The sequence below is a fragment of the Ammospiza nelsoni genome, unplaced genomic scaffold, assembly GCF_027579445.1.
Source record: "Ammospiza nelsoni isolate bAmmNel1 unplaced genomic scaffold, bAmmNel1.pri scaffold_55, whole genome shotgun sequence".
Classification (NCBI taxonomy): domain Eukaryota; kingdom Metazoa; phylum Chordata; class Aves; order Passeriformes; family Passerellidae; genus Ammospiza; species Ammospiza nelsoni.
In genome coordinates, this window is record NW_026683193.1 from 1098907 (window position 1) to 1169174 (window position 70268).

The 70268-nt window shown below is 47.8% G+C and overlaps 1 protein-coding gene and 2 pseudogenes across 1 annotated transcript; 1 reads left to right on the forward strand and 2 right to left on the reverse strand.

Annotated features, from left to right (window-relative positions):
• The first annotated feature begins 31686 nt into the window (after positions 1–31686).
• Positions 31687–40364, forward strand: LOC132087220 (serine/threonine-protein kinase PAK 3-like). Its single transcript, XM_059493231.1, has 9 exons — positions 31687–31819; positions 33614–33677; positions 34367–34415; positions 35183–35295; positions 35950–36067; positions 36750–36849; positions 37251–37447; positions 38785–38922; positions 40281–40364. The coding sequence occupies exons 1-9, from the start codon at positions 31687–31689 to the stop codon at positions 40362–40364; spliced, it is 996 nt and encodes a 331-aa protein (XP_059349214.1).
• A 10875-nt stretch (positions 40365–51239) lies between these two features.
• Positions 51240–51866, reverse strand: LOC132087251 (cytochrome b-like; annotated as a pseudogene).
• A 5773-nt stretch (positions 51867–57639) lies between these two features.
• Positions 57640–60139, reverse strand: LOC132087221 (cytochrome b-like; annotated as a pseudogene).
• Positions 60140–70268: the final 10129 nt, after the last annotated feature.

Here is a 70268-nt window from a genome sequence, read left to right on the forward strand (position 1 = left end):
CGTCTGTAGCTGATACCCCTGTCAGTAATAAGTAGCAACTCCGGGGGCAATGAGATGGGAAACCATCTCTCTAAACCAGAATGGGGCGTCTTTTAAACCAGCTAGAGGCAATTTTACAGGGTAAAGGACATTCAAACATCTCAAAATGTGAAATAAAAGACTTACTAATCTGGGTAAAAGTGAATACTCAAAATACAGACTTGAAGTCTGATTTTACCTTTGATTTCTGGGACCAGATAAAGTGGAAAATTCACAATCTAGTCTCTCTCAAAAAGGAAGAGTCTTTGGCCAAACTTATGCCTGTCTCCAGAGCTTTAATGGAGCGCTTTGATCAGAATGATTGTAACAGAGACTTTCTCAAACATCAGAACAGAACACCTGGCTCTGAGACTTCAATTCTGTGTGGTGCTGGACCTTCATCCTCCTCTGGGGAGAACTTGGATTTTGTTCAGGGTGTCCTGGCATGTCCAGGGTTTCTCCAGGCAGTGTGGACAGCACCCCGAAGCCCGGAAAAGGGGAGTCAGATCAGCTTCCAGCTTTGGTCGTGCACTCTGTTTTTTCCAGGATTCCCTGAGTCACTGACGCTGCAACCAGGCATCGTCCCAACTCCTCCGGGAAATCATCCACCCCCAGAATTCCCAGAAAAGTGTTTGGGATTTTTCTTGCATTCCAAGAGTTTGGGGGCTCATGGGACATGTTCTAGGGAGGCTGGGAATCAAACGGGTCCAGGAGATTAATGTTTGGTGAAGCTTTGCAAAACAGGAGCTGCTGTTTCTGTGCTCTGCTGCTCTTCTGAAAAAGATGCGGCTGGATCTTATTCTGAAGTTGTGCAGGTGGGGTCAGCCAAGGGGGGGCCTGGATCCGCTCTGCCTGGCTGAGAGGCTGCAGGGTCGCTCCTGTCACTGTTTGCCCTTCCCAGGAAGTCACCCCCTGGGATCGGGCTCAGGCTGGCAGTTTGCTTTGGAGCTCTGAGGACTCTTTTCATATAGATTCCTCTACCAAAACTTTCCAGGATTTTCACCACTTTTGGCTCCCCAGCCTCCGGTTACAGCAGGTGGGGGGGCTTTGGATTTGGCTCTGCCTGCAGGGGAGCGGGCAGGGGGGAGGACAGAGGTAGCGGGGGCAGCCAGGGCTTGAGCAGGGCATGAATGGCTCTGCCCAGAGAGATGGATGGGATGGAGGTGGAAGAGCTCAGGAAAGTTGCTGTGGAGGCACAGACAGTTCATTCAGAAGCCTTGAAGCCTGTCTCATTGGCTGCTGGAGTTGGGGTGGAAAGCATGCTGAGATTGCAGATCAGACCTGAGAGTTTTCCAGCTGAATCCCTGCGGGCAGGGATACAGTGTGGAACCTGTCACAATCCATTGGAAAGCATCACAAAGACAAAGTCGGGGTCTACAGCTGGAGAGCAGCCCAATTTGTATGAATCTAAAAAGATCCAATTTAGTGAATCCAGATGTGAGATAGCAGGCTCTGGCCTTTCTTCCTGTCACCAAGAACTTGGAGCTCTCCTCCCCAGCGCTTCCTGGCAGGGCTCCCAGGAAAGTTGCTGCAGCAACACTACTGCCAAGTGACGCCGGCCAGGGGCTATTTACAGACTACAAACAAGACAGGGCTGCTTTGGAAGGTGCCTAGAGCTGTTTATTTTTCAGCATCAGTCTCATTACATGATTATGATAATGGGAAGCTGCTAGCAGCTCACAATCCAGGCAGCAGGCCAAAAAATGTAAGGTTACAACTTACTTTATAAGCTTCTTGTCCAATCACACAAAGCAAAAGCATATTGACAGTAGTTCTATCCAATCACCAGAAGCACACGTAGCTTTGGTTAAAACAATGCTGTCTTATTTCGAATACAATACCTGTTGATAAGCCTTAAAACACAACACACAGAACTCCATTATTAAGCTTCAACCTTCCTACTATCTTGCTAGATAAGCTTTCTGCAGCTTAAAGAGCTATTCAGACAAGCATTAATACACAGGCTTATTGTTCAATTTGCCCTTGCCTTTTCCTACTGTTTAAATATTTTTTTCTGCTGACCTATCTCATGACTGTTGCTTTAGCTCTGCTCACAATTCTGCTGTATCTGAGGCCTGCCTTTTGCAGCTTTCCCAAAACCCTCTAATTTTATGGATTCCCTCAATTCCCTCTCTCTCTTCACCCAAAAAGAAACCTTACCAATCGTATCATTTATTACTTGCGTTTTGTAGCCTTACTATAATATTTTTGTTTCTTATCTGCTTAAAGCATGTTTTTGTTGGCACTAAGCATTGCTGTATTACAACACAGTAATTTAATGCAGTGAAGGTCCAGTCATTGGAAAGGGCATAAATTATGCCTGACAATAGTTACAAGTCATTATTCAAAAATCTCTTGTCGATTCCAGGGTCTTAACTCAAAACCTTCCTCCACTTCTATTCCTTCATCCACCACCTCCATGACCTTTTGAGCACCTGTCTGTGAATCCATTTCCTACCTCTCTCTCTTGTGTGAGAGAAACTTCTTGGACAGTTTTGTTAAACATTCATCACACACACTGAAGTGTTCAAGGTATTACTATTAATATCACTACCAAAACACCCAAAACATGAGACCTATCTTGCAAAGTTCCCTTAGCCAAGGTGCAAAGCTCTATTCTTGGAACAAATCGTCTAACCAGGACCCACTATCTTCTTTAATTTGGGCTGTCAAATCTCTCAGTTTTTGTATGCTTTTGTGGGTGGATTCAGAGTGGTCAGACAGGTTCATACAACACAATCCTTCAAATTCTTCACAACCATGTCCTTGTGCCAGTCAAAGAAAATCAGTTGTTGCTCTATTTGGAAGGGTAGCATGTCTAACACTATTAACATCGGTCAACATGTCACTGATTGCAGTGGATGTGGCATTAGTTTGTTTACTCAGCCAATATGCAAACCAATCTAATTGTTTCAATGCCATTGCTGAAGCCAGTTGGGGTGAAAACAAACCTGCTGAAACCCTTTTCGCAGCCTTCCAAGGCATGAAATCACTTCTACAGTTCTCATCTTAATGATGAGAACTTGGAGCTTTTTGGCAGCATTCATGGGATGGCTGATTGCTGTGAAAACACTTACTGTTCTGATGGATCATATACAGGAGTGATGAAAAGGAAAAACAACCACGGTCTAAATCTTCCATTGCAACTACCTAATTGGTCTAATATTATTCAAAATTTAGAAAAACTTTGAATTCAAACAAACACTTCCTTGCCTTACCGGTAAGATATGGTCATAATGATGTAAATCCACAATACAAAATTCCTTCTCACCATGAGATCAAAGAACTTATAGGAAGAATGCAAAAAAAAAATTATTATAACTTTACCTGATCAGCCTCCAACTGTAACAGAGATGCTAACAGCTTGCAGTAAGCTCACCTCTCTAAAACATCTTGCTAATGTGCTAGTCAATGCTTTTGGAAAGCAGATTGCAGATTCTTAAGAAAAGTTAGGAAACCATTGGGAGATAATTTGGGAAAGGCTTTGGGAGAAAATTTGGGACAAAAAATGGAAAAGCTTGAAAAGACCCTTGAAGCATAAAGAAACATTTTCTAAAAATCTGCTGGTACAGTTGGACTCTGATAAAAAGGCTTGTGGCTTTGCTTGTGGTAAAGCAGGACACATGAATAGAGATTGTCCTACAACAACAATCAAACTTAAACCTCTTTCTATTTGCCCTCAATGTAGGAAAGGGAAGCATCTTGCTAAGTACTGTCATTCTCAATTTGACATCGATGGCAAAGCTTTATCATTATACTCAAAAAAGAGCTCGGATTATCACCACACCTCGACACAAGTAGTGACCTCCTTACAGTCAATTACCCAGTCAAATGGCATTGGTACCTCAGTCATTTATCCCTCAGTCATCCATCCCTCAAATGGTCCCAGGTCAATACCCTCATGTACAAGGTTTGAATTGGCCTCCTCAAAAATTGATACACCTTTTAAATAAGTTCTGTTATGAAAGTATGAGACGGAGTGGGGATCCATTCTGAATTAGGTGAAGTGCCTAGAAGAGGTGAGAGGTCTGTAGGGCCAAAGCTGAAGAAAGGCCGCATTCCAGAGACAGCAAGGAGACAGAGAAAGAAAAACAGAAATTACCGCAAGGTCGATCTGCCCCAGACCTAGGAATTCCTCTGATAAAGAAGAACTAGTGCTAAATGTCACGCGGAATGAATATGTATGAACTTATTGTGAAACTGTATGCATATGCATTTGGGAGGGGGATAAAAGACGACCTGAGATCTTCAGAGGTACGCATGCCTTGTTGGGGGACTTGCGTCCGGCGCGTGTCGTAAAATAAACATACCGGGCTTTACAACTTTTATAAAGTTGTGAAGTTTCTTCTTTTCTCCGCAAAACATTATGGCGAGCCAGATAGGAGTTCTCTGTCCCCGCAGGGGCAGGGGGGATAGACGGACCTCCAAGGCGCGCCCTAGGATTTTTTCCTGGTGGGGCTCCGCTCGTCTCAACTTGCCACCTGCGAGGACAGACAAGGACCTGCTGGCCTGCGGAGGAAGATACGGTATGTACTGAGGGGCCCCTGGGGGAGGGAAAGGAGAGCAAGGGAGTAAACCACCCGGAGACGTCTGGGTTCAGCTGATAGAGCAGCTGTATTAGAGATGGGGTTCATCGTTCTGATAGAGCAGACCGCTAGTGGCTCTGGGGGTGAGCCGGGTGAACCCGTGTATGTGTGTTGAGGGTTCATAGTTCTGATAGAGCAGAACCGCTAGAGGCTCTGGGGGTGAGCCGGGTGAACCCGTGTATGTGTGTTAGGGGTTCATAGTTCTGATAGAGCAGAAGTGTTGAGCCCGTGTATGTTTTGTTTGCATGTGTGTGATGTCCAGACACTGTGTTGCTGTATGGTTAATGTGTGCATTGTGTGGTCGGTGCACTGTGTTTCTAATCGTGCAAGTGTATAAGTGTATGGTGTATAAAAGAGAATAAATCTACAGTGCGGGGGGGTCAGTACTACCCGTGTTTGAAGCAGCCGAGTGAGGCCTGAGGCGCCGGCTGCAGCAGGCTGTGGGGGCAGGGACAGAAGTGCCCCGCAGAGAAGCGAGTGGAAGAATGTCAGTGATGGTACTTATCGTGTTTAAATGTAGTGATTTGTGTAGATCTGGTACATTTTAACCGTGAGTATGAGTGTGAGCTCAGAGAGTTCCTTTGCCTTGGATGTTTGATTTTGATTGTGTCCAAGAAAATTGATGTGAGTAAATGCTGAATTATGGTATGCTATGTTGTGTTGAGAAAAGTGAGCACTTTGAGAGATATGCCCTTTCCCAGTGGTTTTGTGTGGTGATTTTCTTCCGCTGCATTGTGGTAATTTGATTTTCATTGTATAGTAGTGTTTGTGGAGATTTTAAGATTTTGTTGCAACAAGAGTGGCATTTTACATAGGAGAACTATAGTACAGTGATTTATGCTTAACTACGATAGAGTTAAAGGAATTCTAAGAATTCCCCCCCTCACAGCAATTCAAGCCTTGGCTCTAGGGAATTTGAGATAAAGGGGGGTGCAGGTGCGAGTGTTTCTGTCTGAAGGCATATCAGAGTTTCGGCTGTGACTAGCACAGCCTTTTTGCAAAGCAGTAAAACAAGTGTAAGTAGGCACAGTGCTTAATTAGATTGTGCAAGGAAAGAACTAGAAAAGACTGATATTTTGTCTGATCAGAATATAGTGTCTATATCACGTTTTTGATTAGCATGCTGTGTGAGGTGACAGTGGCTGTCCCCTGGGCACAGGGACAGCTCTGGCTGCCCCGTCTCCCCAGGGAACACGGGATTGGCCTGTGAGCAAAAGCTGGATGTGCAGTTATTATTGCAGTGCGGTGTTTATGAGAAACACTGGTTTTGCTGTTCTAATAAGTGTTAGGGCACATGTAAATTAGAAGTTTCTGGTCAAGCAGATTCAGAACCTAAGGTCTTAGAACTTGTGTGTGGGAACCACATCTGATACCTGCCACCTGGAGCTGTGTGTATAGGAGGAAAACTGAGAAACTACTGTGAAGGTCTGTAAAAAGGTTTGAGTGGAAGCGAGATAGGGCAAAGAGAAATAAATAATGAGAACTGACCAGAGCAAAGAGGTTCCTAAATTAGCCCCTTTTGAGAGGGGCTCACTGGGAGAAGGCTGCCAGTAGGAGCAGCTCAGAAAATAAAAAGATTTATAATACTTCATTGCTGTTAGTACTGTTTTAAAGTAGGAGGATAAATGGGATAGAGTTTTGTATGCTGAAATGTCTTTGTGTTTTAAGAAATCACCCAGATTTCTTGAAAAGGGAAAACAAGGCAAAGAGAAAGCAAATCAAACATGTTGTTCAGCATGCAGCATAAGATAGCAACGTATGAAACCAGGCAAAGATCATCATGCTGAAATGCAAAGCAATCACAGTTCACAAAATGAGTACACATGATTTGCTAAAGGCTCCTCCCAAGGTAAGGGAGGAAGGGTAAAGATGACCTCCCCAAAAGGGAAGAAGTTTTGTTGACACAAGGGCCATATATTCAGTTTTAAATAAAACTTTAGTACCTGTGGAGAATGTTTATGTTGTAGTGTGGGGAATGAACAACTGGCCAGTCTGAGAAGGCATACTTGTGCAAACCTTTAAAGTAACATGTGTACTATGTGTACCTAAAAGCTTTTGTACAATTCGCTCAATTTGCTAAACATTCTCAAATGAGAAAGGTTACTCTGGAGGCAAATGATATAAAGATGTTTAGCTTAACATTAACAGACACTGAAATTAAGAAAGACATTAGTAAGGAGGTATTAGAATAAGTAAACAAGTGTTTTCAAGGGTATGGGCCTCTGCTGTACCAGGGAGACTGAAAGATGCTCCCCCATGAGCATCAAGTTTAAGGAAAGAACACAACTAGTGAGAACTGAGTAGTACCCTCAAAAGAAAGATAAGGAAGGAATCAGCCCAATAACTGATAGTACTGGATTAAGAGCTGTCAATAAGATAACACAGAATTTATACCCTGTGGTAGCAAATCCATATACCTTACTAACTTGTTTAACACCTGAGCTAACCTGGTTCACTGTTTTAGGCCTAAGAGATGCCTTCTTTTGCCTCCCTATCCACGAAGCCAGCCAGAAAATTTTTGCATTCAAACACAAGCTCACATAGTCCATGTGCCTGAAGGCTTCAAGATTCCCCACTCCGATTGGAGAACAGCTTGCAAAGACCCAGAGTCCCAGGAAGCTCCACAAGAGGAAAGGAGGCTGTTGCAGTACATGGACGATTTTCTAGTAGCCACTCAGATGAGGGAAGCGAGAGAAGCCTGGACAGTAAGCCTTTTGAATTTCCTAGGACTCCAAGGACGCAGAGTCTCAAAGAAAAGGCACAGGTAGTGAAACAGAAGGTAATCTACCTGGGGTAAGAATTATGGACTGCTCGCCAGACCCCTCTATGCTCTTATTGCCAATGGAAACAGAGATCTCCAGTGGACACAAGACACCACATGGGCCTTTCGCCAACTAGAGGGAGTGCCCTCGTGTCAGTTCCAGCTTTGAAACTTCCAGATGTAAGTAAACCATTCTTTCTGCAGGAAAACATTTTGAAGATCATTAACCAGGACCTGCTTGGAAAGCAAGGGTAGAAACTCTTTCCCTCCCTGATGGGATGCGGGCTGGCAACTGCTGCTCTGAAGATGTGCAGCTGCTCCTGTCTGGAGAGGCCATGGAAGGGCTGTGATGGTCTACGGCAACCAGAGGAATGATGAGCTCAGGTTGGCATTTGAGCTTCATGGGAACAAGCAGAATGAAGAGCTCACAGTGGAGATGAAATTTGCCTGTGCCTGGCTCCTCCAGTGAAACCCCAAGAAGTCCAGATGAAGCAAACACCTTCTCCCAAGAAGCTAGGAAACCTCAGAGTCCTGAGCACCTGCACTTAGCCTGGAAAGGCCGGGAGGCAGCTCTAAATCCTCAGGTGAGGCAGCACTGAGGTCCTGGTATGAGAGCGCTGTGTAGCAGTGAGGGAAGGAAAAGGGAAGCAAAGGGAAGGCTGGGTCACTTTTGGTCTTTGGGTGTGTTTCCCTTGGCAGCAACTGTACTGTCAGGGAAAACAAAAGCTCCCTGAATTGTTAAAACTGAAAATCAGGGACAAAGACTCTCTAACTAGTCAAAGTTAGAAGGTGTTATGTTCAAATGAGCCAATATTCTGTTACTAATTGTTGTGGGGACTCATCTAGGTCATCTGCTTGTCAGCAGTTTCACCCTTAGGGGACACTGGGGTAGTACAGTTGCACCACAAACTTGAGTATCTGTCCACAGGATGATGGGGAGTAACATTTAACTGTGGATCTCCCTGGTACTGAAAGGCAGCACAGAATTCCATTAGAAATGAACCAAGAATTCCAATTCTTGAGGTTCAGAAGGTGCTCTAAGAAGATCAGGGGCTCAATGATGCCAGCTGCTTATGGGATTGGTCTCGTTGGCAGCCTCACACCAATATTTGTCACGATTGGGTATTGGCCATTCCTTGGCTGGCACTGGCACACCGACCAAACAGGTCACAAAGGGTTTGTCTGGGCTCAAATTGGTCAAACATATGGTGTCTGAGCCTGGTGACTTGGCTAAAGCAAGGTAAACGTTCATTTTTGGTTGATCTACAGGCACATATGCACTGCAAAAGCAAGCAAGCAAAACCAACAAATGCCAGTATATCATTTGATCAAGCTCCATGTTCCTGTGCAGCTGCTTTTTGGCAAAAGCTTCCCCATCTCTTTCAGTTCTCAAGCAAATCTTTTAGCACTTGTTCAGGGACTGGCCAACTATAGGGCACTAAACTGTCCCTCTGAACTCCAATTTCTACAAATGTGGATATCTTAGAATTCTTTTGAACAAAATGGGCACCATGCTTTTGCTGAAAGAGCTCTATGATACAAACAATTTTCACAGTCCAAGAATCAACAATCAGACTCAAGATTTGTAGCTTTCACAGGTTGAACAGGGAAGGTCTGGCATGAACCATAGTTTCTCGGTGTGGCTCACGTCTGCGTGCTCAGTTCCCTGCTGGTGGAATTGTCGGTGCGCTCTTGTGTATGAGACGGTTTCATGTCCTTCGCAGGGACCCACTTAGGTCTGGCACCTGTGCAAATAAATACAAGCATACCCTTTGCCCCAAGTGATTAGTGCAAATGTCCTTCAATTTGTCCTAACTCAAGGTTTCTGATCAAAATTTTCTTACAATTTTGCCTGTGTGCTGTTTGAAAAGTGCCTAAAAATTGGAGGATTATGTCCTGCAAATGAGCTATTCAAAGCATAAAGACATCTAAAGCTATGCTCAACACCTTATCAGAGGTGTTGCTTGGATCCCCCTTTTGTTGACCTAGAAAGGGTTTTAGAGTGTGGTGCGTCCTTTCAACAATTGCCTGACCTGTGTGGGAATAGGGAATTCCAAAAGTGTGGCAAACACTCCAGTCCATCAGAAATGTTGCCAATTTTTGAGCTCTGCATGTGGGGCCATTTGTCAGTTTTTGCCTCGTGGGGGATCAGTTTGGCGAGCTCTGGACTCCAGTGACACTGACAAGGACAAAAGCAAAAGACGAGAGGCGGTCTTTCTTCTCGGGACCAAAGTCCCACTGCTTTAATGGAGAACAACTCCAGGAGAGAAAGGGGAGAAAGGGAGCATCTGGGAGAGGAAAGAGGATGTCCAGGAGAGGAAAGAGAGCGTCCACCTGGTGGCAGGAGATTTTTAACCCTGGAGGAGGGGGGGTGGTAGAAAGGAACTACCATAGGTCAACATACGTAAATCACCACACTGTAGTTTTCTGCATAAATTGCTGCACTTGTTGCAAACAAAATCCTAAAATCTCCCCAAATACAACCATTCAGTCCCAAATGCTCACAATGAGGGAGAAAAACCACTCAACCCCCCTGTATACCCAGGCACCCGGTGTCACAGGGAGTACCAACCCCTGCAACTACAAAGTCCATACACACAAGCTCACCGGGAAAGGAGTATCTCTTTATGAGGGGACAGAGTGCTCGCTTTTCTCAACACAACACACACCATAAATCACAACAGCATCCACCCACATCATCTTCCTCAAACATTCACACACTGAAAACACAACCACAATTACAACACACAGGAAAAATTGCAGCAATAAAACAGGATTTGCTCAATTCACCCCCAGAATTGCTAGCAGGTCCTTATTGACACAGCAAATCCTTTCTGCTGGCGGCCAGACCCAAACCCAAACTGTACAGGCGTACGTTGTGCGCAGGACATCTCTGTGTGACTTAGGAACAGCCCTTCCTCTGCGTTCGCCGTACGGGTTACTTTATACAGAGTTAAACATTCCCTTTCTCCACAGTCCCAGCAGTCTTGTCTGTCCTCCATGAGGGACAGCCAAGAGCGGAGGTGCCTCCAGGAAAGGAATGTCCTGGCAGTGCCCAGAGACGTCCACAGCGCGGCTGTTCTCGCTGGAGCAGAGAAGCGTTCCTGGCGCGGTCACCAAATGAGGTGTGGAATAGAACTCACCACAGCTGAAGTTAGAAGGTGGTGTGTTTATTACAGCACCAGGCACAGGAGGAGTTGTCTCCTAAAGACATGTGTGAAGAATCACTGGCTCTCTACTTATCTAAAATATCTTACACATTCATATAATTCCCAAAAAACCCAACACATATTCATTAGGTAACACTGCCTACCCTCCTTTGTATTAAAATGTATTATAATTGAGTCCAAAGTTCCTTCATATTTCTGCAGTCTTTCACTTCAAATGGGTTGGTGGGTTTTAAAGTGGGGAATGGTGTCCTTCTGATGAAGGCCAAGATGTCTTCCTCAATTTGACCTCTTTCCTTATGACCTGTTGGCAGGCTTTTGCACTTCTTGGCTATAGCTGAAGTTTCGGGGCCCAGGTGCAGGCTCTGGTCCTCTTCTTTGTCACAAAGAAATCCGCATCCCATCCTGCTTCTTTAAACATAGTAAAGACAGGCAAGGGATATATTACCCTAGCCTTAACTACCTTACCTGCAAAACATTAACTATCCCTTATTATTTCTACTCTTCTTGCTATTCTCCTTCCCCCTAACTAAATCTTGCTGAAATTTTAACTCTTCCAGTTCTTTTAAATCCTTGATTCATTGGCCTCATCTCGCCAGCCATGTGTGAGCCAATGACGTAACTGGGAAATTCCACTCCTGAGCAGGAGATATAGGGCCCGGTTCTGAGCTGGAAGGGTGAGAAGGATGAGATGCACACCATTTTCATCCAGGGGATGTCCTGAAAGTGCACTGCCTACCTTCCCCTGCAGCCGAGCACCATGCTCCACCTCCTTCTCCTGCTCCGCAGATTTTTAGGAATCCAGGGGTTGCTGTGTATTATTTGCTATTGCAGCTAATAGAATGAATTTGCTTTGCAAGCCCTGTTTTGTCCTGGGCTCTTTTGTGCATGGGGCTCCTCCTGAACCTGTGACAAAGGCCAGCAGGGACCTACAGGACACTCCTATACTCATGTCAGGAAATTCTGAGAAGTGCTTAAAGTATCAATAAGTCAAAATGTATCAATCAGTAAATCAAATAATTTGGCGGAATATTTAGCCTGTGAGTTTTAGCAAAGTATTGAAAATGTCTTAGATCCATGGGTACAAACAAGTAAGTGAGATTGCTGGATGTGCACGTATCAGGGAAGTGATTCCCCACACACCCAGTGCTGAGATCAAGTATTGCCTCTCTTCTAACCCTGAGCTGGCAGCAGGGATCAGGCCCTGCTTGGTAACATTCATTTTGAAGACTTCTGTTGAGCAGGTAAGAATGGCCCAAATTAAATCTTTTCCAGCTGTTTCCCTTTGGTTCACCTGTTTGAGGGTTAAAATTCTGTGCTGCAGGTCTCCTGGGTGTGTGCAGAGCAGAGCAGCCCTAGAAACCCCTTGGCTTGCCCACCAGTTGTCATGCCTTGCTGCCAGGTGTGCCCAGCTGTGGCAGGAGAAGGAGCCCGCAGCACAGTGCGCACCGTGCCCTGCCCAGCCGGGGCTCTCTGGCACAGAGCAGCAGCAGCGCCAGCACCGTTCAACCCGCGCCTGCCTTGGCTTCCCCTGGCACACAGAAGCCTCTGGAAATCAGCACCGCCAGCAGCGTTCCCAGCTTGGAGCAGCTGCTGCTGGCGGGCAGATGCTGCCGGTTCGACTGCTGCCAAAGGGCAAGAAAGGCAGAGATGTACATGCACCAGAGCTCTGGGCATGTCCAAGAAAGGTGCAAATATTTGGAGAGATTTGTTAGGAAGGATTTCAGTTGTGATGCCAACAGTGCCTTCTCTCCTGGTTCTGTGTGTTCTAGACAAGTAATGCAATGGTTGGCTCTGACAATTAAGAAGCAAATGTTATGTGGATGTTCAAATGTGTAGTGATGATATTGTTATATATCCTCCCATAGTCCTCTTTCTCCTCCCCTTTGTAATAGCCTTGGTAGTCAGGGCATTTGGGGAGGGCTGGCTTGTGACCAGCAGGCAGGGGGAAACAACATCTGTCCTGCAGTCAAGGTGCAAGAAAGTAATCTCCACCAATGGACAGCAGAGAAAAAGTTGACTGACAAAACTTTTGGAGGGACTAAGGGTATAAAAGGCAGAGCATCCTCTTTGTAGATGAGCACATGTCTGCTAGTCATGGAGGCTCTCAATGCTGCAATCATTCCTTATTCATTCCTTTGTTAATGTTTAATATACCTTTAAAATGTTAAAAGTGAGAGTCATTTCTCACACTTGCAATGCTGTGGGCCATTGTCTTGGTCTGATTTCCTTTGCTTGGGTGCCATCTGAGTGCTCAGTTGGGGTACAGACTGTACGTGCTTGGGGCACTCCTGGAATTCCTCTTGGATCCCTTGAAAGACAGGGTTTGGCCCATGAGGGGAATTTGTGCTGCTTTGTGACAGAGGAGAACTTCCCAGGCTCTTTTGTGTTTGCTGTAGGGAAGGTTGGGTATTGCTTTGCATAAACTCACAGGCCAACACAGAGCTGTTCCTTTGTGATGTCAGGGCATGGTTGCCACGTCGTCATAGTGACATCAGAAGGTTGCCTTGGTGCACAGAAGGCCTGAGTGTCAGAGCAGCCCTAGGCCTGCTCAGATCAGGAGAACCTTCCTGGTCAAAGCATGTGTCAGTAGGCAGCTGCCTACTGACAAGAGGCTTGTTTATTTAGCTTTTAGAAAAGTTGCAGAAATGCCAATAATGAACCATCTCGCCACTGCAGCTTTTGCTGCATATGGCATTGCTTATTCCATTTATTATTTTACGAATTTCGCACGTAAGTAGAGGTTTCCCTTCCGTTTAGGTTATGGTGTAACCTGACCTGGGTTTTCTATGTCTTCCTTCTCTTACTTAGTGACTGAGTGTCTGATTTTGAAACAGAAAGAGCATTAGGGTGCCACTGCTTTGGTAAAGCTCCTGTCAAGGCATTCATCTAAAAAGGGAGTGTCTGTAGCCACAGGGGCAGCATTTGCAAGGGAACCTGCAGGGCTTCCATTCCCTCCACAGGAGAGTCTGTGGCAGCAGAGTCTGTCATTTCCTCAGTTTGCTGGGACAAGCAAGACACCTTGGAAAATGTAGACTGGCAGACCTTCTTGGAATGCCTTTTAAAATCTCTGCAGTTGTTCCCAGAATTCAGAGAAAGCTTCTTTCTTTTTAAATTTTGTCATGAAAGGATTTGACTAACTTGACCTTTTACTGAGTGCTAAAATAGTTGTTCCCTTGGAAAGCAAGTGCAAACTCTAAAGCAGTGAGTGTCTGCTCCTGAACCTCAGAGGTGCTGCTGTGCTCTTCCACAATAGAACTGACATAGCTCAGGGGGATTTTGGGGAACCTTTTCTGGGACACTGTTTCCTGAAAGTTAATCAGAATTAGTGCATGACACTGATTGAAAAAAGAAGGAGTACCTGAAAGAGAGGATTTCAGAAGCTGTCTTATGTGTTTGGTAGAACAGGAGCATTGAGTGTTAAAGATCAATTTGCATTTTCTAGATCAAATTTGTATTCATTTACTGGCTAAACTGGCTGCAGTGTAGGCACAAGCAAGAAGATTGTCCTGATCTCTTGCTGGCTGTGTGAATGAAATGTGTCTCCTGGAGGGATGTTGTGAAACGGGAAATCATCTCTGTTTGGGTTGACTTGCTCTGAGGGATTCAGCAGCCCAGGCAGTTTTATGAGAGCATCTGGTTCATTTTCCCTTCCAAATACAGGACACCTGAAGCGTGTATTCAGCAGTGCTGAAGATCCGGAGGTGAGTGAGAAAGGAGCATTTCATGTTGCTGGTGTTTAAGAATTGTAGAGGAAGATGTGAGCTTGGCCAGTAGAAGTAGAGTGTAGAGGGCCAGCTAGGAAGGCCGAAAGAAAATACATATTAATGCCTACAACAAAAATAACAAAGGCATGAGAGGATACTTTAAAATTTCCATCTCAGAGGATGGAAGAACGACAAATACAGTTTTGCAGAGAGAACCTTGCTTGCTGACGGCAGATAGGGTGGAATATTTACTTAAGAGCAAATTCCTGTACAGTTGAATTAGACAATTTTAATTTAGTCAGAGTGCCTTACAATTCTATTCTTATCAAACTTCATGACATCTACTTAGAAGATGTCGTTGTAGAAAAGGAAGGACACCTTGCAATGGTGCCTGCTGTATCTGAAGTGAAATGGGCACCATTGTGTCTGGGGAGCTGCGTGGCCCAAAAGGACGCAGGGCTGGTGGCCTTGAGTAGCTGAAGATGAGGCAGCATGTGGCCAGGTGGCCAAGAAGGCCAAGGGCATGGTGGCCTGTGTCAGCAGCAGTGGGGCAGCAGGAGCAGGGCAGTGAGCGTGGCCCTGTGCTGGGCAATGCCGCGGCCACAGCTGGAGTGCTGTGTGCACTGTGGGCCCCTGGGAAGCAGAGAGTCATTGAGGGGCTGCAGCGTGTGCACAGAAGGACAGGGGAGCTGGGCAAGGGGGTGGAGCACAAGGCCAATGAGGAGGTGCTGAGGGAGCTTCAGCCTGGACAATGGGAGGCTCTTGAGGCACCTCCAGGCAGACTTCCATCAATCCCTGCATGACAGTGCTCAGCACAAGGGCTGTTTCAGTGCCAAACATGCCATCACTGCATCCAAGGGCTTTAGACACTGGAGTGGGTGACACTTCCATCTTGTGGTTTGTTGGCTCCTTGGTTTGCAAGCACGAGACAGGCTGTTCATTTTCCTGTTTATCCAGCAAGCAACGTTGCTTCTGCACAGCGTTTTCTGCTTTTTCCTGCCCTGGAAGGGATTCTGATCCAGTTTTAGGTTTCCACATCTGCAGCAGCAGTAGCAAAGGCATTGCTGTTGCTTTCCTTGTTTACCATTTCAGTGCTTTCAAGAACTAAAAGCTCCGTTTTTCTGAGATAGCCTTGCTTGCTGATAGCAGCCAGGCAGGAGAATCAACTTCATATCCATCTAGAGTGCTGTTGAATTGTCTCTTTTTAATTTGGTGGCTGTGACTTAGAACCCCTCTGTCGCTATGAAATGTTGCGACTTTTTCCTTTGAAAATGTGGTGGTAGCTGTTAAAAGAAATGAGGTTCTACATGATAGGTACCGGGCTGTCCCTCATGCTTCTCTCTTGCCACAGATGACAGAAGCAAGAGCCGTCTCTCCCCTGGCTCCCGCTGCTCCTGGAGAAGAAGCCAAAGAGGAGCAAAATGAGGTGGATGACAACAACCCTCCAACGTTGTTCTCACCGCCCTATTCCCGACCTGTAAGTGCCAGTTGTGTGTGGTGCTGTCTTTAGTGCAAGGCAGAGCTGACAGTTTTGGAGCAGCCAGCACTTTGCTGTTGCAGGCTGAGGATGCTGGGCGCTGGAGTCCTGCCAGGAGCTAGGGATTTCCTCCAGGCAGCCACCGCACAACTTGGCCTTTGACCTGTCATGTTGAGGCCGCAAAGGGCTGGTGCCTCTGGGAGAGCATCTGGCAGCTTGGCTCAGGGAAGCTCTATCGCTTGGCTTCTGCAGTGCTATGGCCAAGAGCAAAGGAGGAGGTGCTGGAGGTGCCAGGGCTTGGTTTGTTTGTTTTCCCTTTTTGGCAAGGTGTGTTTGGCTTGTGAAAGTGGTCTGCACTTTCCTTGAGCAGTTCTTCACTGGTAGAGTCTAATTTGGGCACACTGTCTTTTGGCTTTTGATAAGCTGCAAAGGGAGGATTGTGTTGTCCATGCAGCTGTGGGGGCCCATTCTTGTCCCATGTGGAAAAGGAACAAAGTGCGGAGTTGCGACGCCTCCTTGTCAGGCCAAAAGCAGAAGCGGCCAGTTTCTGTTGGGGCATATTTTGGTGTAGTCCGCAGCTTCGGCAAGTGCCTTGGAGCCATAAGTGCGGGTTAAGCTGCAAGTCCTTGCCTGCTGTCTTGTGTTTCTCGGAAGAGGTAGACCATCTTGCAATGGTGCCTGCTGTATCTGAAGTGAAATGGGCACCATTGTGTCTGGGGAGCTGCGTGGCCCAAAAGGACGCAGGGCTGGTGGCCTTGAGTAGCTGAAGATGAGGCAGTGTGTGGCCAGGTGGCCAAGAAGGCCAAGGGCATGGTGGCCTGTGTCAGCAGCAGTGGGGCAGCAGGAGCAGGGCAGTGAGCGTGGCCCTGTGCTGGGCAGCGCCGCGGCCACAGCTGGAGTGCTGTGTGCACTGTGGGCCCGTGGGAAGCAGAGAGTCATTGAGGGGCTGCAGCGTGTGCACAGAAGGACAGGGGAGCTGGGCAAGGGGGTGGAGCACAAGGCCAGTGAGGAGGTGCTGAGGGAGCTTCAGCCTGGACAATGGGAGGCTCTTGAGGCACCTCCAGGCAGACTTCCATCAATCCCTGCATGACCGTGCTCAGCACAAGGGCTGTTTCAGTGCCAAACATGCCATCACGGCATCCAAGGGCTTTAGACACTGGAGTGGGTGCCACTTCCATCTTGTGGTTTGTGAGTTTCCTAGGAGGAGAAGCCCTATTCATTTTCTCTTTTTCCAGCAAGTAGGGATGCTTCCGCAAAAACTTTCCTGTCCTTATAGGCACTGGAAGGGATTCTGAGCCCTTTTTACTTTTCCATATCTGCTAAGCAGTTGCAAAGACCTTGCTGGCTCTTTCCTACTTTTCCATTTCAGAGCTTTCAAGAACCAAAAGCTGCCTTTTGCAGAGATAAATTTTCCTGCAAATAGCCAGGGAGGAATATCGAAGTCATAGCCATGTGCTGTTTTTTTGAATGTGCCCATTTTGATCTGGTTGGAGTGACTTAGAATGCCATTGCTAACAAAGTTGATGATTTCTCCTTAGAAGAGGTGGCGGTGGGTATGAGGAGAAACAAGGTTATAGGCATCAGGTAACGTCGTGTCCTTATGATTCTCTCTTGCCACAGGTGAGGAAAGCAAGAGCCGTCTTCCCCCTGGCTCTCTCTGCTATTGAAGAAGAAGCCAGAGAGAAGGATAATGAGAAAGACGACCACTGCCTTTGTCCAGCCATGGTCAGACCACGGCCTGCTCATCATTTCAAGAGAGTAAGTGCCCGTTGTGGGGGGCGCTGTCTTTAGTGCAAGGCAGAGATGCAAGTTTCTGAGCAGCCAGCACTTGCTGTGTCTGGCCGAGAATGCTGAGTACCGGAATCCTGCAGGACGTAGCCATTTCCTGCAGGGAGTGACAGCGAGAAATTGGCCTTTGACCTGTCCTGTTGGGGCAGTGCAGAGTTGGGGGCTTCAGCTGTGCTTCTGTCTGCTTGGTTCAGGGAAGCTCCATCTCTGGGCTTCTGCGATGTCATGGCCAAGGGCACACATGGTAGTGCTGGAGGTCAAAAGGCTTTGTTTGCTTCTTTTCCCTTTTTGGAAAGGTGTCTTTGGCTTGTGGGAGTGTTCTGCAGTTTTCTTGAGTCATTCTTCACTTGTAGAGACACTGTTGGCCCAGCTGTGTTTTGGCTTTTGGGAAGGTTCAAACACCAGATGGGGAAACTTTCAGCTGATCTGTTTAGTGGTGAAGAATGAAGCTTTGGCAAGTGCATTGGAGCCAAGAGTGGGGGTGATGCTGCAAGTCCTTGACTGCTGTCTTGTGTTGCTCAGAACAGGAAGGCCAACCTGCAGTTGTTCCTGCTGTATCTGAGGTGAAATGGGCACCTTTGTGGCTGCGGAGCTGCATGGGCCTAAAGGACGCGGGGTTGCTGCCGGCCTTGAGTAGCTGCAGATGAGTCAGCGTGTGGCCAGGGGGCCAAGAAGGCCAAGGGCATGGTGGCCTGTGTCAGCAGCAGTGGGGCAGCAGGAGCAGGGCAGTGAGCGTGGCCCTGTGCTGGGCAGCGATGCGGCCACAGCTGGAGTGCTGTGTGCAGTTGTGGGCCCCTGGGAAGCAGAGAGTCATTGAGGGGCTGCAGCGTGTGCACAGAAGGACAGGGGAGCTGGGCAAGGGGGTGGAGCACAAAGCCCGTTAGGAGGTGCTGAGGGAGCTTCAGCCTGGACAATGGGAGGCTCTTGAGGCACCTCCAGGCAGACCTTCCATCAATCCCTGCATGACAGTGCTCAGCACAAGGGCTGTTTCAGTGCCAAACATGCCATCACTGCATCCAAGGGCTTTAGACACTGGAGTGGGTGACACTTCCATCTTGTGGTTTGTTGGCTCCTAGGTTTGCAAGCACAAGATAGGTTGTTCATTTTCCTGTTTATCCAGCAAGCAATGATGCTTCTGCACAGCGTTTTCTGCTTTTTCCTGCCCTGGATGGAATTCTGATCCAGTTTTAGGTTTCCACATCTGCAGCAGCAGTAGCAAAGGCATTGCTGTTGCTTTCCTTGTTTACCATTTCAGTGCTTTCAAGAACTAAAAGCTCTGTTTTTCTGAGATAACCTTGCTTGCTGATAGCAGCCAGGCAGGAGAATCAACTTCATATCCATCTAGAGTGCTGTTGAATTGTCTCTTTTTAATTTGGTGGCTGTGACTTAGAACCCCTCTGTCGCTATGAAATGTTGCGACTTTTTCCTTTGAAAATGTGGTGGTAGCTGTTAAAAGAAATGAGGTTCTACATGATAGGTACCGGGCTGTCCCTCATGCTTCTCTCTTGCCACAGATGACAGAAGCAAGAGCCGTCTCTCCCCTGGCTCCCGCTGCTCCTGGAGAAGAAGCCAAAGAGGAGCAAAATGAGGTGGATGACAACAACCCTCCAACGTTGTTCTCACCGCCCTATTCCCGACCTGTAAGTGCCAGTTGTGTGTGGTGCTGTCTTTAGTGCAAGGCAGAGCTGACAGTTTTGGAGCAGCCAGCACTTTTCTGTTGCAGGCTGAGGATGCTGGGCGCTGGAGTCCTGCCAGGAGCTAGGGATTTCCTCCAGGCAGCCACCGCACAACTTGGCCTTTGACCTGTCATGTTGAGGCCGCAAAGGGCTGGTGCCTCTGGGAGAGCATCTGGCAGCTTGGCTCAGGGAAGCTCTATCGCTTGGCTTCTGCAGTGCTATGGCCAAGAGCAAAGGAGGAGGTGCTGGAGGTGCCAGGGCTTGGTTTGTTTGTTTTCCCTTTTTGGCAAGGTGTGTTTGGCTTGTGAAAGTGGTCTGCACTTTCCTTGAGCAGTTCTTCACTGGTAGAGTCTAATTTGGGCACACTGTCTTTTGGCTTTTGATAAGCTGCAAAGGGAGGATTGTGTTGTCCATGCAGCTGTGGGGGCCCATTCTTGTCCCATGTGGAAAAGGAACAAAGTGCGGAGTTGCGACGCCTCCTTGTGAGGCCAAAAGCAGAAGCGGCCAGTTTCTGTTGGGGCATATTTTGGTGTAGTCCGCAGCTTCGGCAAGTGCCTTGGAGCCATGAGTGCGGGTTAAGCTGCAAGTCCTTGCCTGCTGTCTTGTGTTTCTCGGAAGAGGTAGACCATCTTGCAATGGTGCCTGCTGTATCTGAAGTGAAATGGGCACCACTGTGTCTGGGGAGCTGCGTGGCCCAAAAGGACGCAGGGCTGGTGGCCTTGAGTAGCTGAAGATGAGGCAGCGTGTGGCCAGGTGGCCAAGAAGGCCAAGGGCATGGTGGCCTGTGTCAGCAGCAGTGGGGCAGCAGGAGCAGGGCAGTGAGCGTGGCCCTGTGCTGGGCAGCGCCGCGGCCACAGCTGGAGTGCTGTGTGCACTGTGGGCCCGTGGGAAGCAGAGAGTCATTGAGGGGCTGCAGCGTGTGCACAGAAGGACAGGGGAGCTGGGCAAGGGGGTGGAGCACAAGGCCAGTGAGGAGGTGCTGAGGGAGCTTCAGCCTGGACAATGGGAGGCTCTTGAGGCACCTCCAGGCAGACTTCCATCAATCCCTGCATGACCGTGCTCAGCACAAGGGCTGTTTCAGTGCCAAACATGCCATCACGGCATCCAAGGGCTTTAGACACTGGAGTGGGTGCCACTTCCATCTTGTGGTTTGTGAGTTTCCTAGGAGGAGAAGCCCTATTCATTTTCTCTTTTTCCAGCAAGTAGGGATGCTTCCGCAAAAACTTTCCTGTCCTTATAGGCACTGGAAGGGATTCTGAGCCCTTTTTACTTTTCCATATCTGCTAAGCAGTTGCAAAGACCTTGCTGGCTCTTTCCTACTTTTCCATTTCAGAGCTTTCAAGAACCAAAAGCTGCCTTTTGCAGAGATAAATTTTCCTGCAAATAGCCAGGGAGGAATATCGAAGTCATAGCCATGTGCTGTTTTTTTGAATGTGCCCATTTTGATCTGGTTGGAGTGACTTAGAATGCCATTGCTAACAAAGTTGATGATTTCTCCTTAGAAGAGGTGGCGGTGGGTATGAGGAGAAACAAGGTTATAGGCATCAGGTAACGTCGTGTCCTTATGATTCTCTCTTGCCACAGGTGAGGAAAGCAAGAGCCGTCTTCCCCCTGGCTCTCTCTGCTATTGAAGAAGAAGCCAGAGAGAAGGATAATGAGAAAGACGACCACTGCCTTTGTCCAGCCATGGTCAGACCACGGCCTGCTCATCATTTCAAGAGAGTAAGTGCCCGTTGTGGGGGGCGCTGTCTTTAGTGCAAGGCAGAGATGCAAGTTTCTGAGCAGCCAGCACTTGCTGTGTCTGGCCGAGAATGCTGAGTACCGGAATCCTGCAGGACGTAGCCATTTCCTGCAGGGAGTGACAGCGAGAAATTGGCCTTTGACCTGTCCTGTTGGGGCAGTGCAGAGTTGGGGGCTTCAGCTGTGCTTCTGTCTGCTTGGTTCAGGGAAGCTCCATCTCTGGGCTTCTGCGATGTCATGGCCAAGGGCACACATGGTAGTGCTGGAGGTCAAAAGGCTTTGTTTGCTTCTTTTCCCTTTTTGGAAAGGTGTCTTTGGCTTGTGGGAGTGTTCTGCAGTTTTCTTGAGTCATTCTTCACTTGTAGAGACACTGTTGGCCCAGCTGTGTTTTGGCTTTTGGGAAGGTTCAAACACCAGATGGGGAAACTTTCAGCTGATCTGTTTAGTGGTGAAGAATGAAGCTTTGGCAAGTGCATTGGAGCCAAGAGTGGGGGTGATGCTGCAAGTCCTTGACTGCTGTCTTGTGTTGCTCAGAACAGGAAGGCCAACCTGCAGTTGTTCCTGCTGTATCTGAGGTGAAATGGGCACCTTTGTGGCTGCGGAGCTGCATGGGCCTAAAGGACGCGGGGTTGCTGCCGGCCTTGAGTAGCTGCAGATGAGTCAGCGTGTGGCCAGGGGGCCAAGAAGGCCAAGGGCATGGTGGCCTGTGTCAGCAGCAGTGGGGCAGCAGGAGCAGGGCAGTGAGCGTGGCCCTGTGCTGGGCAGCGATGCGGCCACAGCTGGAGTGCTGTGTGCAGTTGTGGGCCCCTGGGAAGCAGAGAGTCATTGAGGGGCTGCAGCGTGTGCACAGAAGGACAGGGGAGCTGGGCAAGGGGGTGGAGCACAAAGCCCGTTAGGAGGTGCTGAGGGAGCTTCAGCCTGGACAATGGGAGGCTCTTGAGGCACCTCCAGGCAGACCTTCCATCAATCCCTGCATGACAGTGCTCAGCACAAGGGCTGTTTCAGTGCCAAACATGCCATCACTGCATCCAAGGGCTTTAGACACTGGAGTGGGTGACACTTCCATCTTGTGGTTTGTTGGCTCCTAGGTTTGCAAGCACAAGATAGGTTGTTCATTTTCCTGTTTATCCAGCAAGCAATGATGCTTCTGCACAGCGTTTTCTGCTTTTTCCTGCCCTGGATGGAATTCTGATCCAGTTTTAGGTTTCCACATCTGCAGCAGCAGTAGCAAAGGCATTGCTGTTGCTTTCCTTGTTTACCATTTCAGTGCTTTCAAGAACTAAAAGCTCTGTTTTTCTGAGATAACCTTGCTTGCTGATAGCAGCCAGGCAGGAGAATCAACTTCATATCCATCTAGAGTGCTGTTGAATTGTCTCTTTTTAATTTGGTGGCTGTGACTTAGAACCCCTCTGTCGCTATGAAATGTTGCGACTTTTTCCTTTGAAAATGTGGTGGTAGCTGTTAAAAGAAATGAGGTTCTACATGATAGGTACCGGGCTGTCCCTCATGCTTCTCTCTTGCCACAGATGACAGAAGCAAGAGCCGTCTCTCCCCTGGCTCCCGCTGCTCCTGGAGAAGAAGCCAAAGAGGAGCAAAATGAGGTGGATGACAACAACCCTCCAACGTTGTTCTCACCGCCCTATTCCCGACCTGTAAGTGCCAGTTGTGTGTGGTGCTGTCTTTAGTGCAAGGCAGAGCTGACAGTTTTGGAGCAGCCAGCACTTTTCTGTTGCAGGCTGAGGATGCTGGGCGCTGGAGTCCTGCCAGGAGCTAGGGATTTCCTCCAGGCAGCCACCGCACAACTTGGCCTTTGACCTGTCATGTTGAGGCCGCAAAGGGCTGGTGCCTCTGGGAGAGCATCTGGCAGCTTGGCTCAGGGAAGCTCTATCGCTTGGCTTCTGCAGTGCTATGGCCAAGAGCAAAGGAGGAGGTGCTGGAGGTGCCAGGGCTTGGTTTGTTTGTTTTCCCTTTTTGGCAAGGTGTGTTTGGCTTGTGAAAGTGGTCTGCACTTTCCTTGAGCAGTTCTTCACTGGTAGAGTCTAATTTGGGCACACTGTCTTTTGGCTTTTGATAAGCTGCAAAGGGAGGATTGTGTTGTCCATGCAGCTGTGGGGGCCCATTCTTGTCCCATGTGGAAAAGGAACAAAGTGCGGAGTTGCGACGCCTCCTTGTGAGGCCAAAAGCAGAAGCGGCCAGTTTCTGTTGGGGCATATTTTGGTGTAGTCCGCAGCTTCGGCAAGTGCCTTGGAGCCATGAGTGCGGGTTAAGCTGCAAGTCCTTGCCTGCTGTCTTGTGTTTCTCGGAAGAGGTAGACCATCTTGCAATGGTGCCTGCTGTATCTGAAGTGAAATGGGCACCACTGTGTCTGGGGAGCTGCGTGGCCCAAAAGGACGCAGGGCTGGTGGCCTTGAGTAGCTGAAGATGAGGCAGCGTGTGGCCAGGTGGCCAAGAAGGCCAAGGGCATGGTGGCCTGTGTCAGCAGCAGTGGGGCAGCAGGAGCAGGGCAGTGAGCGTGGCCCTGTGCTGGGCAGCGCCGCGGCCACAGCTGGAGTGCTGTGTGCACTGTGGGCCCGTGGGAAGCAGAGAGTCATTGAGGGGCTGCAGCGTGTGCACAGAAGGACAGGGGAGCTGGGCAAGGGGGTGGAGCACAAGGCCAGTGAGGAGGTGCTGAGGGAGCTTCAGCCTGGACAATGGGAGGCTCTTGAGGCACCTCCAGGCAGACTTCCATCAATCCCTGCATGACAGTGCTCAGCACAAGGGCTGTTTCAGTGCCAAACATGCCATCACGGCATCCAAGGGCTTTAGACACTGGAGTGGGTGCCACTTCCATCTTGTGGTTTGTGAGTTTCCTAGGAGGAGAAGCCCTATTCATTTTCTCTTTTTCCAGCAAGTAGGGATGCTTCCGCAAAAACTTTCCTGTCCTTATAGGCACTGGAAGGGATTCTGAGCCCTTTTTACTTTTCCATATCTGCTAAGCAGTTGCAAAGACCTTGCTGGCTCTTTCCTACTTTTCCATTTCAGAGCTTTCAAGAACCAAAAGCTGCCTTTTGCAGAGATAAATTTTCCTGCAAATAGCCAGGGAGGAATATCGAAGTCATAGCCATGTGCTGTTTTTTTGAATGTGCCCATTTTAATCTGGTTGGAGTGACTTAGAATGCCATTGCTAACAAAGTTGATGATTTCTCCTTAGAAGAGGTGGCGGTGGGTATGAGGAGAAACAAGGTTATAGGCATCAGGTAACGTCGTGTCCTTATGATTCTCTCTTGCCACAGGTGAGGAAAGCAAGAGCCGTCTTCCCCCTGGCTCTCTCTGCTATTGAAGAAGAAGCCAGAGAGAAGGATAATGAGAAAGACGACCACTGCCTTTGTCCAGCCATGGTCAGACCACGGCCTGCTCATCATTTCAAGAGAGTAAGTGCCCGTTGTGGGGGGCGCTGTCTTTAGTGCAAGGCAGAGATGCAAGTTTCTGAGCAGCCAGCACTTGCTGTGTCTGGCCGAGAATGCTGAGTACCGGAATCCTGCAGGACGTAGCCATTTCCTGCAGGGAGTGACAGCGAGAAATTGGCCTTTGACCTGTCCTGTTGGGGCAGTGCAGAGTTGGGGGCTTCAGCTGAGCTTCTGTCTGCTTGGTTCAGGGAAGCTCCATCTCTGGGCTTCTGCGATGTCATGGCCAAGGGCACACATGGTAGTGCTGGAGGTCAAAAGGCTTTGTTTGCTTCTTTTCCCTTTTTGGAAAGGTGTCTTTGGCTTGTGGGAGTGTTCTGCAGTTTTCTTGAGTCATTCTTCACTTGTAGAGACACTGTTGGCCCAGCTGTGTTTTGGCTTTTGGGAAGGTTCAAACACCAGATGGGGAAACTTTCGGCTGATCTGTTTAGTGGTGAAGAATGAAGCTTTGGCAAGTGCATTGGAGCCAAGAGTGGGGGTGATGCTGCAAGTCCTTGACTGCTGTCTTGTGTTGCTCAGAACAGGAAGGCCAACCTGCAGTTGTTCCTGCTGTATCTGAGGTGAAATGGGCACCTTTGTGGCTGCGGAGCTGCATGGGCCTAAAGGACGCAGGGTTGCTGCCGGCCTTGAGTAGCTGCAGATGAGTCAGCGTGTGGCCAGGTGGCCAAGAAGGCCAAGGGCATGGTGGCCTGTGTCAGCAGCAGTGGGGCAGCAGGAGCAGGGCAGTGAGCGTGGCCCTGTGCTGGGCAGCGCTGCGGCCACAGCTGGAGTGCTGTGTGCAGTTGTGGGCCCCTGGGAAGCAGAGAGTCATTGAGGGGCTGCAGCGTGTGCACAGAGGGACAGGGGAGCTGGGCAAGGGGGTGGAGCACAAAGCCCGTTAGGAGGTGCTGAGGGAGCTTCAGCCTGGACAATGGGAGGCTCTTGAGGCACCTCCAGGCAGACCTTCCATCAATCCCTGCATGACAGTGCTCAGCACAAGGGCTGTTTCAGTGCCAAACATGCCATCACTGCATCCAAGGGCTTTAGACACTGGAGTGGGTGACACTTCCATCTTGTGGTTTGTTGGCTCCTAGGTTTGCAAGCACAAGATAGGTTGTTCATTTTCCTGTTTATCCAGCAAGCAATGATGCTTCTGCACAGCGTTTTCTGCTTTTTCCTGCCCTGGATGGAATTCTGATCCAGTTTTAGGTTTCCACATCTGCAGCAGCAGTAGCAAAGGCATTGCTGTTGCTTTCCTTGTTTACCATTTCAGTGCTTTCAAGAACTAAAAGCTCTGTTTTTCTGAGATAACCTTGCTTGCTGATAGCAGCCAGGCAGGAGAATCAACTTCATATCCATCTAGAGTGCTGTTGAATTGTCTCTTTTTAATTTGGTGGCTGTGACTTAGAACCCCTCTGTCGCTATGAAATGTTACGACTTTTTCCTTAGAAGATGTGGTGGTAGCTGTTAAAAGAAATGAGGTTCTACATGATAGGTACCGGGCTGTCCCTCATGCTTCTCTCTTGCCACAGATGACAGAAGCAAGAGCCGTCTCTCCCCTGGCTCCCGCTGCTCCTGGAGAAGAAGCCAAAGAGGAGCAAAATGAGGTGGATGACAACAACCCTCCAACGTTGTTCTCACCGCCCTATTCCAGACCTGTAAGTGCCAGTTGTGTGTGGTGCTGTCTTTAGTGCAAGGCAGAGCTGACAGTTTTGGAGCAGCCAGCACTTTGCTGTTGCAGGCTGAGGATGCGGGGTGCTGGAGTCCTGCCAGGAGCTAGGGATTTCCTCCAGGCAGCCACCGCACAACTTGGCCTTTGACCTGTCATGTTGAGGCCGCAAAGGGCTGGTGCCTCTGGGAGAGCATCTGGCAGCTTGGCTCAGGGAAGCTCTATCGCTTGGCTTCTGCAGTGCTATGGCCAAGAGCAAAGGAGGAGGTGCTGGAGGTGCCAGGGCTTGGTTTGTTTGTTTTCCCTTTTTGGCAAGGTGTGTTTGGCTTGTGAAAGTGGTCTGCACTTTCCTTGAGCAGTTCTTCACTGGTAGAGTCTAATTTGGGCACACTGTCTTTTGGCTTTTGATAAGCTGCAAAGGAGGATTGTGTTGTCCATGCAGCTGTGGGGGCCCATTCTTGTCCCATGTGGAAAAGGAACAAAGTGCGGAGTTGCGACGCCTCCTTGTGAGGCCAAAAGCAGAAGCGGCCAGTTTCTGTTGGGGCATATTTTGGTGTAGTCCGCAGCTTCGGCAAGTGCCTTGGAGCCATGAGTGCGGGTTAAGCTGCAAGTCCTTGCCTGCTGTCTTGTGTTTCTCGGAAGAGGTAGACCATCTTGCAATGGTGCCTGCTGTATCTGAAGTGAAATGGGCACCACTGTGTCTGGGGAGCTGCGTGGCCCAAAAGGACGCAGGGCTGGTGGCCTTGAGTAGCTGAAGATGAGGCAGCGTGTGGCCAGGTGGCCAAGAAGGCCAAGGGCATGGTGGCCTGTGTCAGCAGCAGTGGGGCAGCAGGAGCAGGCCAGTGAGCGTGGCCCTGTGCTGGGCAGCGCCGCAGCCACAGCTGGAGTGCTGTGTGCACTGTGGGCCCCTGGGAAGCAGAGAGTCATTGAGGGGCTGCAGCGTGTGCACAGAAGGACAGGGGAGCTGGGCAAGGGGGTGGAGCACAAGGCCAGTGAGGAGGTGCTGAGGGAGCTTCAGCCTGGACAATGGGAGGCTCTTGAGGCACCTCCAGGCAGACTTCCATCAATCCCTGCATGACCGTGCTCAGCACAAGGGCTGTTTCAGTGCCAAACATGCCATCACGGCATCCAAGGGCTTTAGACACTGGAGTGGGTGCCACTTCCATCTTGTGGTTTGTGAGTTTCCTAGGAGGAGAAGCCCTATTCATTTTCTCTTTTTCCAGCAAGTAGGGATGCTTCCGCAAAAACTTTCCTGTCCTTATAGGCACTGGAAGGGATTCTGAGCCCTTTTTACTTTTCCATATCTGCTAAGCAGTTGCAAAGACCTTGCTGGCTCTTTCCTACTTTTCCATTTCAGAGCTTTCAAGAACCAAAAGCTGCCTTTTGCAGAGATAAATTTTCCTGCAAATAGCCAGGGAGGAATATCGAAGTCATAGCCATGTGCTGTTTTTTTGAATGTGCCCATTTTAATCTGGTTGGAGTGACTTAGAATGCCATTGCTAACAAAGTTGATGATTTCTCCTTAGAAGAGGTGGCGGTGGGTATGAGGAGAAACAAGGTTATAGGCATCAGGTAACGTCGTGTCCTTATGATTCTCTCTTGCCACAGGTGAGGAAAGCAAGAGCCGTCTTCCCCCTGGCTCTCTCTGCTATTGAAGAAGAAGCCAGAGAGAAGGATAATGAGAAAGACGACCACTGCCTTTGTCCAGCCATGGTCAGACCATGGCCTGCTCATCATTTCAAGAGAGTAAGTGCCCGTTGTGGGGGGCGCTGTCTTTAGTGCAAGGCAGAGATGCAAGTTTCTGAGCAGCCAGCACTTGCTGTGTCTGGCCGAGAATGCTGAGTACCGGAATCCTGCAGGACGTAGCCATTTCCTGCAGGGAGTGACAGCGAGAAATTGGCCTTTGACCTGTCCTGTTGGGGCAGTGCAGAGTTGGGGGCTTCAGCTGAGCTTCTGTCTGCTTGGTTCAGGGAAGCTCCATCTCTGGGCTTCTGCGATGTCATGGCCAAGGGCACACATGGTAGTGCTGGAGGTCAAAAGGCTTTGTTTGCTTCTTTTCCCTTTTTGGAAAGGTGTCTTTGGCTTGTGGGAGTGTTCTGCAGTTTTCTTGAGTCATTCTTCACTTGTAGAGACACTGTTGGCCCAGCTGTGTTTTGGCTTTTGGGAAGGTTCAAACACCAGATGGGGAAACTTTCGGCTGATCTGTTTAGTGGTGAAGAATGAAGCTTTGGCAAGTGCATTGGAGCCAAGAGTGGGGGTGATGCTGCAAGTCCTTGACTGCTGTCTTGTGTTGCTCAGAACAGGAAGGCCAACCTGCAGTTGTTCCTGCTGTATCTGAGGTGAAATGGGCACCTTTGTGGCTGCGGAGCTGCATGGGCCTAAAGGACGCGGGGTTGCTGCCGGCCTTGAGTAGCTGCAGATGAGTCAGCGTGTGGCCAGGGGGCCAAGAAGGCCAAGGGCATGGTGGCCTGTGTCAGCAGCAGTGGGGCAGCAGGAGCAGGGCAGTGAGCATGGCCCTGTGCTGGGCAGCACCGCGGCCACAGCTGGAGTGCTGTGTGCAGTTGTGGGCCCCTGGGAAGCAGAGAGTCATTGAGGGGCTGCAGCGTGTGCACAGAAGGACAGGGGAGCTGGGCAAGGGGGTGGAGCACAAGGCCAGTGAGGAGGTGCTGAGGGAGCTTCAGCCTGGACAATGGGAGGCTCTTGAGGCACCTCCAGGCAGACCTTCCATCAATCCCTGCAGGACAGTGCTCAGCACAAGGGCTGTTTCAGTGCCAAACTTGCCATCCCTGCATCCAAGGGCTTAAGATATGGAGTGGTTGACACTTCCATCTTGTGGTTTGTGGGTTTCCTAGGAGGAAAAGCCCTGTTCATTTTCTCTTTTTCCAGCAAGCAAGGATGCTGCTGCGCCCTCTTTTCTGCCCTTATCAGGCTCTGGAAGGCATTTCGCACCCTTTTTTTACCTTGATGCAGATGGAGCATTTGTGTTTCCAAGCCTTCATGCATGGCCTTAAAGATCACTTTGGGTTTAACACTGTCTCTGTTTTTCAACAGCCCTGAGAATCACTGTGTGACGTGTTTGGAAATTTAGCAGGAGGTCAATATCCTTGCATTCCATCTGCTCCTTAGAGATCACAGAAACTGGAAGGGGCTGAGCTGCATTTCTATTCCAGCCACTTTAGCACTGTCAGTGTGGTTGAGTCCAAGAGAACTTGCCCGAGCACAGATGCACAAAGAGTGCAGTTCCCACTGCAATGCTCTGGGTCTGACTCCTTTCCATAAGGACCTACAATCTCCACATTCCCCAAGAATGTGCTTTTTTGAGGAACAGGAGAACAATTTCAGGATTGCTGCTGATCGGCACACTGGCTACCAGGTTTGATGTGTGCAGCAACAGAGAGGGCAGTAACTGGAGATTATAGTAGTGAGATCTATCTGTCTATCTTCCTACCTATCTATCTATGTAACATTTACATAACTGAATCTTCCTGGCTCTGGCCCAAGGCAGTTGGGGATGCAAAGATCACCAAAAGCATCCCTTCTGGAGAGGATTAGAGACATGTTCCCTCGACCAATTCTGAGCAGGCAGAGATGTTTCCCCCTCCAGATATGATGGTTTTTCCATTCAGAATTGTTTTCCTCCTTAGGCTTTTTGTGTCCTGATGTCTCCTATTAATTCTTTCAATTTCTGCCTGTCCTAGAGAGGTGCAACAATTCCATGTTTAGGTGGTGTTTGGTGACTCTGGTCATACATGCCATGCATTACATGACACATGGTTTCCTTCACTGGCTTCCTCAGGGCTGTAAGTGCATTCGTTCATGGGACCTTAGGAGAGTGTCTTTTTCTGCTGGTCAGAATTCTCAGTTGACAAAAGAGGGAGAAGAAACACTTTGGTCTTCCTCCATGTACTCAGGTGGCCATAGAGGCTCTGTGACCTCCATCAGAGATCTTTGCATGCATCCTCATCTCCTGAATGACCAGGTTTTCTAGCAAGAGAGTGGATGTCAGAAAGGCAGAAATGCTGGTGCAGGCCTGAAGAGAACATGAACTCCAGGAGTGTCTCTCACAAGGGCTGAGCTCACCCAGGATGCCACCTGCAGAGCCAGGATGGAGCTGTGGGACATGGTGGGGTGTCAGTCACTACTGAAAGACAAACAGGACATGGCAGAAGCAGAGGGAGGCCCTCACCAGACCCTTGAGAAATGCCTCACCTTCCCTGTCAGCTGCCTGAGAGGCTGTTTAAGCTTCAATCCCAGATGGCCCCTGATTATAAGGCCAGGGTCACTTTGGAATCTGTGCCTCCTCTCGGGCAGAGAATGACCCAGCAGAGCAGCAGCACAGTGCTTTTGGAACGTGTGAGCCCAGCAGTCTTTGAGTCTTGACCCACAAAGGTCATGTGGGAAGTTGAAACCCATCTTCTCTTGCTTTCTGTTCAGGTGCTTCTAGAGAAAGAGCAGGAGCAGAGTGCTTCATCAGAGATGCCATGCCAGACTCAGGGAGAGCTGTTCCCAGCCCGAGAGCAGGAAGAGCAGCTCAGGCAGCAGGTGGAAGAGCCACAGGAGAATGGCCAGGTGAGCCTGACTGGCCAGGAGACAGAGGGAAGGGCAGGAAGAGGGGCATAAACCAGAGCTCTTGGGACTGGGGAGGCCAGGAGTCCCACAGGCACTGAAAGCACAGGGCCTTGGAATTTGCAGAGATCAGCCCTGGGACAGGAGGTTTGCAATGGAAGCAGATGTGGGGAGGGAAGCAGAAAGAAGTGGCTGAATAAATGTGATTTTGAGGCTGCAAGAGGAAAAAGCTGAGCTTGATGGCAGCTCCCAGTCACTTGCTCTGCATTTGTGTGCACAGAAGATCAAGGCAGAGCCACAAGCAGAGCTGCCCGAAGCTCAGAGTGCCATCATGGATGTGAAGAGAAAGAACAGGGAAGACATGGGAAGAATTCAAGAGGAGAATCTCCATCAGCACAGGAGCCATCAACAAAACCAGGTGAGTGAAAGAGTGGCAGCCACTCCACTCATGAAGTGTCCTTTCCCTTCTCCTTTACAGTCTATCAAAGGACACGTGCAGGCAGAGCTGCAGGACTCTGAGGCTAGCAACAGGGCAAGGGAGAAGAGGCTGGAGGAAGAAATGAAAATTGTCAGAGAGAAACTTAATCGCCTCCCTCAGGCTCTAGAATGAGTGAAAGTGGGATGCAGTCACTGCAGTCACCAAACTGGTGGTTTCTGCCCTTCTTGCCTTTCCACTCAGAGCAGCAGGGAGTGGGGCCATGCCTCTGAGTGCCATCTTGCTCTAGTGTGTATCACAGTCATTCTGAAGGACATTTCCTGGTGTGCTCAATCTCCACTGCTGCTCTGTTCTTCTGGCCTATTCCTGCTGTCCTTGTTCCTTCAAGTGTTTGTACAGTGGAACGTGGTGACCCAGATGGAGGACTGAAACAAGCTGTCTGTATCCCTTGTCAATCTCTTCTTTGCCTTTCCTCACAGTCAACGACTCCTGGCTTAAAGGAACAGGCTGTAGTGTCTGACTGCTTTGTTCTGTTTGACTTGAGGTGCGAGTGTTGACATCTCACCGGGCAGCCTGCAAAGAATTCCAGCCAATGTCTGGCAATGAAGGGCCCCAAGTTTGGAGTGAGGCACAGGAACAGTGCCCACCAGAAGTGCTCCAGGTCCAGCACATCATGGGCTCTGATCCTGCTGCCGCAGCAGCATCATCCCAAGGAAGCCTTTCTGTCGAAGCTCGGAGCTCAAGCTCGGGCAGTTACTTCATCTCCCTGAAAGAGGAGACTGAGAAGAAGCACCTGGAGATGCTGGGTACGTCTGGGGTGTTTCTTGTCTGAGGGACAGTGTGTTGTGGGCAGGTGTCAGCAGAGCTTTACCAAATGCTCCTCCTGAGTTTGGTGTCACAGGGCCATTTAGGACTCCCCAGAGGAAGTGCTGTGCTCCGAGGTAGCGAGAGAGAGCTCTGGGTGTTCCTGCTGCCTCTGAGGGCACCTTGGACTGGCTTGGGTTTGCCTGAGCTTCTCTCTCTGCTAAAGGTTGAAGCAGGGGATGTTCTGGGATCAACAGAAGGCTGTGACCTTGCAAATGATCTAGACAAGTCTTGTGTGCTAGTGCCAAACTGAACAGAATTTTTACTTTCCTAAATTCTCCTTAGACTCCTGACTTCGAACCAGTAATCAGAGCAAAAAACTTCACAGAAATGGACTGGTTTTGGAGTTTTGTCTTTTTGGTTGGGGACTTTTTTTTTTGGGAGTGGGGCCATGTTTTTGTGTTGTTTATTTTTTGTGGAGGCCTTTTTTTTTTTTCTGTGGCGGGTTTTTTTTGTGTTTTGGGTTTTTTCGGTTTATGGTTTGTGGGGCTTTTTTAGTGGAGTTGGTTTTTCTCCATCCTGAAAGCACCCTTCTGCCCCATGTCTTACTGATGGCATTTTTATGACTGCTACTGTTACCACTACTACATCTGCAGTTTATTTTGACAAGAATGCTATCTTTTTGTCAATAAGAACTATTTTGGAAGGACAACAGGTTACAGGACAAATAGAGAGCAAGAGATGTTTTCCATGTGCCCCCAAAGAAAAAAGCGATACTTTTGTAGCAACCTTTATTTAATCTTCTAGTTTTATGCTTATCAAGATGAGTCCAAGAGACGCATCCAAGTGGCATGATCAGATAAAACTGTACTACAGGCATTTCTCAGGAGAGAGCCTCCAGCCCAGCCATGGTATATTCCTCAGATCCATGGCACTTTTCCATACCCGATTCCCACTCTTTCCCATGACTGTTAGAATCCTACCCATTGGCCCAAGCCCTGCTCAGATCAGTCTCCAGGAAAACACATCAAGTCCTTTGTGATTCTGCAGCACAACCCAATGAATCTGCTTCTTGCCTGTAACAGCTGCCAGTGCTGTGCTCTCAGATAAGACCTGGTGGGGCTGAGACCAGAGCCCAGTGGATTCTGTGTCTGCCATCACCTGTTGGGACAAAAAGGGCACTGTTCCACCCCTCGGTGTGGCTGATCTCAAAGCCCATCCTGTCGTGTCCTCAATGGGGGCAACAGCTTGTAAGAGGCTCAGGCTTGCTGTGGCTTCTTCCCACTGCTTGCCAGTGCTCATGCTTGGGCTTTGCCAGCCTTGATGTGCTAGCTGCCCTGCCCCTGAGGGCTGGAGGGACTGCAGAGGCTGCAGCCTTCCTTAGCTGGGAGAGGGGCATCTTTGAGCTCAGCCTGCTCATAAACAGGTCAGGCTCCTGATGCTGAAAGCCCCTTTGGGATCAGTTACAGCATGAGCTGCTCTGGTTTACAAATGGAAATAAATTCCTTTGGCCAACTGCTGAAAGGGTGGGGAAGATATCCTTCTCTCCTGGGAATGCATCTCCCCATGCTTTGTTTCCTGTCAAGAGAACTCTTCAAAGGACTGTACAAAATCAGTCTCTGTGCCAGCCATCTGCACTGCAGGGCTGCCTGTCCTGTTGCTGTTGTGGTTGTGGTTGTTGTTACCCAGCTGACCACAAAGGGCTCAGAGCCCCAGACAGTGGGGCTGCCTTTTGTATCTCCTGGAAGCTGGGATCTCTGCTTTAAAGTCACCATCCCGCATTTTGTTTCCCTCAGAGAGAATGGTGAACCAGGAAAATCCCTTTAGGATATACACCGAAATGGAACACATTGGCAGCGGGTGAGTCCAACCACAGTTACTCCTGCACAGCCATGGCCCAGGTGTTTTTCTGGTGGAATGTCTATCCAGTGTGAAGTCAGGCCAGCTGCAAACATGTTCACACACTGGGGATAAGATGACCCCATCTCTCAGTGCTGCTCAGAATTTGTGAGTGTGCTCAGAAGGCATTGTCAGAGACATCTCCGTGCTGCCAAGGTCTTGCCTGCATCAAGGAACAGGACGTGGAAGATCTCCTTGTGTCTCAAGTGTGGGACAGCTCTGTGTTAATTTCCTTAGCATTTTTGTATGTCTCCAAATCATACTGCCCCATTAATGAGAGAAGAAGAAACTTGCTTGCCTGAAAGAGCAACCTAGCCACTATCAAAGCTGTGTGAGATAACAGTTCCCAAGAACATTTCTTTCCCCTGCTTTGCAGAAGGAAATACTCTGTGGTCAGGATAGGAACCACACAGTTTAGAAAGTGAAACCCAAGAGGAATGACTAAACTCCCTTTAGAAGTTGAATCCCAGTGCTTCAGAAACAGGCCCAGTGCCCATGCACTTGAGAGGAAAATGCATCATCTGCCTATGACAGAGCCCTCCTGCCTCCCGCAGGTTTTTGACACTTCCAGCAGACATCTCCTGTGTGGGCTGGCTTTCACTCTAGGAGCTAAACAGCTTCTCCGTTCTCTGCTTCTGTTTTGTTTCTAGGGGTTTTGGACAAGTGGTCAGAGCACTCAACAATGCCACAGGAGGAGAGGTAAATGTCAACAAGCCCCACAGACTCTGCTGCACATGAGGGCTTTCCCCTCTGGTGTGAGCTGTGGCTGGAGCCCTGGGCAGAGCTGTGCTGAAAAGGCTCAAGAAGCACAGACTGGTGCCAGCCTGCACAATACATTTGGGACTTTGTCCTCCTCAGCTGCCAGAAGGAAGGCACGGAGGCAGCGGCTCTTTTCAGAGAAGGACGTGCTCACTCACTCTCCATTGCTAAAACAAAGGTGGTGCCTTAGAGCACCTCACTGCTCTTTGGGGCTACAGCTTCAGAGTCCTGAATTCTTATTTCTGACTGTCAGCAAATCCATCTGAAAGCTACTGGTAGTTCCTTAGCCACCTGCAGTGCTGCACTTGGGAACTGCACGTAGGGAGAGATCTGCAAGGTGTCCCTAAAAGCCCTAAGCCATGCCCATAGCCCAAGATGTATGCACAGAGTATTAGGGCATGGATTACTTCTTCTGAATCCCAAACAAAGCAGCAGAGAGTGTGGTCAGAGGTTTGTGGGTGATAGCTGAGACACCACTGTTACCAAGTGGACAAGGCAAAACGTCAGTGGCCCCACATGTCCTGTAACTGTCCCCCAAGGGAGCAGAGAAATGGGCTGTTGGAATGTCAGTTCCTAATTACTGCAGTGCCTAATCACAAGGCAGTTTGGCACAGCTCAGCTGTGTCATTGCAAAATCACTTGCTCCATGTGCGTTGTCGTCTCGTGCCACCAACTTCTCGAGTTACTGATTTTTAATGTCATTTTAGGTGGCCATAAAGAAAATACATCTTCAAGGACTGAGAACGAAGGAACTAACTGTTAATGAAATCATGATCATGAAGAAGTGTAGGAGTCCCAGTGTTGTGAATTATTTAGACAGGTGAGAGGTCATGGTCTTATCCCATCAAGGGGCATTTACATACAGCAAACATGAGAGGTTAAAAATCCACTTTGGTCAGTGGCAGAAAGTAGACCTGTTAATTTTTATTTATTCATATTTCTTTACTCATCTCCAATGGATGTGAGGAGAGTGCATCTTGTCTGCATGAGTTTTCCCTGCCACTTGTCGTTTGAAAATTATTCCAAAATTATTGAAACCTGGGTCAGCTGTATCTTACTAAGTCAACACCCTCAGAGTACATTGCCTCCACATTTTTTCGGGATTGATTTTTTAAAGTTTCTTAAATGCTGATGAACCATCCTAAAGTGGATTTCTCTTAGATCGTTGCCCCTCTTTGTCATTGCTGGGCATGCCAGGAAGACTTGGTGCTTATTTCCAGAACCACCATGCCTGACAGGTTTTTACCTGGGCTGTTACTAAACTGCATTTTTCACCTGCTGGCCATCTAAGACATCTCTAAGACATCTCCTTTTTCACTGCTGTGCCTTTCTCCTCCAGACTGCACAGACTGCAGATTGTCTATTCCTTTGATTCTGTCCTAGTCACAAAGGCACCTGGAAACAAGAAACTCGGAAGCAAAACATCAAGGTAGCCATGCATGTTTATTTCCCCGGCCTTGTTTCCTTCTTTCAGCTACCTTCTGGGTGAGGAACTCTGGCTGGTAATGGAGTACATGGATGGAGGCACCCTGAGTGATGTCATCCGCAAGACCTTCCTGTCTGAAGACCACATTGCAGCCATCAGTCGGGAGGTCAGCAATCCCATCTGTGCTTCTGAGGCCTTGGGCAGGATTGTCTGGGAACAGGGGCTCAGAACAGGAGTGATTTCATGTGCCAAGCTTTGTTTCTGTGTGGCTGGTATGCTATGGGCAAGTAAAAGCATCTCAAGTGAAAGGCCTGCCAGTGGCCCTGCACTCACTGTACTCAGTGCCAGTACTCTTATCTCCTACTGTTGTACTCTCGCTCCGCCTCTTGTATTTGCTGTTCCCCATCTTGCCTCGCTAAACTTTTTTCTGTCCTCACTGCATTCCTTGCCTGTTAAAGCAAAGGTGCTGGTGGCAGGATTTGAAACAAACAGCAAAGAAAAAAGTTAGACTCGATTCTCTCAGTCCTTAGCTAAGAAGGATAGAAGTGCAGCCAAAATGCTCTTTGCTTCTGAGCACATCCACTGCAGCAGGAGCCATCCTGGCTGGTTTGCAGGGGAAAGTCTAAAAGAGCAGGTGCTGTTGCTCTTTCCAAAGCTGACATGCCTTTCCTCAGAAAGGTCCTGCTCGACAAGTGTTGGAGCAGCAAGCTCTTCCTCTCAGTGGCACTGTGTTCTGCCATTACTCCCCATTCCCCTGGAGCGGGAATCTTTTAGATTCTTTGTTTCTTTCTCGTGTGATGAAATCACATCACTCATTTTTGCCCTCCTCTTTCTCTTTCCTCTCGCAGTGCCTGCAAGGACTGGATTTTCTTCATTCAAACAATGTGATCCATCGAGATGTGAAGAGTGACAACATCCTTCTCAGAACCGATGGCTCTGTCAAGCTGAGTCAGTAGATTCTTGGTCAGGTGCAGCGTTCCAGGGATGTGGGTGTGGGGCTGCTTGGAGTGACAGCCAGCTCCCCAAAAATGGTGCTGGTGGCAGCGCAGGGACACCCACTGTGAGCTGAGGGCGCAGTTGCCATGTGCACAGAGATAGGACAAGGAACAAGAAGTCAAGAGTAGTGTTATCCTGTGTGTGTCCAGGAAGAGGGAGGGAGCTACAAGTCTAAAGTTTCCAAAGAACAAAAGCCACTGCTGGAGGCAGTGTAAAAAATCGGGGGATTTTTTAAGTTGCCATTGCCAGGAGATTCAACAGCACATTTTCAAACCTCTACTGGGGAATTCTTTTGCTTGCTTTTCCTAATTGCACAGAATTAAAATAAAACCAGTATTTTTCTTTCTCCTCAGCTGATTTTGGCCTCTCTACTCAGCTCAACTCTGAGCAGAGCAGACCGTGCTTGGTAGCCGGGACTCCTTGGTGGATGGCGCCTGAAGTGGCAACAGGTCAACCATATGGCCCCAAAGTGGACATATGGTCTTTTGGAATTGTGGGGATTGAAATGTTAGAAAAAGAACCTCCTTACTGGGACCAAAGTCATGCCTCGGTAAGCAGCAAATACTCACCGATCCCACTGTCTTTCTCACCTCTCCCATTCCCTGCATGCCATTGGACAAAATCCCATTGCCATCTGCTGGAACTACTTCCACCAAGGTCCCCTCTAAAAATGTCCCTGCAACACATCAGCATCTGCTGTAGATTTGGATACATCAGTGGTCGAACTCAAGCCTTACCACATGCAAACAAACTCCATTCTCAGGAAACACTTTCCTTTGGGTTATAAGTGGTTCCAGTTCTTTTGTCTGTGGAGATGGCCCCAGAAAAAGGAAACAAGCATCTTAGAACTTCTGTTATCTTTCCATAAATGAAGGAAGGAAACCCAAACCCAACAAAGTTTCTAAAACTGTAGTCTTTAGAGGGGAACCTAACCCAGTGTGCAGTTTCTTCTCACTGGGAAACATGCCTGCAACCTGGGCATGAGTGTGTAAAGGCCACTGAGTCTCTTCTGCTTCTTGTGCAGTGCTGCTGTACTGCATTTAGTGACCATGTTTTTTCACAGCCCAAGGCACGTTCTCTGTGTCACCAAGCCAGAGCCTGGTGATGTGGAGAGCCTGCCAAAACCTCCCGTTTGTTTCCTGGCACTTTCTGAGATGGGCCTACCACTAATGCATTGACTTGAGTAGCCAAATGAGCAGAGGGTGACCATAGGGATGGCACCTCTCCTTCTTCTGACCATGACAATTTTGTCTTTTGCTGCAAAATGGGAAGCTGCAATTTTCAGACTGCTGAGAGACAGAGCTGCAGGTGGCACCTGTGTGCCCAAGCAAGCATTTCCATCCCAATACACCGCAGCAGGCATCTTAATGTGGCTGTGTTGAAGATGAGTTTGTAAATCTTTATTTCCTTACCTGGGGATTACCTGATGGATTTTCTTTCTTTTCTTCCAATTCCCATTGTTTTCAAGAACAGCACAAAAAGCTTGATGAGTTTTGTTCTAAGGCACGTGTGCTTAAAGGACCAACAAGCAGTGCAGAGATGCCTTTCATGAACTAACCCTTGAAATTAGTTAGTATAGCACAGTCCCTCTTCCATAAAGCCTCTAAAACTGGTATGAATCCTCAGAGAAGTAAACATGCTTTTGCTGATGTAGTTCCCACTAACTAGGTCAGTCAATGAAATCAGCTGCCAAGGCAAGATCTGTGGGATGGTGGAAAAGCTGTGGCCGCATCAGGGTTTGGATTTTTGGTTGGGAAAGGAAAGTCATCTCTGGGTCTCTGTCAGGGCAGTAACTGCCACTGAGGAACAGAGGCTAAACAAAGGGATCTGGGAGAGCCTTAGAGATGTGAAAGCAGCAGGTGGAGCCTCATGGGTTTTTTTCTCCAGGCTCGACGCCTGATAGCCAAAGTAGGGACCCCAAAACTGCAGCATCCCAAGCTCCTCTCAGCTTTGCTGCGTGACTTCCTGAGCTGCTGCCTGCAGAGAGATGAGGAGCAGCGCTGGTCTGCCAAGGAGCTCCTGCAGGTAAAATGTGAAGGGGCTGCAGGTGAAACAGGCTCTGAGGGATGGGCTCCTCCTCCACTCAAGTCCAAGACATCAGATGAGCCCTCTTCTTCCTCACTTCCACTCTTGGGGCTCTTCAAATGAAAATGGTGAGGAATCCTAGACTGGGCTGGGCTGGCAGGGCCCTCTAAAGGTCCTCTGGTGCAAGTGTCCTGCAATGAGCAGGGACATCTTGAAAGAGATCAGGTAGCTCAGAGCCCTTTCCCACCTGACTTGAAATGGTTGCAGGGACGGGGCACCTACAAGCTCTTGGGGCAACCTGTGCCAGGGTGGCACCATGCTCCGAGTAAACAAGTTCTTCCTTAGACCTACTCTGACTTGATCCCCATTTTGTTTAAAAATATTCACCCACATCCTATTGTAATTGGCCTAGTTAAAAAAGATGTCCCCCACGTTCTTCAAAGCCACTCTGAAGTCTTGGAAAGTGGCAATAAAGTCTCCCTGGGGCCTGTTCTTCACAAAGCTGAATAACTCCACCTCTCTCTACATTTCCTGAGAGGAGAGGTGCTCTGTTTTCTGTTTCTGTCACGCTCTTAGTTTTTTAATTTGGTGCTGTGTTCAGTTTTACCTAATGTCAAAAGAATTGAAGTAGAGCAATGCAGGGTACAGAGACATGAAATGGAGGTGCAGGAACCCAAGGAAGCCAGTCCCAGCTGAGCAGTCAGAGATTTGGCTGTGGGCAGGAGGGGCTGTGGGGGTTCACTCTGAGCCTCTGAGGGGCCCTGGTTTGTGCCCCCCAGCCCACCCTTAGAGGTTTCTGCCACAAACAGAGACAGCCAGGAGGGACTTGTCCCAGCCCCATCTGCTGCCTGGCACCCTCAAGCAGACGGGAACTGTGCCAGGGTTGCTGCCAGGTTGTGTGGCAGAGTGGGAACTGCAGGGCCCAGTGCCCCTGGGCTGGCCCTGCTGGGAAGGAAGGTGCCGACCAGCACACAAGGAGCAGGGCATGGAAAGGTAGACACTGCTCTGTCTCCCTGCGGAAATCAGCACAGTGCCTGTCTTACAAAGAGAGGGACCAATGAGAGGCTTTGGAGTTTCCTGAAAAGAAGAAACTCCAAGGACAGAAAGCACCATTTCTAGAGCACTGGCAGGGCTAAAATCTCAGCAAGATGAAGACACCTGTATCAATGGGTGAGTGAGATTCTGGGCCAGGTTTGCCTGTGATGGCAAAATCCTGCACATAAAGATGGAGGTGTAGACGGTCCCATTGTTCCTCTTCCTGCATCCTTCTAGGGGCAGGAGCAATCCTGTGAAGCACTGAGCTTGGAAAGTCATGGTTCATTGTATTTTGTTGATTTGGTTTTTTTCCCTTTGGGCAGCATCCATTTGTAAGATATGCTGAGCCTGCGTCCAGCCTGGTGCCACTGATTGTTGCAGTGAAGAGGAAGGAGACAAAAATGTGACAATCACATCAGGACCATTTATTTATTCCTTAACAGGTTTAGAGTAGGATTGTAGGTTAGGACTAGGATTAGGATAAGATTAAGGATTAGGATAAGAATAAGGATAAGGATAAGGATAAGGATAAGGATAAGGATAAGGATAAGGATAAGGATAAGGATAAGGATAAGGATAAGGATAAGCATAGGCATAAGGATAAGGATAAGCATAGGCATAAGGATAAACATAAGGATAAACATATGGATAAGGATAAGGATAAGCATAGGCATAAGGATAAGGATAAGCATAGGCATAACGATAAACATAACGATAAACATATGGATAAGGATAAGGATAAGGACAAGGATAAGGATAAGGATAAAGATAAGGATAAGGATAAGGATAAGGATAAGGACAAGGACAAGGACAAAGATAAGGATAAGGATAAGGATAAGGATAAGGATAAGGATAAGGATAAGGATAAGGATAAGGATAAGGATTAGGGTTAAGGTAAGGGTTAGGGTTAGAGTAGGATTGTCTAATAGGACTGCAGAATAGGATTAAAAATCAATAAAGTTTCTGAAACCACAACTCACCTTGAAGATCCCCTTCCTTCTCACTCTGCGAATGAACTCCAGAATTCCATCTGAATTGTCTGTTGTTTCTTAAAGGAGGAAAGTGAAACGGTGTCTTTGGTATGGTGTCAAAGTGGGGAAGGATCTTCTTCAGTCATCCTCTCCAGACCAGACTGCCTTTGGAATATGGCCCACTGGTCAGTTTTTGGCCATCTTTGGTACTTCTATTTGAGGCAGAAAGGACAATGGCATTTGCAGGCAAAAGCAAAGGAAGAATGGGGCAGCCCAAACATCTTATGCAGATGCAGGCCTTCAGCTGTGACTGGAGAGCATTGGAGCTCCTGCCACTTGGACTTGGATCCCTAAATGCAATAATCTCTTTGGCTGGAGGAAAGCCTTGATCAAGTGAGAAAGCAGAAAGATCAGAGAGGGTGCTCGGGAAGGTCTCCTGTGGTGCAGAGCTGTCAGCGCCTGTGAGGTGAGAGCGGGCCCGGCCTTGCCCGGGCTGGAGCCCCAGCTGAGCCGCGGCCGAGACAGGGTGGAAAGAGGCCCTTGGAGCTGCAAGAGGCAGCAGCCGGGCCCTGGGTGCCTCTTCCTGGGAGCAGGCGAATCCTCTGCCCTCAGAGCCCAGGTGGCAGCTGGCTGCTGCCAAGGGGAAGCGCAGCCGTGCTGGGCACAGCCCAGCCTGGAGGCATTGGCCATCTGCAGTGTGCCCAGGAGCAGAGAAAGGCCAAGGGCAGCCAAGGGCCACTGGGCTGGCGGAGGATTCCTCCTCTTCTGCTGGCTGCCCTGCAACTCCTGGCAAAGGCCAGCAGTGTGTGCAGCACTCTGGGCACCAGGGCAGGGAGCCGGGCTGCTCGGCAGGCTGGAGCACAGGGCAGCCTCCTTCAGGCCCGGCACTTGTGCCAGGGGAAGCGAGACCAGCATGAGGCAGGGACAGCTTGGCAGGGCCCATCTGCAGGAGCCAGCGCCTCACGCAGCTCTGGGAGGAAGCGCCTGCAACCCTGCAGTTCTGCACTGAGCCAGAGCAAAGGTGTGACATGCAGAGTGTTTGGCAGAAATATGCAGGCCCACCAGGCCAGCCTGCTTTGTGCTCTCTGGCGCACAGCAAGGGCTGTGCAATGCAGCTCTGAGCTCCTGGGAGAGAGGCACATCAGGGATTTGCCTGAGGCTTGTGCTTGAGGAGTGAACTGATTTGGCAGGGGGCAGAAGGGTTTCAGTAGGCAATTTGTGTTTTCTTCATTAATTTCTGAAAGAAAGTCATAATGTGCTGCACTCAGGTAGGGTTATTAGAAAAGAAAGGCCTTATAAAATCAGGCCTTCCTATTGCTATGTTTGCTCAGTTATCCCATCATAAAAAAACCCCAAACAATATTAAAAGTAGTAGCAATTTTAATTTATTATTTAAAATAAAAAAAATTAAAAATTGGTTATATTATATTTGATTAAAATAAGGGAGAATTTGGTTCCAATAATAGCACATAAGCAAAAGATAACCACGGAGTGTGGAGTGCAGGGCTCTGGGACCCTTGCCAAATCACGTACGAGCTTGCCAAGTGAAGATTCTTCCTTATATGCCATCTGTCAATGCCATCTCCTCCCATTTTCGATTCAGCACACTTCTACCTCCGTCCTCATTATCATCTTTACCACGCATGTGCCACCACTCGGTTTGGTGGTCGCACAAGTCTTTGGGGGTCATCTGAGGAAGATTTTGTAGTCTTCCTCTTTGTCCTTTAATTCAGCTTTGCGTTACACATGCCCACCAAGCCAATACAATGTAAGCCAAAACTAACAAAATTACTGCATTTAGGCATCAAGGCAATAAATCCCTTATAATTAGCATTTTCCTGGGACACAACCAGAGTGTCCCTTCTTTGTTAGTTTTTAGCAACCATTATCTCTTGCTTTCCTCCTGTTCCTGAACATCTGCGGGGAGGGGGGGGAAGGTAGAGCCCCGCCTCTCCCTTTTTCTTTGGCATTACAACTTTTTACTGTTTTAATATTTCTAAATATTAATTACTGTATCAATATTGATTCTTGTTTCAATTTTTATCAGCATGAATCATACCTATTTACCACACTATGGTAAATTCCCAACTGTCCTGTTGCATCTTCTACATGCAGCCAGCTAACTTCCCATGGGAATAGTCCTGAGTGCAGTTAGCACAACAAGCTATTGTGCTGACAAAACTGTTTGCATCTGTAATAAACAAGAAACCTGTCCATGAGCGTGCACGAAAAAAAATGTAATCACCTGAGTAAGAGTGAGTCTTAGAAAGTGTGAGTCTTAGCATGTACACACTAATACACCTTCTAAGCAATAAATTGTGTGGCAAGGAAACTACCAGCCAGTTGGAGTTGAACACGAGGTCTGTGAAAACAGTATAAAAATGAGTTATTTGACTAAAGAATTGGCTTTCCCTGCATGAAGAAACTGAGTCCTGGCTGCTTTATTGACACAGCAATGTGGCTTCACTCAGCAAGAGCACTTGCAGGGTGTATTGATGAAACACTTGTGTTTGATTCCCAGAATAGGATGGAGAGGCATTAAGTCCAACAAACAGGGCATAGTCTTTTCAATTCCTTTAGCTTTAACAGGAGTGCTGAACCACGTATTCCCCCACTGCAGTGCTTACTGTGTGCAAGTGGCTATCTTGGCCTTGAGAATAAGGAGAGTGGTCCTGCTAAGAAGGTAGCTGGAATGCATTCAGGGGGAAGAAAGTGTTTTTAGGAGGCTCTTGACCACCAAAGGAGAATTTGAGGAATGGGAATATTTCCCAAAGGACTGTGTCAGGAACTGGAGTTGTGTCCCAGGCCCTGCCATATTTGATCCATGTTTGAGCAGGTTGACAAGACAATGAAGAAAAGTGTCTTGTTTAAGAGCTGGGACCTTGAGCCTTGAAAGAGAAACAATGGATTGGTCAATGGGCGGCAGTCAAGCTTTGAAAGGAGAGCAATGCACAATAGAGCCCTTGGTGGCAGGGAGTCATGGAGTCATCCTGAGCCATCATCTCACACGCCAGGCATGTGTGAGCTGATGCTGTAACTGGGGAAATTCCGCTCCTGAGCAGGAGATACAAGACCTAGTTCTGGGCTGGAGATTTGAGAAGGACGAGATGCATAGCGTTTTGATCAAGGGGATGTCCTGCAAGTGCACTGCCTACCTGCCCCTGCTGCTGAGCACCAAGCTCCAACTCCTTCTCCAGTTGATTTTTGGGAATCCAGAGGTCAGTATGTATTATATGCTATTGCAAGTAATGGAATGAATTTGCTTTGCAAGCCCAGTTTTGTCCTGGGTTATTTTGTGCATGGGTCACCTGAACCTGTGACAATGACCAGCAGGGATCTACAGGGCACTCCTACTCTGATGTCAATAAATTCTGAGAAGTGATTGAAATATGTCAATAAATTGGAGGTAATGTTTAGCCTGTGAGTTTCAGCAAAGTATTGAATATGTCTTAGTTCCATGGATACAAACTACTAGGTGAGATTGCTGGGTGTGCTTGACTTAGGGAAGTTACTCCCTGTGCACCCAGCAATGAAATCAAGTAATGCCTCCTTTCTAACCCTGAGCTGGCAGCAGGGATCAGGCCCTGCTTGGTCACTTTCATTTTGACAACTTCTGTTAGCAGGGAAGAAAGGTCCAAATGAAACCTTCTCCAGCTGTTTTCCTCTGGTTGATCTTTTTAGGCACCAAAGCTCTGTGCCACGGGGGGCCTGGGTGTGTGCAGAGCAATGCAGCCCCCACAAAGCCCTTGGTTTCCCCACAAGTTGCCAGGTTGACTGCTTCCAAAGGGCAAGAAAGGCAGAGATGTACATCCACAGGAGTCCTGGCCATGTCCAATAAAGGTGCAAATATGTGGGGAGATTTGTTAGCAATGATTTCAGCTGTTATGCCAACCCAGTGCCTTCTTTCTTGCTTCTGTGCATTATAGGTGAGTAATGTAATAGTTGGCTCTCACAATTAAGAGATAGATATTATGTGGATAAATATTCTGTTCAAATGTAAAGTGCTGCTATTGTAATATGTCCTCTCATAGTCCTCTTTCTTTTCCCCCTTGTAATAGCCTTGGTAGTCAGGGCAGTTGGGGAGGGCTGGTTTGTGACCAGCAGGCGGGGTGTAACAACACCTGACCTCCAATCAAGATGCAAGAAAGTAATCTCCACCACTGAACGGCAGAGAAAGAGTTGACTGAAAAAACATTGGGAGGGGTTAAGGGTATGAAAAGCAGAGCATCCCTTTTGGAGATGAGCATGTGGCTGCTAATCATGGAGACTTTCCAGTGCTCCAATCTTTCCTTATACAGCCTTTTCTTAAGGTTTAATAAACCTTTAAAAAGTTAAAAGGAGGGTAATTTCTCAGATGGGCAATGCTTTGGGCCATTTTCTTGGGCTCGTTTCCTTTGCTTGGGTGCCATCTGAGTGCTCAGTTGGGGTACAGGCTGTAGGTGCTTTGTGCACTCCTGGAGTTGCTGTTGGATCCCTTGAAAGACAGGGTTTGGCCCGCAAGGGGAATTTGTGCTGCTTTGTGACAGAGGAGAACTTCCCAGGCTATTTTGTGTTTCCTGTAGGGAAGGTTGGTTATTGCTTGGCATAAATTTACAGACCAACATGGAGCGTTTGCTTTGTGATGTCAGGGCATGTTTGCCACCTTGTCGTAGCAACATCAGAAGGTTACCCTGGTGCATGGAAGGCCTGAGTGTCAGAGCAGTCCTAGCACTTGCTCAGTTCAGGAGAATCCTCCTGATTGAGGAAATTGTCAGTGGGCTGTTGCACACCGACAGGAGCCTTGCTTTTTCCAGTGTGTGAGCACAGCCTGCAAACTTGCAGGACAGTGTTAAAATGATTGAGGGAATTGCTCCTTTGCTTTTCACTGCCTATGGAATTACCTATGGTGCCTATTTTGTAGCATATTTCACACGTAAGTAGATGTTTCCCCTCTGCTTAGGTTAGGGTGTATCCTAACCTGGCTTTTGTATGTCTTCCTTCTCTTTCTTAGTGACTGAGTTTCTGGTTTTGAAACAGAAAGAGCATTAGGATACCACTGTTTTGGTAAAGCTCCTGTCAAGGCGTTCATCTTAAAAATGGGTGTCTGCAGCCACAGGGGCAGCATTTGCAGGGGAACCTGCAGGGCTTCCGATGGCTCCATGGGAGAGTCTGTGGCAGCAGAGTCTGTCATTTCCTCAGTTTGCTGGGACAAGCAAGACATCTTTGAAAATGCAGACTGGCAGACCTTCAGGAAAGGCTGAATAGTTGGACTAGGACTACTGTTGTAATGTAGCTTAGGATTTTGCGCTCTGCTAGTGTAAGGAAGGCTACTGCGATTAAGTTTGGGAGGGCATAGGAGTGGGCTATGATGAGGTTAATAATGAGGGTGGTTTGGGTTAAGCTAGGAAGAGGATCGGAACCTCTGAGTTAAAGGACTGAAGTCTTTTGCATTTTCCAAGCTCTGCCACGCTAGCTGGTCCTTTTCTTGGACGTGGTGGGGTGTAATAGCCTTTTGTAATTTAGTTGTTTTCATTACTTAAGGCGAAGGCTTGCTTGTGGTATTGGCCTCACTTTTCCTATCCTTTCGTACTGGGAAGAGTTCATCATAGATAGAAACCGACCTGGATTGCGCCAGAACTCAGATCACGTAGGACTGTTAATCGTTGAACAAACAAACCCTTAGTAGCAGCTGCACCACTACGATGTCCTGATCCAACATCGAGGTCGTAAACCTCCTCGTCGATACAGACTCTCGGAGGACATTGTGCTGTTATCCCCGGGGTAGCTTGGTCCATCGATCAATTGTATTGGGTCTGGATGCTATTAGCATGTTGAGGGGTTGCTCTTAGTCTAGAGGTGTGATCTAATTTTTGGAGGTTTTGTTTTGCTCCAAGGTCGCCTCAACCGAAAAACGCAGACCAGAAGCTTATGTGTCAGTGAAGCCAGTAGGTGAGTATGTGTTTTAAGGTGGTTGCTGGTTTTGAAATTCCACAGGGTCTTCTTGTCTTACAGGTTTATCCCTGCTTTTGTACAGGGAGATCAATTTCACTGATTACTGGTAAGAGACAGTTAAGACCTCGTTTAGCCATTCATACTAGTCTCGATTTGTGGGACAATTGATTCCACTACCTTTGCACGGTAAGGATACCACGGCCGTTGAACGTGAGTCACCGGACAGGCATCACCTTCAAAACTTGTTTTGCATTTGCTGAAGGCTATGCTTTTGGTAAACAGTCGGGCCTTGATGGGTTTGCCTAGTTCCTTTTACAGGTTTTAATCTTTCTTAATGGACGCTCCTCTGTCAGGTTAACAAGATACTTAATACTGTGCTTGTTTGATTTGACGTATATTGGTGGTTTGTTCATAATGTACAGATGTAAGCTTGTGTCATAGAGGGAGGACCCTGGTTACTCATTCTAGCACTATTTCTCCTATTTGAATATAGGTTAGCCTGTTAATGGGGAGGGAGTCATAAGGTTCTTATATTTTTGTAATGTAGAGCTTTAACGCACTCTTTGTTGATGGCTGCTTGAGGGCCCACAATGCAGTTGGAAAACCCAGTATTTATCTGCTCAGAGAGATTGTATTCTTTTTTAAAGGAGCTGTACCTCCTTTAAATGGCCCTTAATTCGCTTCATTAGGGTTTGTAGGTTTTCCTTGGAGAAGAATTAAGAGTCAACTTAGATTCGTTTCACAGGCAACTAGCTATCACCCAGCTCAATTGGCTTTTCACCTCTACTGACAAGTCATCCCACTCTTTTGCCACAGAGACGGGTTCGCTCAATAATAGCTGCTCGTAAGTAGCTCACTTGGGTTTCGGGGTAGCAAACTTAAATTCATTTTGTATTATTTTTCTTGCTAGACCATGATGCAAAAGGTACAAGGGTTGATCTTTGCTGTTTATAGCTTAGTTTTCATTATTATTTCATCTTTCCCTTACGGTACGTGGTCTCTATCGCGCCAATGGTGTCTTTTCTATCACCTATACTGGGAATAGTGAATGCTTTAGTTGGGTGCGGGGGAGTAGCTTTGTTATTCCAGATCATGTCAATTGGGCTAGAGTTTGGCATCAAGACAATCTGGTGTTAGCAGACATTTTTCAGGTGTAAGTTCAATGCTTTTGCTGAAGCTACGTCTTGGTAGCCTAAGTGCACCTTCTGGTACACTGACCTTGTTACAACTTACATCATCTTTGGCTAAGTAGCTTATCAGTTCATTGGGGGGGGCGCCTGCGAGGAGGGTGACGGGCAGTATGTAGGTGCCCCAGGGCCAGCTTAAAGAGGGCTCCATTGTCCCACTCTACTGCTAAATCCACCTTCCAGGGGTTATTTCATACCCCTTTGCCGCTATGTTCTAACATAGAAAATGTAACACATTGCTACCTTTCCATAGGCTATACCTTGACCTGTCTTGTTAGCGTGGTGGGGCTATTGAACTCACTGTTGAGCTTTCAGGGGAGGTGGGCTGGTGACAGCAGTATGTAGGCTGTTTTGGCAAGGAATGGTCAGACATATCGTGGATCATTGATTACAGAACAGGCTCCTCTAGGTGGCTTTGGGGCACCGCCAAGTCCTTAGAGTTTTACGCGTTGGTGCTTAAAGCATCAGGAGGATGCTTTAGTAGGTGTAAGCATCAAGATTTAGGGCCAGGCATAGTGGGGTATCTAATCCCAGTTTGGGCCCTGGCTTTCGTGGAGTTCAATTAATCGTTGTTCTAAGATCTTCTTTGATGGGGAGGCCTTTTTGGCATCTTGGGCTTGTGACAACTCAGTTGCTTTTTAACCTTTGCTACTTGGATAGCATGTGACCACTCTTTATGCCGTTATAAAGTTAATTTGGGTCTCCTGTATGACTGCGGTGGCTGGCCCAGGATTTACCAACCCTGGATATGCTATGGCTAAGTCAAGTTTACACTCATTGCATAATATTAACTACTGCTGATTACCCGTGGGGGTGAGGCAATTGCAAGGTATCTTGGGCTACGGTTGTGGTGAGCCTGATGCCCGCTCCTATCTCCCTGATTGAGGTGTTCAGGGCATCTACACTGGAGCGCGGATACTTGCATGTATATACCTAGCAAAAACTAACAGTAAGGTTAGGACTAAGTCTTTTGTCCTTGGGTGCGTGTGGCAGCCATCTTGACATCTTCAGTGTCATGCTTTCTATAAGCTACAAGGACGTGAAATTTGGTGGGTAGCTGGTTGATGGTTTTTCATCATGACTTGTGGTTTGTTTCGGTTTTTGGAGAGGGGCTAGCTTTGGGAATAATATTATGTTTGTTTGGGGGTGGTTAGGGGAGTGTTGATGGTGGCTGGTTATTATTTTTGACAGTAGGGAATATAGAGGAAAGTTAATTGAAAGTGTATTGATGGTAAGTAGTTTGGACAATGTAGGGATATGTGGCTTAGTTATTTGAAAAAAAAAAGTCTAGATAAAAAAACAGATGCATAAAACGGAATTTAAATGTTAATTCCTAGTGAATGATAAAATAATTACTATGTCTGGCAACCATTACACTATCTGTTGTCTAGAGGTAGGTAGCGCGCCCTCCATGAATGGGGTCAAAGTGCATCAGTGCCAAGTTTGCGACAACCTTATCCGTTAGATCATGACATTCTGGGTGTTAGGGGATTCATATGCTTGGCAGTCATGTCATGGACATGTCAAGAGGAAGATAACACCTGCTCTGCACTTGAGGGGCTTATTGAAGAGACGCTAAAAGAAAACAAGTGCAAGAGGTCGGGATGCCGAGGTAATGAAGTTAGGGAGGAGTATTCAACCGACCACTTGTATCTGTGAAGGGCAATGAGGAAGGAATGAAGCAAGTTATGATCCTGAAGTTACAACCAATAGCGCAAAAGAGCAAGTATAGGAGAGGTATGTGCTTGACGGCAATAAACTAAAGCACATATGATGTTGATAGCTCAGTTCTCGTGAGAAATGCGATCAAAAGATAACCATGTCTGGCTTGGGAGTGCTTGAAGGCTTTTGGCTGAGAATATTACCTAGGAGGTGGGCGAATCCTGTAGACTAGGGGAATTCAAAGGTGTACTGGGACATTCCTCGTTCTCTAGGTTGGGTGTTGCGTACATTAGGTAAGATCCTGGGTCTTTGGGTGACACTTGCGGCTTGGACTTGGGTAGAAATACTTGGGTTGTATGGTACCTGAAGCAAGAATGTGCCTGGTAGGTAGGCTGGACGAATACCATCCGTTTGGGTTTTTGGTGGAAGAGCTTGACGTGTAATGTGGATTATCCTACATTTCATGAACTGTCTGATGGGGCAGAGAGTGCGATGCATTATTATACATACCCTGAAAGCAAGAAGAAAACGTGCTGGGTAGGGGGGGAAGGGGGGGGGGGGGGTAAGGGGATGGGGGAGGGAATGAAGGACGTATTTAGGTGTTCTTATAGTTAAATTTTGTAATGACTGCTTTTCAGGCCGTAAATCTCAGAGAGAGGCCAAGTGGGAATTTATGATAGAATCTGTTCTGTTTTTCGGGCTGAGTTTTGTTCTAGGGGGGTTGGCGGTTGCATTAACCTGTCTCCTTACTATGGGGTGTTGGGGCTGGTCGTAGCAGCGGTTGCAAGGTGCAGATGACTAGTGAGTTTGGGGGTCCCTTTTGTTTCTTTGGTACTTGTTATGGTTTATTTAGGGGGAATGTTGGTAGTGTTTGTGTATTCAGTGTCGCTGGCAGCGGATCCTTATCCGGAGGCTTGGGGTAGCTGGGGTGTTGTTGGTTATGGTTTTGGGATGGGGTTGGTTGTCATGGTGGAGCTTGTTATAGGGGGTGTGTTGGGGTTGTTGATGGACGAGGGGATGGTGAATAGTGGGGATTTGTTGTCGGTCCGGTTGGATTTCAGTGGGGTAGCTGTGTTGTATTCAGAGGGGGTGGGATTGCTTTTGATTGGGGGGTGAAGGTTGTTGTTGACTTTGTTTAGGATGTTGGAGCTTGTGCAGGGGTTGTCTCGGGGGGCGATTCGAGCTCTTTAGCAGTAGGGTCAGGAAGTAGTTTAGTGAAAAATGCCAGGTTTGGGAATTGGAGCAGAGGGTTTGAGTCCTTTCTTCCTGAGGTGTGTGGTGGGGTAACTCTAAAGAAGGGGTTTAGTCTTCAATCTTTGGCTTACAAGACCAATGTTTTTATAAACTATTAGAGTTAATTAAAGTTTAAGTAGCTTGTTTTCTAGGGCGGCCGCAAGGGGGAACAGAACTAGAATGATTGTGAAGTATGTGAATGAGGCTAGTTGGCCGTTGATGATGAAGGGGTGTTCTACTGGCTGGCTGCGTACTCAGGTTAGGATGAGGACATTGGCGACTAGGGTTCGGAATAGGGTTTGTGATAGGGGACGGAAGGGTATTGATCATAGTTTTGATGTATGTAGTAGTGGGGTGAGGAACAGGATGAGGATTGAGGCAGCTAGAGCTACTACGCCTCCTAGTTTGTTTGGGATGGATCGGAGGATGGCGTAAGCAAATAGGAAAGATCACTCGGGTTTGATGTGAGGAGGGGTGACTAGTGGGTTGGCTGGGGTGAAGTTTTCTGGGTCACCTAGGAGGCTGAGGGAGAATAGGGCTAGTGAGACAAGTAGGGAGAGCATTAGTACGAATCCTAGAATGTCTTTGATGGTGTAGTATGGGTGGAAGGGGATCTTGTCACAGTCTGAGGGAATGCCTAGCAGGTTGTTTGAGCCTGTTTTGTGGAGGAAGGTGAGATGGACAAGAGTAAGGCCTACGATGACGAAGGCAAGGAGGAAGTGGAGAGAAAGAATCGGGTCAGTGCAGGGTTGTCAACAGAGAACCCGCCTCAGGCTCACTTGACTAGTGTTTGCCCGATGTAAGGGATGGCAGAGAATAGGTTTGTGATTACTGCAGCTCCTAAGAATGATATTTGGCCTCACGGTAGGACATATCCTACAAAAGCAGTTGCTATGAGGGTTAGGAGGAGGATGACTCCAATGTTTCAGGTTTCTTTGTTTAGGTATGTGTCGACGGAAGGAGACCAGGACATCAATTAGATCATCACAGGCCCGATTTTATTGATTAGTACAGCAGGGTAAATACAGTACATAATGAGCTTCATACATATTGCAAAAGTTGAGCTCAGGATTGGTTAGTTACATATCAGCAACTACGCCTACTTCTGCATTCTTATGGTTATACTTTTGATACTTTCTACATATTCTCAGGAAGAATCTCTCTTCCCTATCCTCATGTTGCGGCAAGGGCAGTCTGTCCGTGCCTGTCATTGGACACCGACTGCTGACTTCTCCTTTCAGCTTACTGACTGCTGACTTCCCTCTCTCAGCTTAACCAGCGGCATTATGTCAGCATGGCCTTTCTCAGCTAACCAACTATTAATAATATCCTCCACAGGTATAAGCCGTAGTAGAGTCCTCGGCCGATGCGTAGGTAGATGCAGATGAAGAAGAAGGAGGCTCCGTTTGTGTGGAGGTTGCGGATGAGTCAGCCGAATTGTACGTCTCGGCATATGTGAGCAACAGAGGAGAAGGCTAGATTGGTTATTAATAATATCCTCCACATTTCCCCCGTTTTCTTCTTGAGCAAGAAGACTAGTGTGCCAGGTTTTTGCTATTGTACGGCTGACCATGTTTTGAATACAGTTAAAGATACAAGGCAAAATAAGCAAAAACAGTAAAATTACACCCCGAAGTCCTATGGCATAGATCACAATGTTCCTCAGCCATGGCCCAAGTCCTAAGCTTTTAAGCCATTCACCAATTCCTAATCCTTCTTCTTCCTTGAGACTGTGAAGTCCCTGTTGCAGTTCTTTTATCTTAGTGGGAATGGACACCGAATGATCAGACAAATTCATGCAACACATTCCCTCAAACTCTTCACATCCATGCCCTTGTGCTAAGAGCAAAAAATCTACAGCAGCTCTATTCTGCAAAACAGCATGGTTAACACTCTGCACATCTGCGGTTAGCATGTCTAGAATTTGTGATGTCTTGTTTAGCTCATCCTTTGCCCAGCACCCTAATTGCTTTGCTAAATTCATAGCTTTATTGGCAGATCCTCCTGGCAAGATAGTTGAAACTACCACTTGTTTGAATGTACCCCAAAACTGTGGATCTCCTATCTGGCTGCAGTCTAAGTCATGTATGCTACGTCTCTTCCTGTTTGAATTTAGACTCAGCTGCATTAGCAAGGATACGTTAGGGTGAAACAATGACAATTTCCCCAAATGACAGGATCCACCCTGTGGTTTGGCTGGTATACCATTCCACGCCCTGTCTCCACAAATCAAAAATATTCCTATGGGTAATTTCATTGGTGCGGTGATATTTGTGCCGTTACATTGACTGTAATGCTGCGGAGAGAATTTACTCACATTCAGGGATCAATCTAGGGTGGCCCATGTTTCTTTAGGTTGGTTTAAATTCTGAGCATCCGAAAATTTGAAGCTAAACCATCCGCCAGCTGTCGTGTTAGACATACTGGCGTTTGTACTTCCAAAAAGATCCAATTCCTCAGGAGGAGAATGCAAAGAAGTGTTAAGTGATTGGATTAGTAAGCATTGGCGATACCAACACTCTGACTTGCAGTATACCCTTGTTGTACTGGCAGTGTGATGTTTGACATGTTAGACATACATAAGGTTTGATTGTTTATCAAACTGCAAAATTCTCCAGGAGACCACAGCGGAAGTCCCACCAGGCATGTTCGAAATGGGTTAGTGACTCCTCCAAGACTAAGACAAAGCGATGATTGGTTAGTTTGATTAGCAAGTGTCACCCATAAATTTTCTCTTGGTTGACTAAAGTGTGTTATTCCTACTGCTTCACTTGCTACAGCATTGATCAGTATAACAAGAACAAACCTCATTTTTCTTTCTGCTTGCTTTGTTTTTCCTTTCTTCGTTGTCTTTTCCCTGGTTTGCTAGATTGTCTATTGTAAGGCTGAGTCAGTTTTTGAATATACTGATCTAACTCTAAATCAGCATCCTTGCTTACAGGTATAGCATGAGGTAAGTTTGAAGGCTCACTGATATCCTTACTCAGATGAAATCGTTCCCTTTTTTGCCTTCCTTTTCTTATCTATCTTCAATCTTGCTGCTCCTAATTTTACTGGTCCTGCCACTTGCAAACTCAATTTTTGCAACTTTTCAATGCAGCAATCTAGTGCTCTATCAGGATTCCTCTTGAAGGGTCCTACAATTGAATGCTGTGTTAAAGGTACTAATTTCCTACACCTTATAGAAACTATGCGTGATTTACTTTGAACCTTAATTCTATTCACAATACATTGTACCTCCCATCGATAATAAGCAAGAATTTTCTGTTCAGGAGACTCATAAAGATTTAAAGCTATATATGCATTTTGCCCTGTTTGTCTCCTTAATTCATCTTGCCAGCTTTTACCCCACGTGTACTCGTGCTCACAAGTGTGACACCACAAATCCCACAATAATGATTGTTCTATCCAAAAAGTTCTATCACAACCCCCACAACGTAGGGCTATCCAAGCAGCACAATGTGGATTGTGACAGTCAAGGCAATGTTCTTTCGCTGGATTTGTTAAACGAAAGGTTGATAATGAGTCAATAAAACCAATCAGCTCCTGGGCTGTCCGGTAGTGATGTGTCAGTGCTCTGTCCACCGCTTTCGAGTACCCCTTCAATTGTAACAGTAGTGGTTGTAGGACTAGAAGCAGTTTTTTCCCCAGTCGCTCCTTGTCCTTCTCCGTAAGGCGATCCACCAGATGCTGCATCAAAAACAGGTTTAGTCCACTTAGCAGGCACCCACAAAGGCCCTGTAGGTGAGGAAACACAAAGATACCCCCGACCCCAATATAATACTTTTGCAGGTTTTTCCCATAATCCTGTACTCGGGTTCTTATACTTGACCCAAACCTCTGTTTCCTTAGTAGTTTCCTGACCTGACCTTGGGTGATGTTTAATTGCAGGGGGGGGTATCGTCTTCCCCAAAAATACATAAATGGTTAATCACATACAGAACCTTAGCCAAACATGCTTGTGGATCTCTCAAATCTTGATGTTTTTCAATATACTGCTTAAGGGTGCCGTTTGCTCTTTCCACTATTGCCTGTCCAGTAAGGGAGTATGGAATACCTGTCACATGCTTAACAGACCACTGATTCAAAAATTTCTAGCACTTACTAGGACTCTAGCACTTACATAAGCTGGACCATTATCCATTTTGATACTCTTTGGTACTCCCATAACAGCGACGCAACTTAACAGGTGTCTGGTAACGTATAAAGCTTTCTCTCCTGCCTGAGCCGTAGCCCATATGTAATGACTATATGTATCTATAGTGACGTGCACATGCTTGACTTTACCAAATCTAGCTATGTGTGTAACATCCATTTGCCATTTCTCATTTATTTCTAAACCTCGAGGATTAACCCCGATGCCTAGACCTATTCCACCATTATGATAACTACATGTTGGACATGCTCTAACAATGGCCTTGGCTTCTGACAAACTCAGCTCAAAGTGTTTTGCTAATCCTCTTGCATTTTGATGATACCTACTATGTGCTTCTCTGGCCAATGTATGCTTATCAATAGGACAAGAATTATCAATGGGTAGGGTAACCAATTTATCTGCACGTTCATTCCCTTCTCCTAAACCTTCAGACCATTTATGACTCCTAATATGAATCACAGAATACGCTGCTTTTCTCTCCCGTAAAGCTTTCCTTAACTGTATCAGTAACTCATACAATCATTTATTATTCACTTCCTTAATTGCCGCTTCCTCTATCCGTCTGACTACTCCTGTGACATACATAGAGTCTGTGACCACATTTAAAGGTTCCTGTAAGTTGGACACTGCCCATACTACTGCTAACAATTCCAGAGTTTGTAAGCTATCTGCAAGGTCTGCTGTGAGGAGTTGATGCTTCCATTGTCCTTTTTCTTGCCAGGTGACAGCAGCACGCCTTGATTTCTTTCCTGCATCTGTAAAAGCTGTAATAGCTCCTTCTATGGGTTATTTTTCTCTCAAAGGTCGAGTGATCCAGTTCCATTCTGTCATCCATTGCAAAACTCTAGGCACTAATTTGCTAGTCTCTACTTTAGCAAATGATATCAATAATGCTTCCTGTAAATCCTTCGAATTAATCAAGTACCAGTCCAAGGTTTCTTCTTCCATAGGCAATCTAATGCTAGCAGGTTCTCTACCATCCACTTCAAGAATTCTGAGACGCCCCTTTTTAATTAATGCAGCCAATTGTTCAATTTTTGAAGATATTGTTTTCTTATGCTGTAGTGGTGGTGACAACCATTCCAACACCCGTATCTCCCCCGTTTTCTTTTGTAGTTGAGAGAGAGCACCAGGCAAATGGCAAGGGCTATTCCAAATAGTAAGGTCAATGGGATGATCAAGTTGTCGACGAGACACATACCCTTGCTGTACACAATTACTAATTTGCTGCAAAGCAAGATGATGCTCCTTTGTCAGGTGTACAGGAGTAGTAGGGTCAACGCCCTTTAACAAAGGCCAAAGGGTTTCTAATAAATGATTTGGTATTCCCACAATGGGCTTCAGCCACTGTAAGTCTCCCAGCAACTTCTGTGCATCGTGTAGAGTCTTAATGTCCAATTGTAATTCAAATTTTTGAGGTATTACTATCTGATCCGTCAAAGTCCATCCCAAATATTTCCAGGGCCTTGTAGTTTGAATTTTCTCTGTAGCAATAACAAGTGAATATGCAGCAAGAGTATTTTTAATGCTGTTAATCTGTAAAGAGGAGAATGGCTGTTGCTGTGCAAACAAAATATCGTCCATGTAATGATATATTACAGTTGCTGGCCATTTGCGACGTAGTGGCTATAATGCAGCATCAACATAAAGCTGATATAAAGTGGGGAAGTTGCGCATGCCTTGCGGAAGAGACGTCCATTCAAATCTTTTATCCGGTTCTCCACAATTTATTGCTGGTAAAGTAAAAGCAAACCTCTTCATATCATCAGGATGCAGCCCAATAGTGAAAAAACAATTCTTTAGGTCAATAATTAAAAGTGGCCAGTGTTCTGGAATCATAGCTGGATTTGGAAGACCAGGCTGTAAGGCCCCCATTGGTTCCATCTGGTCATTTACAGCCCTCAAATCATGTATCAAACGATATTTCCCTGATTTCTTTTTGATTACAAAAATAGGTGTATTCCAAGGGCTCGTGGATAGTCGTAGGTGTCCCTTTGTATATTGTTCCTTTACCAATTCATGGGCATGCATAAGACTCTCCCCTTTTAATGGCCATTGCTTAACCATCACCGGTGTATCCGTTTTCCAGGTGAGTGGAATGGGGAAAGTCCAAGCAATGGCAATTACCCCAAAGGGTGCTGATTAGTTAACACCACTCCCAATTGTGTTAAAATGTCCCTTCCAATTAAACAGGAAACTGTAGGAGGCAGTTGAACAATTGAAAACACAGCAGATACTTGTCGATTCTCAATGCACACAGACAAAAGCGGCGATCTGCTTGCCAATGTAAATCCTCCTACTCCTGTGAGCATGTTTGATGATGGAAATAGAGGCCAATGTTGTGGCCACGCTTCTGGAGAAATGATGCTGGTATCTGCTCCTGTATCCAAAAATCCATAAAGGGTTATGCTTTGATGCCCATAAGTAATTAAAACCTTTTGCTTTGATCTATTTTGTAAATCCACAGTCAAAAGCGTAACGCCAGTAGAGCCAAAACCTTTTTCATTCCGTGTTTGCCCAGTAAATGATTGTATTCCCGATGTCATTTGTGATAGTGGTACCAATTGTGTGATGCGTTGTCCTTTTGTAATTTTAATCGGAGGATAAAGGGTGTAAACCAGGTGAGATGGACGAGAGTAAGGCCTACGATGACGAAGGCAAGGAGGAAGTGGAGAGAAAGAATCGGGTCAGTGCAGGGTTGTCAACAGAGAACCCGCCTCAGGCTCACTTGACTAGTGTTTGCCCGATGTAAGGGATGGCAGAGAATAGGTTTGTGATTACTGCAGCTCCTAAGAATGATATTTGGCCTCACGGTAGGACATATCCTACAAAAGCAGTTGCTATGAGGGTTAGGAGGAGGATGACTCCAATGTTTCAGGTTTCTTTGTTTAGGTATGTGTCGACGGAAGGAGACCAGGACATCAATTAGATCATCACAGGCCCGATTTTATTGATTAGTACAGCAGGGTAAATACAGTTCATAATGAGCTTCATACATATTGCAAAAGTTGAGCTCAGGATTGGTTAGTTACATATCAGCAACTACGCCTACTTCTGCATTCTTATGGTTATACTTTTGATACTTTCTACATATTCTCAGGAAGAATCTCTCTTCCCTATCCTCATGTTGCGGCAAGGGCAGTCTGTCCGTGCCTGTCATTGGACACCGACTGCTGACTTCTCCTTTCAGCTTACTGACTGCTGACTTCCCTCTCTCAGCTTAACCAGCAGCATTATGTCAGCATGGCCTTTCTCAGCTAACCAACTATTAATAATATCCTCCACAGGTATAAGCCGTAGTAGAGTCCTCGGCCGATGCGTAGGTAGATGCAGATGAAGAAGAAGGAGGCTCCGTTTGTGTGGAGGTTGCGGATGAGTCAGCCGAATTGTACGTCTCGGCATATGTGAGCGACAGAGGAGAAGGCTAGATTGGTATCTGCTGTGTAGTACATAGCTAGCAGAAGACCTGTGACGATTTGAGTAATTAAGCAAACGCCTACTAGATACCCAAAGTTTCATCATGTTGAGATGTTTGATGGCACTGGGAGGTCGATTAGGGCGTTGTTGATGATTTTGAGGATTTGGTGGTTTTTACAAAGGTTGAGGGCCATTGGTTATTTCTGTACGTGGATATGAGGATGATGAGAATGGATAAGGCGAATGATCCTAAGTAAGCTTTGATTAGGCCTGAGTGGAGGGTGGTGGCAGTTTTGGTTGCTATTAGTTGCAGGCTGGCTAGCCCCTCTGGACCTAGTATTTTGTATCAGGAGAGGTCAGTTAGGTGGGATGCGATGTTTTCTCCTCCTTTGAGGAAGTTGGTTATACTTAGGCAGTGGGTTAGGGGGTTAAAGTATCCTAGGGATGTTGAGAAGTTTTAGAAGGGAGCTTGTTTTGTGAGGATGAGTGTTTGGTCTATTTTTGAAATTTCTAGAACTAAAGCAATGCCTTGGGCTGTTACAATTAGGGAGGTTATTTTAATAGAGGGTGGCATGGTTATTGGAGGGGTTTTTGTGGGGATGATGAATGAGGTGATGAGGAATCCTGCCAGGATGCTTCCCAGCACAAGGCGAGTGACAGGGGAAGTTACTGCGGGGTTGTTTTCACTTACTGGGGTCAAGGGCGGAATTCAAACAAAGCCGGTCTGTACTAGTACGGTTATGCGGATTGTGTGTACCGTGGTGAATGATGTGGCTAGAAGGGTTAGGAGTAGGGCTCAAGTGTTTGAGGAGGATGTGTTTAGGCTTTCAATTATTTGGTCTTTTGAGTAGAATCCTGCTAGGAACGATGTTCCTGTTAGGGCGAGGTTGCCGATGGTAAGGCATGCAGTGGTTGTGGAGAGTATTTTTTGGAGTCCTCCTATTTTTCACATGTCCTGTTCTCCATTTAAGCTGTGAATGATGGAGCCTGAGCATAGGAAGAGCATGGCTTTGAAGAATGTGTGAGTTGAGATGTGGAGGAAGGCTAGTTCGGGTAGGTTTAGTTCAATTGTGACTATTATTAGTCCTAGTTGGCTTGAAGTGGAGAAGGCAATGATTTTTTTAATGTTGTTTTGGGTGAGGGCGCACATGGCTCCAAATAGTGAGGATAAAGCTCCTAGGCAGAGGCACAGGGTTTGGGTGGTTTGGTTATTATTGAATAGAGGGTGGGTTCGGATAAGTAGGAAAATTCCAGCAACTACTATTGTGCTGGAGTGGAGTAGGGCGGATACGGGCGTTGGCCCTTCTATTGCAGCTGGGAGTCATGGCTGGAGGCCGAATTGAGCGGATTTTCTGGTTGCAGCTAGGATGAGACCTAGTAGAGGTAGTGTAGGAGATTGGGATGGGGTAGGAAGTTGTTGGATTTCTCAGGTGTTTGTGGTGGAGCCTAGTTGTGCTATGCAAAGGATAAGTCTGATGTCTCTGATTCAGTTGTAAATTACGGCTTGGAGGGCGGCGGTGTCGGCCTCTGCTCAGCCGTGTCATCAGCTGATTAGTAGGAAGGTTATGATTCCAACTCCTTCTCAGGAAATCAACAGGACAAATAGGTTGTTGGCAATGATTAGGATGAGTATGGTGATTAGGAAGAATAGTAGGTAGTTGTTCCCAGAATTCAGGGAAGATTCTTTCCTTCTACAGTTTCTCCTGAAATAATCTGACTGTCTACCTTGACCCTTGACTGAGTGCTAAAATAGTGATCTTCCCATTGCAATGAAATGCAAACTCCAAAGCAGTGAGTGTCTGCTCAAGAACCATGGAGATGCTGCTGTGCTGTTTCACAACAGAAATGCCAGAGCTCAGAGGGATTTTGGGGAAGATTTTCTGGGCAACAGTTTCCAGCAAGTTTAGAAGAATTGGTGCATGCAACTGATTTTTTTTTAAAAAGTACCTGAAGGAGAGGATTTTAGAAGCATTTTTATGGTTTTGGTAGAACAGTAGCATTGAGTGTTAAAGAAGAACCTGCATTTTCTTGGTTATGTTTTTACTCATTTACTGGCAAAACAGGCCAAATTGTAGGCACAACCAAGAACATTGTCCTGATCTCTTGCTGGCTGTGTGAATGAAACGTGTCTCCTGGAGGGAAGTTGGCAAACAGGAAATCAGCTTGTTTGGGTTTACTTGTTCTGTGGGATTCAACAGCCCAGGCAGTTTTCTCACAGCATCTGACTCATTTCCCGTGCCCACTACAGGTCACCTCAGGCGTGTATTCAGCGGTGCTGATTCTGAGCTGAGTGAGAAAGGGACATTTCATGTTCCTAGTGTTTAAGAATTCTAGAGCTAGCTGTCACCTTGGCCAGTAGCAGTAGAGGACCAGCTAGGGAGACCGAAAGAAAATCCATTTTGATGCCTTCAACAAAGGTAACAAAGGCGTAAGTGGATAGTTCCTAGTTTCCCTCTCAGAGTCCTGAAGAACTACAAACTCAGTTTTGCAGAGAAAATGTCACTTGCTGACAGCAGCCAGAGGAGAACACTGAACTAAGAGCAACATGCCAGAGAGTAGAATTAGCCCAGTTCAATTTAGTCAGAGAGACTGAGAATTCTATTCCTGTCAATTTAGTGACATCTCCTTAGAAGATGCAGTTGTGGAACAAGAAGGCCATCTTGAAAAGGTGGATGCTGTATTTGAAGTCAAACAGGCAACTTTTTGCCTGGAGAGCTGCGTGGGCCAAAAGGAGCCAGGGGTGGTGGCCTTGAGTACCTGAAGATGAGACAGCGTGTGGCCAGGTGGCCAAGAAAGCCAAGGGCATGGTGGCCTGAGTCAGCAGCAGTGGGGCAGCAGGAGCAGGGCAGTGAGTGTGGCCCTGTGCTGGGCAGCGCCACGGCCACAGCTGAGGTCATTCTTGGAGTTCCTCTTGGATCCCATGAACAACAGGCTTTGGCCCACAAGGAGAATTTGTGCTGCTTTGTGACAGAGGAGAACTTCCCAGGCTCTTTTGCATTTGCTGTAGGGAAGATTGGTTATTGCTTGGTATAAATTCACAGACCAATACAGAGCGTTTGCTTTGTCTTGTCGGGGCATGGTTGCCACCTCGTCATAGTGACATCAGAAGGTTGCCTTGGTGCATGGAAGGCCTGAGTGTCAGAGCAGCCCTAGGCCTTGCCCAGTGCAGGAGGAACCTCGTGCATGAGTCATTTTTAGGTGGGCACTTGCACACTTTCAAACGCCTTGTTTTTTCTGGTGTTGCAGCACAGCCTGCAAACTTGCAGAGCAGTGCTATAATGATTCACCATCTTGCTCCTGCGCTTTTTGCTGTATATGGTGTTTCCTTTTCAATCTACTATTTGACCCTTTTTTCACATAAGTAGAGACAAGATAAGAAGAGCAAGAGCCGTTTTTCCCCTGACTCTCTCTGTTATTGCAGAAGAAGCCAAAGAGGAGCAAAATGAGGTGGATGACAACAACCCTCCAACGTTGTTCTCACCGCCCTATTCCAGACCTGTAAGTGCCAGTTGTGTGTGGTGCTGTCTTTAGTGCAAGGCAGAGCTGCAAGTTTTGGAGCAGCCAGTACTTTGCTGTTGCAGGCTGAGGATGCTGGGTGCTGGAGTCCTGCCAGGAGCTAGGGATTTCCTCTAGGCAGTGACCGCAGAACTTGGCCTTTGACCTGTCCTGTTGGGGCAGTGCAGAGCTGGGGGCTCCGGCTGTGCTTCTGGCTGCTTGGTTCAGGGAAGCTCCATCTCTGGACTTGTGTGGGGTCATGGCCAAGGGCACATGTGGTAGTGCTGGAGGTCAAAAGGCTTTCTTGGTTTCTTTTCCCTTTTTGGAAAGGTGTCTTTGGCTTGTGCAAGTGTTCTGCAGTTTTCTTGAGTTGTTCTTCACTTGTAGAGTCACTGCTGACTCAATTGACTTTTGGCTTTTGAGAAGCTGCAAACAGCAGACGGGGAAAGTTTCTGCTGATCCATTTTGCACTGAAGTCTGCAACTTTGGCAAGTGCCTTGGAGCCCAGAGTGGGGGTGAAGCTGCAAGTCTTTGACTGCTGTCTTACGTTGCTCAGAAAAGGAAGGCCATCTTGAAATGGTGCCTGCTGTATCTGAAGTGAAATAGGCAATTTTGTGGCTGGGGAGCTGCATAGGCCAAAACAAGCCAGGGTTGCTGCCGGTCTTGAGCAGCTGAAGATGAGGCAGCGTGTGGCCAGGTGGCCAAGAAGGCCAAGGGCATGGTGGCCTGTGTCAGCAGCAGTGGGGCAGCAGGAGCAGGGCAGTGAGCGTGGCCCTGTGCTGGGCAGCGCCGCGGCCACAGCTGGAGTGCTGTGTGCAGTTGTGGGCCCCTGGGAAGCAGAGAGTCATGGAGGGGCTGCAGCGTGTGCACAGAAGGACAGGGGAGCTGGGCAAGGGGGTGGAGCACAAGGCCAGTGAGGAGGCGCAGAAGAAGCTTCTGCTTGGACATGAGGAGCCTCATGAGGGACCTTCAGCATTTCCCCAGTGCATCCAAATATTTGAGCTGCTTTTGGAAGCAACTTCTCCCCCTTTTTTCCTTAGTAGTTTTTTTTTGTTTGTTTGCTGGGAGGAAGAGGCTTTTTCATTTTCTTTTTCTCCCAACTAAAGTTGTTTTCATCATTTTTTTCTGCCCTTTTATAGCACTGGGACTGAGTCTGCTAGAATTTTAATTTCCAATGTATCACTTCTGGAGAATGCAGTAGTTTTGCATGAGAACACATCATTCTGTGCAGGGACCTTGGTGCAGAAGGAGCTGTTGTGGTTCCAGCATGGCCTCACACATAACTTTGAGCTTAGTAGTGACCGTGCCTTTTTGCAGCCCAGGGAATCAGTGTGTGTTGTTTGGGAATTGAGCAGCAGGTCAATGCCCTTGCATTCCAGCTGCTCCTCAGAGATTACAGGAGCTGGAGGGAGATGGGCTTTATTTCTCATTCCAGCCACTTTAGCACCACCAGTGTGGTTGAGTCCAAGAGAAGAACTTGCCCGAGCACAGATGCACAAAGAGTGCAATTCCCAGTGCAATGCTCTGGGTCTGATCCCTTTCCGTAAGGACCTACACGCTCCAGATTCCCCAGGCGTGTGCTTTTTTGAAGCAACAGGAGAGCAGTCTCAGGATTGTAATTGAGCAGGGCACTGGCTACCAAGTTCTGATGTCTGTAGCAACACAGAGGGGACAGTAAAGAGAGATTTCAGTAACGAAATCTGTCAATCTCTCTCTCTCTCTCTCTCTCTCTATCTATCTATGTAACATTTGCATAATTGAATCTTCCTGGCTCTGGTCCAAGGCAGTTGGAGGTGCAAAGCTCACCTAAAACATCCCTTTCTGGCTAGGATTAGACACATATTCCCTCGACTGATTCTGAGCAGGCAGAGATGTTTCCCCCTCCAGATATGATGGTTTTCCCTTTAGAGTTGTTTCCCTCCTCTGGCCTCTTCTGCCCTGAAGTCTCCAATTAATTCTTTCAATTTCTGCCTGTCCTAGAGAGGTGCAACAATTCCATGTTTAGGTGGTGTTTGGTGACTCTGGTCATACATGCATTACGTGACACGTGGTTTCCTTCACTGGCATCCCCAGGGCTGTGTAAGTGCATTCGTTCATGGGGCCTTAGGAGAGTCTCTTTCCCTCAGCAGCAGCAGCAGCAGCAGCAGCAGCAGGGAGCGGTGGAGGGTCAGGACGAGGAGGAGGTGCCTGCCCTGGCCCTTTGCTCCCAGGCCCCAGGCCGGGAGGGCTCTGGCTGCAGCAGGGCGCTCTTCGGGCAGCCCCTGGCAGCCTCTGCACGGAGCACAGCGCGCTGCCCCGTCCTGCTTGTGCCACTTTTTTTCAACAATACCCTAGCTCCTCTTCACAAGGAAAAAACTCCAGCAATGTAAAAAGAGCTAATTCAAGTACAGTTCTATCTGCCTTTGTATTGTAGTTCAGGGCATGTATTTTTTTGTCTAGAATTTCATGATTTTTATGAAAACATGCATTCATATCTGCACATTTTTGTGGTTTTAATTATTCATATACCAAAACACTCCTTTTTAAACTCTTGATTTATTGCAGTTGATAATTCTGACGTTGTATATTTTAAAATGTCATACAACAACACCCTTTGGGTAGTTTTTCTCACACTTAAAAAAAACCCCTGTAAGTAATTTTAGTCTCTGTCTCTCCAAGTTGGTTCATACTGGCCTGTTTTAAATCAGGGCTATAATACTTTTAGAGGCTTGAGAGAGGTCCAATGAAATGCACACCAGTGATTCCTCTTCTGCAATGTCCTGGCCCTGCCAGAAAGCCTCTTTTCACTTTTTTTTTCTCTCATTAGCTCAACTGCAAACACACGTTTAGTTGCAAACTTACACAAGATGAGCAAAATGAAAATGATGTGAGGGGCCTTTGGGAGCTCCTTGCTGATCTTTCTGCTTCTTCAGCTGTGCAAGGCTCTGATCCAGGCAAAGCGATTGCACTTAGTGCTACACAACCATTTGTCTGGAACTCTGCTGATTTCTAGGGACAGCTGGAGGCCTCAATCTCCCTAGGATGTTTTGGCTGAGCCAAGCTTTGCTGGGTTTTGGCTGCAAATACCATTGCCCTTGCTGTCTTATATCCACAAGTACCATGGCTGGGCAAAAACTGCCACGTGGGCCATCTTCCAAAGGCACTTTGGTCTGGAGTTTGTGACTGAATGAGAGCCTCATCCACTGCCAAACCACATGAAAAAAAACATGAAACACAACTTCCCATCCTTAACAAACAACTGACAATTCAGAAGTGGATCTAGAGCATCGGAATGAAAAGGAAGGCAATCTTCCAATGGAGTTGTGCTTTCGGGAGTTTTTCTTCTGACTCCCACTCACAGCTGGCACTGGAAAAAGACACGTCTCTGCAAGCGTCAGTATCTTCTGTCTGCCATCAGTTGTTTTGCTGCAACAATCAGAACAGGCAACAGGCTGGAGAGAGGCTCAGCTGATGCTAGCAACAGGAGCTGCCCCAAGGAGAAAAAAGAAATGAACTTTTACCTCCCAAACCCAGAGGCTCAAGCAGGATTCCTCTGGTTCCCAGAAATACAAAGAAATAGGGCTGAGAAGACCCTCTGCAGCTATGTGTTCATGCACAAGACTTTGCTGATGCCATTTGCGTTTTGCCTTTTTTTCTTTTCTATCTTTTCTGTATTCCTTGCACATCAATTTAGAGCTCTGTAGGCTACTCTATATGTGACTACTTTTCCCAGTCCATTTCCATGGCCTTTGCCTAAGTAGAAAGACAAACTTCCAGAGCTCCAAGCGCCGGCGGGTAGAAGGCCCCAGTGTTATCTTGGTTCTTCCTGGGACAGACCCCTCTGGGGAGATGGTGGACTCACCATCCCTGCAAGCCTTTAAAAGAAGACTGGATGTGGCACTCGGGGCCATGCTTTAGTTCACGTGTTAGGCCATGGGCTGGACTCGATGGTCTTGAAAGTATCTGTCTTCCAAGCCAGGGATTCTGTGATTTTGTGACTGAGGCAGCTTTTCCTGCAGCCCTGGAAAGGGCTGCGGGGGCACTTGGCCAAGGACCGGGATCAGGGCTCATGGAAAAGAAGCGAAGGGCTCAAGGCGAAGGCCGAGAGGGCAGAGCTGCCACAGCGCGGCTCAGAGAGAGCCTCATGTCCTCCTCCTCAACCTGCGCCCTCTGCGCTGCCCTTTGCGGCGCCGGCGGCTCCTCTCGTTGCGGGGCTCCAGGGCGTGCTGGGGACCGGGCCCCTCGTCTCCGGGAAGCGCCGGAGCCTCGGAGGCGAGCGGCAGCTATTGTGACCGGCAGGGGAGAGCTGCGGCTGCGGCCCTGGGCACGGCGAGCTGCCGCTATGGCCGGCTCCTGCCGCGGCTCCTGACTCTGCTCCGGCCTCTGCTCCTGCCCTGTGCGCACAGACACGGCCGAGGGCTGCCCGGCAGCTCCCTGCCGCTCCGCAGCGGGCCCGGCCGGGCTGCTGCTCTCTGCGGCCTCTGCCCGCCGCTGCCAGCCCCGCCGCGCTCCCGCCTGCCTCTCCCGCAGCCGGACCCACACGGGAGGCAGCACATTGTGGCCAGCTCGGAAAAGCCCTGCCCGCAAACCGCCCGCCGCAGCCTCGGCCTCAGGGCACAGGCTGCCGGCGTCCTCGCAGCTGCGAGCCGGCCCGGGCCGCCTGCCGGCCTCGGCCACAGCTCCCGCCTGTGTCTCCATGGCCGCGGCTGCTCGGCACAGCGGGCTGAGCACAGCCAGCGCCAGCAGCAGCTCCTCACGGACCCAGGCTCCAGGCGCTCCGAGCCCGCCCTCCCCCGAATCCCAGCCCTGAGGGGCTTGGCGTCCCAATGCATCCCCTGGGGACAGCAGGGTCGGCCGCTGAGCTCAGCCCAAGATGACACCACCAAGTGAACAATGGAAAATACACCAAATCCTCATCAGAGACAAGAGAAAACTCCCATGGTGCCTGACAGCCTGAAGCAACTGCCAATTACAGATCATTCCATCCATGTGGGAAAAGAGACTTTTGCGTTAAAGCAAAACAGTTATTAAAAAGGAGGACAGGAACAAACAACAAAGTTATTTGGACTCATGCTTCTTGTCTCTGTTAGAAAGGCCAAGAAATGCAATCCTTGCTCTTCTGACACAGCTCTCTCTGTTCATGGTGTGGGACAGCGAGTGCTGATGATATGCAGGACCTAATGCAAGGGACAGGGAGGAGGATGCAGCAGGCACAGTGCCAAGCTGACAGAGGGACGATCTCTGGCAGTGGCACTGAAGGAGAAGAGTTTGCAGGCAGCACAGAAAATGGCTCTTTTTTTCCCCTCTTCTTTCAGTGTTGCTAAGAATGTAGCCTGGAGCAAGCTGGGAACACCAGAGCATGGAGCCCTTTCCAGGCAGGGCTGCATCTGCTGAAGGGGCACAGGGAGCTCAGCAAGAATCACACACAAACCAGCAGGGGACTGAGGAGCCCCTCTGGTGGCAGTGAGCAGCCTCGGGCTCTGCTTACTGCTGCTGCCATTTTCTATTGAACCATCTCCAAGGACTTCTGTTGTGCTCTGTATTTCTAAGTGGTTTCCCCCTTGTTTTTTTTTTTTTGTTTGTCTCCTGCACCTTGATTTCTCCAAATTTTCCTATCCTGTCAGCAGCAGCCCCTGTCCAGAACTGGCTCTAAAATATCATCAAAGCAGCTAAGAACAACAACGGATGGTATCCTGTGGCTCAGGAATTCGTATGCCAGAGCCCTGCCTGTGCATTATGCTTTGTCAGGACCTCCTTTTCTGTGCAAAAACTAGTGAGCAGTGCAGTTTTTTTGCCTAAGAGCTCCTGAGAAGCAAATGTTGTGCTAGGTTTCTCAGAGTGTATCCGTTAAATTCGTTACTGGCAAACAGAAAGTAAGGCCAGGGTAGCAGAGCACCTGGGAGCTGGTCACTCCCTGCAAAGGGCTGGTGTATGATGTGAGAACACCACGTTCCAGGATGGGCGAGCAGGGTAAATGTGCTCAAGGTGCTGCAGGTGAGGTTTGGGCTCACTTACAGGGCAGTCAAGGGTGGTGAGCACTGCAAGATCCAGCTGCAGTCCCCATCCGCATCCCTTTCAGTGCTGGCTTTAGTGTGTCTGCAGCCTGGATCCAGAGTGCCCTGGGCGGCTCCTGAGGCTGCCTTTTCACTCAGGGTGAGGATGCCCAGGAGCCCCTGAGGCCGGCAGTGGAGACCAGGGCTGGGGCTTGTGGCCTGGCCGATGTGGCTCTGGGGGCTGGGACATGCCAGGGCATGGGTCACTGTCACTGCCCTCCGCAGCCCCGGCTAGCTCTGGGATGTTCCAGGGACAATGCCAAGAGTGGAGAACTGGCTAGACTAGGGTTTGCTTGAGCCAGAACCTCTAGGTCAGCTGCCTAGCAGTAGAGACCCCTGGAGGACCAAGTAGAGAAGACAGCAGAAGCTCTTCTGTGGTGTAAAGCGCAATGAATTTATTAGGAGCGGCTGAAAGAAGGTACTTAACAGAAAATCCCTAAAGGGAAGCAAAAGTTAAAAGAACCCCCAACACCCCTGTGCACAGGTTTTTAAAATCTTTCAAAAACGGGGGTGGACACCATACAGTAACCAATAAGTGACTGTTGGGGTGTGGTTTCGAGGGCCACAACAAATCAGAACAAGGGGAGGAGAGAGGGTTGGGATAGAGATTGGATCTTGGGGTAAGAGACAGGGAACTTTCTGGAACAAAGGGTAGGGTTTGGGCTGATGGATGGGCCAAAGGGGCCGGGTTGTCTTGACAGACAGGGAAAAATCTGGTGAGGAGGGAGGGGATTCCTTGAGAGACACGTAGGGAAGAGAGCATAACACGGGGGAGAAATTAACTGTAATAACTCGGGGAACACTTGAACATACCCCAAACTAACAGAACATTTGGCTCAATAAACTAACACACTGCAACACAGAAATTCAGGCTTTCAGCAGCTGAGAGGTGGCAGTGTTAGAACCCGCAGCAGCTGGTGAAAGCCATCTCTCTCCTTCAGGTTCTTGCTGTGTGGGAAGGTGCTGTGAGTTGTGGTGGCTGCACTCCCCCTTTGCTGGGAGGATGATCTGTACCAGGGGACGGCACAAAGCTGCCATGGTGAGCAGAACATGCTCAGAGCATTACAGTTCAGAGAATGGCACTGCCCCTGAAGGGCAAAAAGCTTGAAAGCATAGAATTCTGTGCAGAACCGTGTCACAAATTTTCTCTTCTAGAACATGCTCATTTTTGAATACTGTAAGCGAATACTCTGGGTTTTATAGAATACATGGGGTTTTTCTCTTAAGGTTTTTGGGAGAACTCTCAAGTTTATTTTTAGTTGCATTTTACATCCAGCAGGTATACAGATTTTTTTTTTTTTAACTGTTCTTTTGTAAATACTTAGGGAAAAAATAAGTAAGCATTTTTAAATCTTTTGGGATATTGTGGTTAATATCCTTAGAAAGAAAACATTATTGAACAAGTGTGAAAAGACAGAGAGAGGGAAAATAGCATAAAAGTCTTTTAGTACAGGGTGTGTAATAAGGACTGCAGAACTGAGTAATTCCTCCAAGGGCATAGTTAGCAAGATATATCACCAAGAATACCTGCCAAGATACTTCCTTAAAACAAGGGAAATGTGCCCTGCAGCCATACGAAGTACAGCCAAAGCAAATGAAAACCTTTGAAAAAGAAGGAATTTTGCCAGTGACATGAGTCTGTCTGGATAATTGAGGGATGCCCATCAACCTTGCACTGAATTCCTCAATATTTGTAAAGTCTTTTCTCCCAATTTCTGTGAAGTGAAGAAGCTGCAGTTGTTTAACCATTAATTTAAGCTCTTTGGGGAATTACCAAGCACCGTGTATGTTCTTTTGTAGCTGAGCAGGACTTGAGTTTCCCAAATCTTTTACAAAGCAGAAGGGAACCACAGAGTTACTTGTGCTAGTATTAATGAAGGGTTTCATAAAAGCAGGTGAGTGAGAGCATTGCATTATAGAACTTCCACATTCATGAAAACAGGAGTCCACTTAGAATAAAACCTATAAGGCTAGCATAACATCAGAACAGGATAAAATGAAATTACGAGACAGGAAGTGGTGCGTCAGAAATGAAGTGTATCATTTCTGATACATCTGCATGCATTTGCAAGCTAAAACAGAAAAAGAAGGGCAGAGATAGAAAGGAACGAAGATTTTGAAATTGCACCATGCAGAAGAGACACACAAACCATCAGTGTGAACACAGCTGAGAGATTCATCTTGGAGATGGATTAGAGTGGAATCCATTCACTGAAGATCTCTGGTG

Coding starts and splice junctions, on each gene's coding strand:
- LOC132087220 (XM_059493231.1), top strand. CDS start 31,687: ATGGGCTCTGATCCTGCTGCCGCAGCAGCATCATCCCAAGGAAGCCTT. Junction 31,820..33,613: donor GAAGCACCTGGAGATGCTGG/GTACGTCTGGGG, acceptor TGTTTCCCTCAG/AGAGAATGGTGAACCAGGAA. Junction 38,923..40,280: donor CTGCCAAGGAGCTCCTGCAG/GTAAAATGTGAA, acceptor CCCTTTGGGCAG/CATCCATTTGTAAGATATGC.